Source organism: Nuphar pumila, chromosome 5, assembly GCF_984573655.1.
Source record: "Nuphar pumila chromosome 5, dmNupPumi1.hap1.1, whole genome shotgun sequence".
In the NCBI taxonomy this organism is placed as follows: Eukaryota; Viridiplantae; Streptophyta; class Magnoliopsida; order Nymphaeales; family Nymphaeaceae; genus Nuphar; species Nuphar pumila.
This window is the reverse complement of record NC_143253.1, coordinates 112,310,086-112,369,970: the sequence shown is the minus strand read 5'-3', so window position 1 is coordinate 112,369,970 and position 59,885 is coordinate 112,310,086. Positions and strand designations below refer to the sequence as shown.

Here is a 59,885-nt window from a genome sequence, read left to right as displayed (position 1 = left end):
AATATAATACTTCCGTTATTTTGCTGTTTAAAACTTTTGTCACAATGTCATGATTTATAGTTAAACATTTTCTAACAAACATGTACGAGGGGTCAAATTAAGATAACTGGATCGGTTCTTGGATTCCAATCCATTGTGGGCAGAGCTATCAAAGGATCTGATATCTGATCCATTAGGGTAAGTTGAAACTAACCAGTTAAGGTGTAGTTGTGTTCGTGTTTGGGAACCCAACTTGAATGTTGTCTACTGTGTTACAAAGATTCGTGGGGCACAGGACATGGGATGCAGGTTCAATTCACAAGTTTTAAGGTTTTTTCCAAAAATAGGACACGTTGACACAGAATATTTAATTGTTAATCAGCTTGTAACTTTTTTTTGACATTTTTATATTTAAAAATGTTTTTATTGAAATAATATCAAAATTAAAACTTATGAAAACAATATTAAAATAATGGTTATATCCAGCAGTCCACTCATGTCAGCAGGAGTATGTGGCCAAAATGGCGTGTCCGTGTGACAGTATATGAGTTGAGTTGTAGATAAGCCTAATAATGTTTAGATTGGTATTTGTATGCTCAATTTTGAAATTTTAATTTTGGGTCAGATCAGATATCCAACAGAAAGCCACCAGATCCATTGATAGCTCTAATTGGAAGGCAACCCCAAACTTGATCCAAAATGACTGTACAGCAAAAATGATGCATTATAGAAAAAACCTTACAATTTTAGAAAATTTGCTTGATGTTCAAAACCGTAACTTTTCTACTGTAAAATAACATTTTCACCCTTAGTATATGTGAATTTCATTCAGATATGTGAGTTTTTCTCTCAAATATCCGATATGTGAATTTCTTTCGGCATTTGCGAATTTTCTCCCAAATAAGTAAATTTTCTCGCACATTTGTGAATGTCCTCCTGCCTGCTTCTACATTTGCGAATGTTCTGTCCTTTGCATGTGAATCTTCTCACACATTTGCGAATGTCCTCCTGCCTGCTTCTACATTTGCAAATGTTCTGTCCTTTGCATGCGAATCTTCTCACACATTTGCGAATGTTCTCCTGTCTGTGCCCCTTATGCAGTTTTTAGTAAAAGGAGTCTGTTGAGAAAAACAAATATTTCAACAGCACAATGAGCCTTTAGCTACACTTCAAAAGCAAAAAAAAAGTAATTTTTTAGAAACGTATCATTTTTGTCTTACAATACTGTCATTTTTCTAAACTTGATCATATCTACAAGCAAAAAAAAAAACATATCCAAAGCATGAAGTTTTCACATAATAGAGCTAAACAAGAGTTTCATTTTTCATGAAAAAAATAAATAGAAGACATCTATTTTTTATGATGAAGTTCTCCACCAAAGCAGGTAATCTCCAGATGAGGTCATAGACACCCAAGCCCTTACGGAACCCACAAGTGATAGGCAGGCAGCTTAAGCAAAGAAACACTATGTGTGCTTGGCCCCAAATGAGAAACAACTATCCTCACCGACCACTTTTCATGTGTGAATCCTTCTAGAAACTTTTATTGGGGGGCCAAACATAAACCAATTTTTTTTTTATTGATTTGAGTGAGTTACACACACAGTGCAAAACAGTGATAAGTTTTTTTTGTTTTTTACAAGAAATAAAAAAATATTTTTTTCATTTAGTTACCTATAAAAAAATGAATTTCATTTAATAGATATTAAAGGCTAGACAGATGCATGTCTAATTATCTAAAATTTTCCATTAGAAACAAATAGGGAAATTGGACATGCGAATCTGACAAGTTGGGGAAAAGTATGATCATGAATTATATGAGTTCACAATGTTGTAGACAAATGCGATTTGTTTCTTAATGTTTGGTAATAATATCATGCTATTGTGTTGTTAGATCTTGGTTGGATTTGAACTCAGATCCAGTGTTGAGAGACAGATGGATCATCATGGTCCAAACCCAATGGCGTGGTCGGATGAGTCGTCCAACCCAATGTCACAAATCCCGATTTCGATGCTTTCTCAACAAGGAAAAAATCTCATACAAATTGGAACCTTTTTTTTTTGTTGAGAAAATATCACTAAACAAGAAGAAATTGCAAAACTAAAAATTAATAAAACTGCAAAAAACATGCAAAAATAGCCCACGAGGGCTCTGCTTATCTGGTAAGGACGACTTGTAACTGTGAATGTCATCAAATTGACGGGATGTCACAAGTTCAAAACTCACGGCTGGCGTCCCTTGCCACAATGCGGAAGATGGGTGTACTCCCTTAAGGGCAAGGGGGACCTCAAGGGTTTTACCAACCGGAGGCCAATCAATGTGCGAGATTTTTCTCTTGAACTATCCAAAAAAATGCAAAAATAAAAACTTAAAAGCTTCAAAATTTATTTTATCGCATAAATGTCGAGTTAAAATCACGATAGTGTCCCATCTCAAAATATCGGCGATATTTTGTTACATAAATTCATGGACACATTCCATAGTCTCTCGGATCAAGCCTCTCCTCCTCCAGTTTCCGTAATTTCCATTTCCCCTCTTTCCGAAGCAAGAAAACAAACAGCGGAAAAGATGGGAGGAAATTAATGGCGATTAGGGTTTCTCCTCCACTAAACCCTAATCTCCACTGCGTGAAGAAGACGTGTCCCCTCGTCGCCCTCGTTCACTTCTCACCACCCTCGTCTTCTCCCAAGTACTTGCTTCCGCACCCCGCGTTTTCTTTTCTTTTTTTCCATTGAATTCCCATGCTCTGTTTGGCATAGGGAGGAGGAACCAGAATCAGGATTCCTTGGGTTTTCTTGACGGTCTCGTCTTGGTTTTCCTGCAGCAACGCTCGCGAAGAGAAGAAGGAATCGGCGTGGAGTCGACGTCTTATTCGACGTTGGACTCGATTGGAAACGCCAATGAAGGTATACCGAACTAATTTCTCGATTTTCATCGTTTTGGGTGAAGGGAAATTTTGGGTTTTGTCGATTCGAGCTTGTTCATGTTTTTCGTGGGTCTCTGTTTGGTAGATCAGATGATGGTTGTGATTTTTTCGGGATGATAGTAATTGGGTGGTGCTCAATTCGTGCTAAGTTTCAGCATTATGGTGGAAATGTGTGCGGGGTTAAGGAAAAAACTATTGCATGACCTTGTGTATTTTTTCAATTTTAGTCTGAACTTTTGTATATTGTTTGGAGTAATCTTTTCTGCATTGATACAGAAATGGGTATTCCTTCAAGTGCAAAGGCCATCCAATGATCAGTATGTCACTAAGAGGCCCTTGGTTCATGTTGTAGAGGAGTATGCCCTATTGCCTTTACCACATCATCATAAATTTATTTTCTTGTTGTCAGAGACTCAGAGTTTGTTATGTTACATATTCATTTGTTTGGTTCACATTGAGTGAATTGAACTGTTTCTGCTGTTGTTGGTGTTGTTAAGTGAATTGTTGCTTTTTGTAGTTTTCCAAGACCATATATGTCTTTTCTCTTATAAAATGTTACTTTCTCTACCCTTTTTTTTTCATTTTGGCATTCTTTCTTTTCTTCTGACCAATTTGAATATTCGTTCTTAGAGGTGAGACTCTAACATCTATTTCAAAGAAGTATGGTGTCTCCATAGAGGACATTGCTGCAAGTAACAGTGACATAGTTGATGTGGACTTTATTCTCAAAGGGCAACCACTAGATATTCCCCTTGATTTTAAAGATTCCCCAAAGGTGAGGTCCAAATCTGGATATATTATTTTGATGCTAATGCTTATTAAATAACCCTTGAAAGATTCTGTCAAGTTAGTTATTCACACTCGTGATCTTGCTTGCTATACTTGTCTATTATGGATCTGCATTTTGTTGGTGCAATTCCTGGTAATGATGCCATGCTGCTATCAGCTCAGTTGTTTATAGGCATCTTTCATAACTTCAAGTTGACTGATGTTTAGGCATTCTATGTAGCTCATTTAGGCCTTTTCTGCAGTACTCTTTCTGATTGTTGGTTTGTCATGTGATAAGTAATGAACATCTAGATTGTATGTGCATTAGTTTCCAAGAACTACATTTTCATCCCTTAGTGCCTAAAATGGCAACAATTTTAGTCAAAGACACTCCAATTCCATATGCAAATTAGTTGTATAAATGGCAAATGTTTAGTGGTCTGATGTTCAACTTTATTACCTCTTGATAATGTGCTTTAGGCCTGTGTCATTTGAGGTTGAAACATAGCGGAAAGATCCTATCGTACGACATATAGATATCTGATATATCAAGAGGCTGAGTGCTTGCAACGAGGTCCAGGTGATTCTGCTTGTTGCAGCACAAAATAGAAAATAGTCATATTACTATAAAATTAAGTGAAAGATCTACGAAGACAAGACAAACTACCACAACATTGTCTTCATGTAGATGTTTAAGTGGAGCAGCCATATGCTTTATCTAAGGATATATTCTATTTTTGTGTTACTTCACTTCAGATTTTTACAGTAATGGACCCATTGGTTCTTGCCTAATTGGCTAATCTCAGTTTTCTTATTGAAAGAAAGAGGACACGGAGATAGCCAACATACGTCAATGCTTGCATTTGCTCTATCGAACAAAGATAATAGAGTATAACACAGGATGGAAATACTGGTGTAGTACTAGACTATAAGTTTGCAAAAGTAGGAAGCATACGAGAAGCAGAGGCAATAAGTGAGAAGTGGTTAGGAGTCTCTTAATAAATAAATGAAGAAATCTAAAAGGAATTAAAACCATACCATATAGTACTACAATTGCATCTAATATTTATTAACTCTTTTATTTTTTTCTGTTTTTAAAAGCATAAAGTATATGTCAATATACTATTCATAAAAACAATTTTCTTACCTTCTGAGTGTAGGGATGGCAGTGGACCGGGGGATGACAGGGCCCCGCCCCGCCTCGCCCCGCCCCGTTTGGACCGGAGATGAAGGGCATGAAACGGGGATGGAGGCGTGGATGAAGGTTAAAATCTATCCCCCTGCGGGGATGGAGGTGGGGATGGACTTACGCTTTCCACCGCCCCATCCCCGTCTCAATCCCCGCCCAGCCTCGTCCCCAATCTTTTAAGGAATGACTATAGACCGAGGGAAAGCGGGGCCCCGCCTCACCCCCGTTTGGACCGGGGATGGAGGCGGGGGTGGAGGTTAAAATCCATCCACGTGCGGGGATGGAGGTGGGGATGAAGGTTCAAATTTTAAAACGGGGCGGGGGTGGAGACCTTGTCCCCTGGTGTCCACTGCCATCCCTATCTGAGTGTATAAAATCTAATACAAATATATCTAAAAAAGAAGGTTCTTTATTAATACTATATCAACTAGCACACATCAGCACAACACACTTTTGAATCATATACAAGATAGTACATAATTGTGTACATGTTCTTATAATGAGAAGAAATTTTACTTATTTTTTACTAAATAGTATAATACTTTAACAAAAGTGAAAATGTTTTTGTTCTTTAAAGGAATCATACAAAAATGTATTGTCATTAACAATTTATTCTTCAAATTAATTAAATATGTTTATGGTGCGCTTTTTTAGAAAATACAGTTCACTAATTATGAAATGGTTTCATTTCTTAATGAAAGTATAATTTTGATATTGAAATTTGATGCCCTCATGATTATTCTTTTCATGGCAAGAGAACCAAGCTTCGGAAGTGCTTGATTCCAACTTCCAAAGCAACTTCAAAAAAGAGAGTTTCAAAAGGTAGAAGCTTTCAGTAACCATGTGCTAGTAGTAACACATGCTATTTTTATCCAACAAAACTGTGGTGAAATTATTAGCATCAACAAGTGAATAAGCTACATTTTTTAATTCTTTTCATGGTATCAGAGTATAATAATTTGTCTGAATATAACAGACAATTTTGCGTATCAAGAGAAGACCAGTCGTGAAAGTGGTCAATCAATCAGAATCTAACTCTTATACATACATACATAATGATTCCAAGCGTGGCTGCAAGCTCTCTTCTAGAGCCCTTCTCAAGTGAGTTGACCATACAGGCCTGTAAACATAAATGAGCTGCACGCTGCTGCTTGAATTTCTGATTCATCACACTAGAAGGGAATTAGTACCTTTGGACAAATTCCTGAACCCCCTTAACCAAGCAACCTTTGTAATTGTCAACACCATGATCCTATACTATGCCGTTGTGCTTGTCCAGTAATGATCATTTTTTTAAAATTCATATTTGTAGATAATCAGCAATCCTAAAAATGGACAAGGCATTAAGTGTGTCAATATCTCTAGCATTACTCAGAAGTAAATTTCCCTCAAAAAAACATTTTCAGACAAGTACTTGTGGTAATGCTTCATACATTTGACTAATTTGAGCTATTGGTCGTTTTGTGCTTGGAGCAGAGATGTGCTAGCATTGAGTACTGCCAACAATTTGTTGGTGCAAAAATCATTAGGTCAAATAGCATGTAATAGTCAGGATCATCCTGATAGGATTGGGAACGATGGCTTCATCCTTGGGTTGATAAACTATCTAATTGAGAGATGTGGCAAGTAATGATCTAGTAAGCTGAAGTATGATGGTGGGAACCACCAACATTATTTTTGAGGCTAACCATGCAACTTATGCCTCACCATGAATCATATTTCTGAGCACTCAATTCTGTCTTTTATATGTAGGAGTATGGTTGTAGTGAGAATAATGAACAAATATTTGAACGTGAAACAGTAATCTGTTGGTACATGTTTACAGAAAAATGTAACCTAGATAAATTACCTCAACATGTTGGATTTTTAATCTTCAGCATTCAAAAATAACTTGGGAAGCTTTATATATATGACTAGTTTACGAAGGTTAAATGGGATGATAAAAGAAGAAAATGAACCAGCGGTTATATGCTTAATTCAACTCTGTATTGTGTTTGCATGTGTCAAGTTGGTAGCCTTTAGCATGTTTATGCTGCTTGCTACTTGTAAAAGGGGACTAGTAATTCTGTTTAGGTTTCCCAGGGAGAAGCAAATCAAAAGCAGCAAACCTCTGCATTGAGTACTTTACTGGTATACGGAAAATCCAACCTGTTTACTGCACCATCCTTTCACAAATTGCAAGCTGTAAGTGATTTTCATATATACATGCTTTGGATTTACAATGCCCTCATATAGCTTGATAAGCTTGAATGGTGTTCACTGATTATAACAATCATCCTTGGTTTTATTTTCTAGTATATGCATAAACTTTAATTGAACAAGCTTTTGAATTTCATCATCAGGCTAAATCCACTGGTTTTTTTCTACTTCTGGTTCCTCTTATAGCGTTTTGCATCAGATGTATAATTGGTACATTTCGCTATAGAGCTGCTGAGAAATGGAAACACCAGTCACGGAAGTCCAATCATGGTCCACATATGCGGTGGAAATCTATTCTTGATGAAACTAGAGAAACAGAAGATGTTAAAGATGAACCACTACATGCATTGGCTGTGAGTATCTATTTTTTTCTAATGTGACTTGTCTTATAATTGCTACACGAGTGAATACGTATCCAGTGGCCTATGTGTTCATCTTATTCCATACCTATTTGTTCTATGCTTTCTTGGCCCCTGTGAACCCTCTTCACGAATGCCCTCCATCCTGTTAATCCTCACACTATGGAAGCTCTGATATTCTTTTACTCCATAACTGTCTTAAAGGTGGTTTAAGGCGTGCTCCCTACACGTTTTTATCACATAGCCCTAAATCACTACATGAGGCGTGGGCCCATGGAGTAGCTTGTTTTAAGCATAGTGTCTAAAATAAAAATGGCAAATATAATATATTCTGAATATCACTTATATATTAAGAGTTGCCTAAAATATATTTTAATGTAGAAAAAAAGCTTATGGTTTCTGTTTGCTAAAAAGACAAAAAGAAGTTGAAATTCGATTTTCATTAAAGATTTAATTACCGCCCAACTGTTTTTTGATGGATTTTATTGTAAGATTTGAGTCTTATTGCTTCTGATCAAATCTAACGAAGTACTCATTCTAGAGAAGTATTTATCCCTTTTTTCCTTTCTTTTCTCCACCAATCAAAATACTTGTTCAAAATTATAAGTAATCGAAACTGTTGTTTTTTTATAAGCAATAGCACCTTATTTCTTAGTAATTGTAAATATTTTATATTAATTTAATTTTAAAGCCTTGAAACATTTTTTTAACATGAGGCACAGGAACTACCCCTGAGATCAAAGACCTAGTCGCACTGGCTTACCATACTTACTCTGCCCTTTCTTATGTGCAAGGGGCTGACACATGAGAATGTTAACCCTGACCTACTCATCTAGTAGCCAAAGGCCCCTCCCACTATGCAAACCCCTTGGGGCACCTTGAGACATGTTAAGCCTGCACCTGTTTCATTGCTGTTTTTTGAAAATGCTTTGTTATGCCTCGCACCTTTAAAAACCTTGATGATAATAAGCCCTCTCAAGGCAAGCAGAACTCCATTACAATTATCACCGTATTACATATTCCGCCTCCTGTTCCCCGCTTGAAAACATTCTACAAACGCCACTGTAAAATGATCTTACCTGCATGTTATTTTGCATCCCTTTTGGTAACGACACTCGGTTAAATTTTACAAATAATGCAGAGCTCAAGCAACGAATATCAGCCACAAGAGAGCATCGAAGAGTTTACTGGTGCTTATAACAAACTTGAGCCTGCTTACCTGAGGTTCTTATCTGAATGTGGAATGGGCAAATGGGGCTACTGGCGTGGTGGTTCCACAGACTAACACCTGCAGGGAATGTGTTTCCTGTGTTGTAAATTTTTGTACCCTTTTTTTAGTGAGATGCATTATGTAATAGCAGTCCGTCTGTATATTATGTACTGCAGTTCATTCTATACCCATGAATTAAAAAACGATTGGTCTGTGACACGTAGCCTGTTTCCTTGCAATGTAGGAGTCCTGATTTAATTTTTATGATATTGAAGGACTACATAATTGAAAAATGAAAAAAAAATTAGTGCAAAAAGGGAGTAGGGAGTTTGTAACAGAGGACATTTTCTTCAATCAGTCCACCTAATGAGATTAACAGTTCACCGTGTCTCAGAACCTTGGCCTCTTACTGTAGTCCTGAATAGGCTCTGCAGCAGATTGATATGCTGGAGGCTGTTGCTGCTGGTACCCATCTGTCATTATCGGCTGCTGATAAGAAACTTGCTGAGGCAGCTGAGAATAACCAGATGCCTGCTGATAGGGGTTTGCTGCCTGTTGATAGCCGGAAGGATAGCCACCATACTGTGTTTGCTGCAGCACAAACAAGAAGTGAGGCCTCCTGAACATCCCAATATACTCTTCTATCAGAAATTATCTTCCTCAAATCATGGTTTTTCCATCTTTGCAACTAATAACTAAACCATTGGATTCACTAAAAATAAAGCAGATTCCAAAGTCAATTGCATAACATTCACCAACTTCACCTCACCAACTTAAGATTAATATGAAACCAAGCTGACTAGATGAAAGACTCAAACCTATACCTGATTGTGCACTGGGCACGTGCGTTCAATCACTATACATGCTAGATATGAGAACTTGGACACAGCATCATGGACAAAAAAGACTAACAAGAGGAGCTCCTTACCGGTCCAACATTCTGCACGGGTGCATCAATCTGGTCATAAGTCCGCTTTTGACCTACATCTCCAGCAGCACTGGCAATTGGTTGCTGCAAAATCCAGAGGTTTTGTTAAACTAACAAAGAGATGATGAGCAGAAAGACTTACTGGGAAAACATGATATGACCAATACAAAATGTATCCTGATTCTCTTTTCCTTTTGGGGGATTAATAAAAAGCATAAGAAATAATATACCAACTCTATAGAAAGGCCAGATAACAAGAGAATATTGGAGACATCCAAAAAGGAAAAAAATGATGGAAGCATGAGGAAGTATAATGTGCAAAAAAAATGAAAGGCTTGCTGCACACATACATATGGTTCCTCATCCCAGTTACACGAGAGAGAGAGAGAGAGGGAGAGAGAGAGACTTGCCTCGTAGTAATTTGGTGTCCCAGTCTGTGGTAGTTGCTGTTGAGGAGGTGCATAGCTTGCCTGAACAAAAAAATTGTTTAAATATTACAATTAGAAATCGAAATTTGAAATAATTTCCAAAATGTCATGCAACATTCTGCTGCTCATATGTGGGCTGCATATTTGCTCTTCAGCCTGCTTCTACAGCAGTCACAGCACCCTGTTATAGACCAGGAAGAACAAGATTGACTGGCTGCTTGGAGCCAAAATAGGGAATGCTAATACCCAAAGGTGGCATCCCTTGCTGCTAGGTAGAAGCTGGGTGTACTCTCCAGTGGGCAGGGGGGACCTCAAGGGTTTTACCAGCTGGAGGCCAGCCAATCGGTTGGTGATGGAGGGTTTTTTCCCTTGGATTATCCAAAAAAAAAGTGAAGGGCTCTTTTAGCATTAACAACATTCCCTATTTTGCAGTGGCTCCCACACACACACACACACACACACACAGGTTCTGACCTGCTGCTGGTATTGTGAGCCGAAAACCTGCTGCTGAGCATTATTCTGTTGTGCAGCCGGAAAATTTAAGATGGCATTAGATACAGGAGCCCCACGAGTTGTTTGAGGAACATGGTCATAACTTTGTTGCTGATTTGCATACTGATCTTGGTACATGGATTGAATGTAAGGGCCATCAGTCGTGGGTTGGCCTTGGACTTGCTGATATGACTGAATATTGTTTGCACCAGGTTGACCATAACTGGAAACAGGTGCCTGCCCGTATGATTGCCCATACTGCTGAGAGTACTGTAGATTCGAACCATAGGACTGAACAAGGAACCAAAAGATTCAATCAGTGATTGCACTCATCAAGTGAAAAGACAATATATAAATAAATCATGAAAAATGAGAACAATTTTCTGAAAATATGACTAGCCTGAAAGAAAAGAACCGAAGCTTAAAATGCACCAAGAATTCTGATAATAGACAAGGTTGAGGTTCCTCCTATAATACCTAGTATTCCAAAAGCAAAGGAATCTTTATTTCAATCAATAATCCTATGCTATAATGGCCAATAAGCTTTAGTAAGGTCTTTTTTTAGCCTCATTGGTCTCTTTTGAGGACTACACTTATGTAGAGAGGCTGTATCGCAACTACTTTTGCACTCATTAAAGCATATATCTTGACAATGTTAGATACTGGATTTTCAAAAATATTATTCACATACTACCATGCCTATTTCACTTTCACTTCCAGTAAAAGGAATTATACCAGCACCATGCCCACTACAACTACAATCTTATGTGGCACAACCATCATCTAAAAACTACACATTCCATCCTATGTCACATGGGTACAGGTGCAAACTCGGAGGTATGACATGGTAAATTCAGAAAATGTGGGTACTCATATAAACACAAAAAAATGCTCAACTGTACTGTTAAGATTAGTAGACCATCTGAAGCTTCTTTTATTCTTAAAGTTGTTTTTTAGTATTTTATATATAATGAGGGACCCATATGTAATTTTCTTTTTAGGCTAACCTCTATTTAAACTAGAGGAGATTAGCCCTAATGAATTAACAACTCTCTCTCTCTCTCTCTCTCTCTCTCTCTCTCTCTCTCTCTCTCTCTCTCTCTCTCTCTCTCTCTGTTCTTGTGTGCTCCATTAAAGTTTCAACATGGTATCAGAGCAGCGTGCGATCTTGGGTGCCTGAGTTCCAGCATCATCTTCCCTCGAGCAACATCTCATCGGATAGTCGGAGAAGATCGACATCCTTCTTTGCTAATCAGCGTTCTGTTCTTCTTTGTGAAGATCAGACCTGGTGACAGATCTGCAGTCAGACCTAGTCACGACTATGAAGATCTGACTAGATGACTCAGATCTGAAGCCAGATCTGGAATCTGTATAAAGACCCAACATGGAAATCGTGTGAAGGTGGATCGCGTGAAGACAGATCGTGTGTAGAAGATCGGGCGTGAAGGTGAAAATCGTGTGAAGGTGGAGAGAAAGACCCAATGATCGTGGTACCAGATCAAGTGGAGATCTGGACTGTTGAAGGTATTTTCTTTTGTCAGAGGCTGATCTGGAATCAGATTTGATGTCAGGTCTGGTTGTCGCAAAAGGAAGAAAGGTATTAAATTATCGTAAATCTGTATATTTTTTGTTGGATCAGACTAGTTTTTTAGGATCCGCAGATCTGGAAGGAAGTTGCGCAAAAATAACAAAGTGTTAGGGTGAAGGCCTATAACAGTCGTTGATCTGCGTAGTGTGGAGCAGATCTTTAGTTCGTGAAGTTTTTTTTTGTGGAGTGGAGAGTTTTTTTTTGGGTAATCGATTTTTTAAGTTGTGACAGAGTTGAATCTGTCCTCAAAGCGTGTCTATGGTGGTAGAGTGGAGGTTGAATAATTCTACAGTTTCGGGCATGAACCAGACACATCTTTATCGTGTTGGATGTGTGGTCTTGATGTGCAACCTATAGCCATCCTTTGTTGAGGTGGAAGGTTTTGGTCAAGTTTCTTTAAAATTATATTTGAAGTTTGGATCTGAACAGTCGGCGGTCGTGTATCTCAGATTTCATTGGTGAAATCAAAACTTGATATAGTCGGTTTCATAGTTGGTTGTTGGTGTGCGTGTGTGGTTGTACCTGCATTTTTTAATCAAGCCCATTATTTTATCTTATGGCTCAAGTGGTTAAATCAGATGCAGAATACTCCAATGATTATGTAACTCTTAGCAGGGCTAAATATGACAAGCTCCTTGCTTTACGCTGATCCACTTCAAAGTCTTTTGTTGTGGAGGTTGCGTGCTCGGTAGGTGATGGCCTATCCGACCAAGGTGGTAGGTGGATCATTGATTCAGGAGCATCCAGACACTTGTGCAGAAATTTGTGTAACTTTTTAAGTTTAAAACTTGTCTGATAAAAAAGGAGTAGCTCTTGCTGATGGCAGCTCTTCCCCAATTGTAGGACAGGGAAACATGTTTATTTCTCCTACTCTTCAATTGTCGAATGTTCTTCATGCTCCCTCTTTTCCACAGAATTTATTATCTGTCAGTCAAATGACAAAAGAGCTAAATTGTAGGGTGATTTTTTATCCTATGGGTTGTACTTTTCAGGACTTGCTGGCGGGAAAGAGGATTGGTGGCGGCTATGAGGAAGGTGGTCTGTATTATCTACATCAACCTGTGGGTTCGGTTTACTCTACTGTTACATCATCGTTTGGGTCACCTTCCAATACCAAAACTTCGTCGTGTCATTCCTCATATACCTCCTTCAGTCTCTTTTCAGTGTGAAACCTGTCAATTGGGAAAACATTGCCGAAGCTCCTTTCCCTCTAGTCAGAGTCCGTCGACTCAAAGACTATTTGATCTCCTTCATGTCGATGTATGGGGTCCGAGTAGGATTCCTAGTAGGACTCAGTGTCATTATTTGGTTATTGTTGATGATTTCTCAAGGTTATCGTGGGTGTTCCTGTTAAAAGATCGATCTCAAGGCCCTATCATTTTTAAATCTTTAATTGTTGAAATAAAGACTCAATTTGACTTGTGTGTTAAGATTGTTCGCACTAATAATGCTCTTGAATTCAAATCCAAAGACATCAATTCTATTCTGCTAATGGGATTCAACCTCAATTTACATGTCCTCATACATCCCAGCAAAATGGTGTGGCGGAGAGGAAGCATAGACAAATCCTCAATGTCGCTTGGTGCCTAATGATTCAATCCAATATGCCTACGTCATATTGGGGCGATGCGGTTTTGACTGTCGGCTTTCTCATAAATCGCATGCCTTCAAGTTCTGTAGAAGACCATATCCTAATTCAAATTCTCCATCCAGAGGTTCTTATTTTTCCTATCCCCACTTAAGTTTTTGGATTTGTGTTTTGTACATTAGCTGGGTCCTAATTGAGATAAACTTGATTCGCAGTACATTAAATGTGTTTTCCTTGGGTACCCTAAGAATCAAAAAGGATATTGTTGCTATGACCCTACTTCCCATAAAGAGTATGTCAGTGCGGATGTTACTTTCTTTGAGTCTATTCCATATTTTTCGAGTACTACTCCAAGGCTACAGGAGAGCCATGGAGATATACTTCCTCTACCAATTCCTCCTTTTCTGTTAGGGTAGTTTCCTCCACTGTCCTTGGCTCCATCCTCTGATGTGTCTCGCTACCGAAACCCTCCCATAGTATACACTCACAAGATACCACCTACCTCCATGCCCCCAAACTCTCCTTCTCCTGAGGTAAGTATCTCTGAGCATACTGATGTTTCTGCTCTTGATGATGACTTTCCTATTGCTCTGCGCAAGGGAAAGAGACAGTGCACTCTTCATCCAATTTCTTAGTTTGTTTCAGAAGTTAATCTTGGAATATCTATGAATAATTTTATTTTGGCTCTGTCTACCTCCTTTGTTCCACTTCATCACAGTCAGGCTCTACTCAACCCGAAATGAATGCAGGCTATGCGGGATGAGATGGATGCCCTATGCTCTCGAGACACTTGGGACTTGGTTGATCCTCCTACTGATGCAGATATTGTTGGTTGCAAATGGGTATATACCATTAAGTATAACTCAGATGGGTCACTTGAACGATACAAAGCCCGGTTGGTTGCAAAAGGCTATAATCAGACTTATGGTGTTGATTTTTTTGAAACATTTTCCCCAGTTGCTCGCCTTGGCACTATTCGTCTCATGCTTTCTGTTGCTGTGCACTATGGTTGGCCCTTGTCTCAGTTGGATGTCAAGAATGCCTTTTTGTACGGGGATTTGCATGAAACAATCTACAAGCAACAACCCCCAGGTTTTGAGGTTCTGGGGGAGTGTCAGAAGGTGTGCAAGTTGAAGAAGGCTATTTATGGCCTGAAGCAGAGCCCTCGAGCATGGTTTCACAAATTATTTGAGGTTATGTCGTGTTTTGGATTTGTCAGGTCAACTTCAGACAACTCCTTGTTTATTAAGAAAACTAGTGTTGGAATTTTTGTTATGGTGGTATATGTCGATGACATCATATTGACAGGAAACAATGCCCAAGATATTTCTGCAACAAAAGATCATCTTCTGAAACATTTTGTTACTAAAGATCTTGGTTCCCTCCGATATTTTCTGAGGATCGAGGTGGCAAGAAACAAAAAGGGCTTAGTTTTGTCGCAAAGAAAGTATGTCTGGAATGCTAGGAGCGAAGCCAGCTAGTATTTCGATGGATCCCAAAACTCATATGTTCGAGGAGAAGTCTGAATATGTGGATAGTATCAGTTTCAGATCCTTGGTGGGTAAGTTGTTATATGTGACTGTTACTAGACTTGACATTTCATTAGCCGTGATTAAAATCAGTCAATTCATGGATAAACCTACCAAAGTTCACTGGGATGCAGCTATGATGGTTCTCAAGTACTTAAAGTCATCTCCTGATAAAGGACTTGTTTAAACAAAAATCCTCCTTAGACGTTGCTTACACTGACGCAGATTATGCAGGGTCTATTGAAGATAGAAAGTCAACAACGGGATTTTGTGTTTTTGTGGGAGGAAATCTTGTTACATGGAGGAGTAAGAAACAAACGGTTGTAGCCAGGTCGAGTGTTGAATCGAAATATCGAGCTATGGCTTAGACAACAACTGAAATTATGTGGGTAAAATCAGTTTTGACTGACCTTCAGGTGAAATTATCCCTACCTATGTCGATGGTGTGTGACAATAGGGCTGCTACATATATTGCCAACAACCCAGTTTTTCATGAAAGGACCAAACATATTGAAGTTGACTGTCACTACGTATGTGACCTGGTTCAGGCTGGTTATATTTGCAGAGATCATGTATCCTCCGAAGATCAAGTAGTTGATGTCTTCACCAAGGCTCTAGCAAGGCCTAGTTTCTCTCATTGCTGTGACAAGCGGAGCATGATTGATATCTATGCTCCAGCTTGAGGGGGGGGTGTTAAGATTAGTCAACCATCTGAAGTTTCTTTTATTCTTAAAGTTGTTTTTTAGTATTTTATATATAATTAGGGAGCCATATGTAATTTTCTTTTTAGGCTAACCTCTATTTAAACTAGAGGAGATTAGCCCTAATGAATTAACAACTCTCTCTCTCTGCCTCGGTTCCTGTGTGCTCCATTAAAGTTTCAACATGTACTATATTTTACAAAGTGCTTTACACATGAAGCTGTAGACTGTGAATCCGAACTAAAGATCTAAAATATGTTAACGAAATATAACTAACAGTTCATAATAAAAAAATATATAGTTAACATTCAACTTATTTGATTTGGAGTGTTAATTACACATTCATTGGATCATTGAATGAACAAAATGGGTTGAATCAAGTCCGAAACTCAGTTAAGCCATACCCGAAGTACCCAAGTACCAGTGTGGGTACAATACAGGTACAAAGAGCTGGTAGAAGTACGCATGTTACATAGATTCCACCATTACCACTTCAACTATGAGCAAAATAAAAAACAAATATTTAAGTAAATATCCCACTAACAAACTTCAATCCACTAATTTCAGAACAGGTTCTCATCAAAACCATGTGCTGAATCCCTGCAACTCAAAGATCACAATCCCATCAAATCTCCCAACAAATAAGAAAAGTAAACAATATTCAAGATTGGGATCCTCAAGTTTCAAAGGTAAGGATCTTCATGCACGCGTATTTGTGTAGAGAGAGGGGGAAGAACCTGCAGGACTAGCATGTGCAAGCAAAAATCTGAACATGCATACACAACTACAAGCAAGGAAGGCACAATACACACGTGGCACTCATGGCTGTCACATAATTTAAGCTGTGGTATACATTCTTCTAGATAACCACACTTCAGCATGTGTTCATGTGTTTCTAAAATTTATTGAACTGTTTATACTTTATAGATAAGCCATAGACTACCCCTATTAATCTTCACTCAGCAGATTGATATGCTGGAGGCTGGTGTATTCTTGGTATGTTCCCATGCCACATGAATATCCCATATCAACATGATACAACACTTGGACGCTCCAGACACTTCATAGACAGTCAAACTAGTGTCGGACAGTCAATATTGTGTCATTAACTTTATCTATTTCATCTCATGATCTTCATTACCTATTCCGTATTCAATTGTATTCTTTTTCTTTTAAAATTGTCATCTATTACTTTACATTTCAATTTCAACATAGTTTTATTATTTGATATATTTAATTATTGAATTAAAATTGTTGTTCAAGAGTTTGCACTTGAGATAATATTTACGTTTTATTGTTTTAACACACACACACACACACACACACACTTGTGTATGTGTACAGCCGGTGTCCTATGTCACATAGGTGCGGTTGCGGGGTGGGGGTGTATATATATATATATAGTTTTAAGTTATACTACGTGTATGTGTGTGCATTTAGGTAATTATATTTATATATATAATATAGATAAAACTGGACTTGGTTAGGGTTAACTGAATCCACTTTTGGACAAAAATAGACCTCAGTGTGGTTGACTTCACCTGCCACAAAGGAAGCCGTATCCAAGTGTCCTACCCGCATGGGTGCAGGTGCGACGCGGGTGCGGTTCCCTCTTAGAAGAGTCTGTATTACATAGCCAGTGTCCCTGTGTCCTAAGTTTTCAAAATTGCAGTGTTGTATCAAGCATATCAGCATCATCTCGCATTCCCACACTCATTATGCATATGCATCTATGTCTTCCTTAAACATATAAGAACCTCCATATGATATGTCTTTGCATGTGCCCGTGTGCATATATAGTTTTGTACATGTGTGTGTCTATTAGAAGCAAATGCAACATATATGCTCATGTGGAACATGCTAAAATGAGAACCACTTGCACGACATTTTTAAACAGCAAAGCAAAAGCAAAGTGCAGTGGAGAACTGCAAACCTGCTCCTGAGGTGTAGACTGCGGTTGGTAATATCCTGCACCTTGAGAGTACTGTACATAAAATAAGCAAAATTTAGAATGGAACGAGAGCCAGAATTGATGAGAACCAAGAACCTGTGTGTTAGACCTGCTGAGGTGGCTGATGTTGATAAGACTGGTCATAGCTATCCACACTTTGTGAATGGTACTGCAATTGCTGCTGCGGTGACTACAACAACCACAATTGTTAGGTGTGCAGAAATGGAAACAACCTACAGGTTCCACATGTAGGCCACATTATATATATATATATATATATATATATATATATATATATATAGTCACTAGAATATGAGAACAACCACCTGAACTGGGCATTTCTAACATCTTTTTTGCAAATCCAACCATGTAGATGTGTGCGGCATGGTGAATTTGCTAGGGACAGTGTTATTAAAAGCGCGCCTCGCCTCAAGGCGAGGGGCTTTGTGCCTTGAGGTGCAGGCATAAGGCGCACGCCTCATACGCCTTGAGCCGTACGCGCCTCACTGCAAGGTGCATATTTTTTCACCAGTTCTTTATTACAACCAGCAGAGGACATTTGTTGAACTTATGCCATGATATATTGTCATTCATCAGATGGACAATGTCTGCCTTATCATTTAAGTTTAAATGCATGTGGTCAAGAACTCTATTTGACAGTAGTTTCCTATATATATATATATATATATATATATATGCACAATTATCTTATATTTTATAAAATGCTCTAGATATGAAGTTAGATTATCAATTACAAACTAAAATTCTGAAGCATGTCAAAAGTATATAGTTAACTAACAAATATCAACAAGTATATAGTTACACTGCTATTGCCAAGCATAGACCATACAACGATCAGATCATAAGATGGATAAATTGGGTCGACCTACATAAAAAACCTATTACTGGCATGGGTATATCATAGCTAAGGGGCCTAGTAGAAGTGCCCATGCAATATAAAGCCTGAAAGTTCTAGCTGAAAATTAGGCATCTTAACCAAGGAATCTTGGGTTCAAATTCCCTGAAAGAGAAAACAAACAACTATGTCACAGGGATTCAGCCAGACAGGTGTGGCACCCGGTGCGGTCAACCCGACCCTGGGTGCGGTCAACGCACCCAAGGTCATTTTGGTCCATTTTTTTAAATTGCCCTATGAAATGGGTTGCGGAATTTAAAAAAAAAAACTTAGGGGGGGCGCTGCCCCCTATAACCACCCGCTGACCGCGCAGCAGGACCCACGCCGGGGGGAACCCCTGGACCCCCCTTCTGTAAGGTTAAAAACTATGAATCAGGCTCCACAACTCATCAATTTCTTAATACATTTTAACTTTTATTTGTTAATCTCATATATTTTCCAGTTATGTAATCAGTTTTTTAGTTACTTTTATATGTTAATCTCATATATTTTAACTTTTGTAGGTTAATCTCATATATTTTCCAGTTATTTCAGTTATGTAATCAGTTTATTAGTATATAAAGAAGTAAATGTATAATATTTCTGACACTTTTACTGTCACTAATATGACACATGCAGCTTCTACCAGGGGAGAGTAACTTGGACTCCAAATTTGAATCACACAATGCTTTTGTTTATTCAAGTGATGCCTTTACAATCAATTCATCTATGGAGATCCTTTCCTACTTTTCCCAAGATATACTCCCTTCTTTGTATACTTGTTTGAAATCTTCCAAGTTTCATACTTATCAACATGTAGGCTAAGTGGGCAGAGCCAATCTGCCCTGTGCCTCTTATTGGAATTGATTTTGAAATTCAAATCATTATTACTGATGCAATCAAAATGGGCCGTTAGATGAACATGCTGCTTATGCCACCTCAAGCTCCTCACCGTCAAGTTTGAACATTGATAAAGTTGTCAATGGCATTGGCAGGCCCAGTCAGGTTTAAGCCCAGATCAAACCCTTAGAAGGTCTACTTATAGACGGCGTGCAACAGATCAGGTATCCATACCATCAGGGTACACCCAAACCAGCTCAAATAACAAGCACCCAGGATCGGGTTCATATTCCGGTTATGTCATGCTGAGAAATTAGGACCCCAAACTTGACCCACATAATTTAGAAGGCATTTAGAACATATTTTGTTTACATAAAAATACATAAGAAAAATACATGGGACATCCTGGCTGGCTTGAATGTCAGATATCCAACAGAATTCATTGTCCAAACCTGACTCATATGTTACTTTGATCGGGTATGGGTCGACCCAAATAATATTTGGGTTGGCATCTTTTATGCTCATACTTGGATATCTGGTTTCGGAGTCCAATTGGGTCATGTAGCCACGACAAACCTACAGGCTGCAGACACTCCTACTGGCAAGAATCATGGGGATAAAATGCACCTAATTCTACATGAAGCATGTATCCTATGTGGGTTGTTCAATCAAATTTCGTCCGATGGCTCATATTTAATTTTAAAATTCAAACCTCTATAAGTGGTCTACTCACAATCCTGTTTATGATCATTTCGGTTCCCCTATATCGCAACCCATTTTCTTTTCCTCAAAAAAAAAAAACATCACCTTTGGATACCATATATGGTTAAATTTAAATTAAATTACTGGTGATGCCATAGATGCTGTGCCTAGAATAGGTTGCACATTCTCCCTTCTTGTGTGTGCAAGCTCAGGTGTTTGGCCTCGGCTCCTTTAAATGCACACCATGTCCGGCCTCATTTATTCTGGCTGAGGTGACCCGAATACAGTAAAATTATCACTTGGGGTTAATTAATATCTTATGTCGCCCTCAGTCTTGAGAAATTTCAAATGTTTAGTTTTCCCATGCTGCAAATATCCCTATTACAGTAAAATTAAAAACCAAATTAAAATTAAAAAAAGGGTAAAATATTCACGTGCTAGTTTACTTTCAGGGTCATGAGGTAGTTTTTTTCCCTTTTCTTTTTTTTTTCTTTGGGATAGACAGACATAAGGTAATCTAGTGGGCATTCGGAATGATGATTGAAGACCATGAGGGGGTGTTTAGCATTCCTCAAATCTGATGGGTGGTTTAAGAAATTACTTCAAAAGGGTGTGGTCCAATGCACCCACTTCTAAAAAAGAGGAAAACCGATTTCATAATGCACTTACCCAACTTATGTTATTTTGCCCATAAGTGAATGCAGCTATTCACCTCCTCAAACAGCAAGCACATAATTAACAATATGTTTATTTTAGAGATATAATTAACCTATTATGTTGTCTTCTCTTACTATGGAGAAGCTAGTAAAGAGAAAGAAATATGACAACCAACTTAAACAATTTTGTTCTTTTTGTCTTGTGGATTAAATCCAATTACATAAATGTTTTTTCAAACATTCAGCTCAAGTGAATCAGGTTTTTAGCAGGTGAAGTACCTTTCTTCTTTTGCAATTCGCAGCACATTGGGTCCATGGTTTGGAAGTAAAGATTCTCCATTGCATGCTGTGGGCTTTGAACAAGGAAGAGGTGAAAAGAAAAACAATTGGCTACAGCAGCTCGATCCATTTTAGCAAACAGCCAAAGCGGACAGAGTTGGACCTAACTAAATTGCCTGCCCTGTTCCAGCCTTTCCGACAATCAGATTCTGCATCTCATGCACACAATATAATACTGAACTGCAAGAAACCAAAGTATTTTGCCCGTAAAGCTCTCAGTCTACCATTTGATTATGTATAACGGTAGTTTGCCCATGAAGCTCCAGACTGTAAATTATTCAGACTGTAGATGATGGGCATATTTGCATTGTCCTATGATTATTGGATATTTTTAAGACCCTGTTTGATTGTAAATCACAATCGCAACATTTCTCAAGGTTAACGAGAACATGAGAAAAGTACAGGTTGTGATTGTGATGGTTAAAGATATATCAGATGAAGTCTCCTAATGAGAAGCCCACTCCTAATGTAAATAAGATGACCAACTGAGATAGAACACCTAAACAAGTAGAGGTTCAGGACCCTAACCCAAAACCTCATGTAGCTCTCTATATAAAGAAAAATAATTATTTTTTGTTGTCAAAAGTTATAGTTAGAAAGAAGAGATAAATTACTTCGTGACCTTTAACCCAGTTGTCAAACCCTTCACTCGGTCCTCACCATTGCTATATTCCTAGGATGGTCTGGTCTAGTCAACAATTTAATGTTCATAATGTGTTTCTTCATGGGGTTCTAAATACAACCACGGGGTTTGTAGATTCTCGATTTTCTACCCGTGTGTGCAAATTACACAAGGCTCAGACTCCTTATCTATGTGACAATATTGGTGCTTTGTATCTCTCCGCTAATCTTGTCTTCTTTAATCTCATATATTTTCGAGTTATGTAATCAGTTTTTTAGTTACTTTTATATGTTAATCTCATATTTTTGAGTACTTATTTGAGATTTTCTATTTTTTATTGATTGTTATTTAATCAATAAAGCATTTCTTTCTTTATTTGTATTTTTAGATTTTTTTTATAATATTTTTTAAGTTTTCAAAAAAAATTGAGGCTTACGCATTATGCCTCGAGGCTTACGCCTGGCCTCGGTTTTTCGTGGAGCGCCTCGCTACGCCTCAACGCTTTTCACAACACTGCCTAGGAATCAACCTATGTCACACGGACTCGGCTCCAAGGTCGCCGCACCCGCGTCGACACGCACCGACACGGGTGCGGCTCGGACTCGGTCAACCCAACCCTGGGTGTGGTCAACGCACCCAGGGTCATTTTGGTCCATTTTTTGGAATTTTTTTTTTTTGAATTTTTTTTTTAAATTTTCTGGGCTACAGCTGTAAGGAAAAAAACCCATCGCAACTAAAAAACCTGTACACTTTCAAGTTTTAAGTACAGAATGGGCACAACTCAAGTTTTTGTGGTTTTTTCTTGTATGAAGAAAGTGAATTATTACAGTGTATGAAGAAAGTGCCCAAAAGTGAATTATTCCTGTATGAAGAAAGTGTACAGAATGCCTTCACAACTCATCACCTGTCCCCTAATGGGCACAACTTTGACCGAGTCTTTTATATATATATATATATATATATATATATATATATATATATATATATATATATATATATATATATATATATATATTATTTTTTTTTAATATATATATAGCCGAGTCCCCGTGTCCAAATTTTTTGAAATTGCGCCGCACCCGTGTCGCACCCGCACCCGCACCCACACCCATGTGACATAGGAATCAACTGTTAGATCAGGGTTGCCAGAAGCGCCCAAAGGACTTGGGAAGCACACTTCCCCGGAATGCGCTTCCAAAAAGTGCGGGGAAGTGCAACTTCCCATTTAAGGGAAGCGAGTTTCATGCTTTTTTGGGTTTGGAATCTGGATGATTGTACCCTTATTAAACTGTTTTTTACAAAAAAAAATATATAATAAGCCATGTTTTTTAAAGGGTAAAATGGTCATTTTTCAAAAAACTCGTGAAAAAAAAACCCAAATCGAGTAAGCGTTCAGGTTGTTTCATTTGAAACTCTCTCTCTCGTTCTCGGTATCTCGATTCTCTAGCAACCGGCAACCTCCACCGACCTCCAACGATGGGCCTCTTCAGGTATGTGTACTCTCTCTCTTGTTTGAGATTTATTCTGTTTTAGTCTCTTCCATGTGGCAATTATATCATGTCTAAAGCATGTGATGCTTTTATAGCATGTTGGCAATTCATTGTAAATGAGCAAACATATTGTTCGACTATAAGACAAATTTTCTTGAAGCTGGATGTTATTTGAGCATGAAAAATGCTTAGCATTTTAGCTCAACAATGTTTAATGAAAAAAAAAGTTGAGCAACTAATCAGCCTTTGGATGAATGTTCTAGAAGCTAATGTGCACCTTTAGATCCGATTGTGCACAAATTGGTTCAGGTTTGTGTGGTTGTGCACAACTTTGTGCTCTAAATCTTAAGTAGATGGGTTTATTTTCTCATAGGTCGCTTTCCTCTCGATTCTTAAGTCGCTTTCCTTCTCGCTTTCGAGACGATTCTCGGTTTGCTTCCAAGTCATCCCACAATTTCCGCTTCCGCTTCCCGAATCACTTCCCGCTCCCGCTCCCGCTTCCTCAACTGGTTGGATTGTGTAATTTCGATGAAAAAAAAGATTTTTGGATGCTTGAATATTTATAAAGATTATGAGCCGTTGATTTTAAAGCCTTAAAATATCTTGTTTATGTATCATAATAGGATGATTCAAGAGTTGGTCCTTATAAAACCCAGCATGTAGATCACATTCATACGGTTAGATATAAGAGAAAAGAACAAAAAATCCATGAAAATCATGGTTCACATGGTAGTTCTCATATTCTAGTGACTATATATATATAGTAGGGTGTATCTTCGAATACCCTTAATGTTGAACAGGTCATTGGACGCATGCACATGTTCCGCCCTATAAAATACCTTTAGTGACACTCAGAACACTTCTGAGCACCACTAAAGGTCTTTACTGGCGCTTTTAAAGTGCATATATATATAGGGTGTATCTTCGAATACCCTTAATGTCAAACAGGTTATTGGATGCATGTGCATGTTCCGCCTATAAAAGACATTTAGTGTCACTCAGAACACTTCTGAGCACCACTAAGGGCCTGTTTGGAATCTAGGAACTGGGATAGGAGTTGATGCATTTGGCAAAAATTTGGTCAAACTACCACTTGGTGGCTGTTTGGAAACTGGTAGCTGGGACGGGAGTTAATGCATTTGGGATGGGAAGTGGCATTGTATTTACAGTAAAGCATGGAATAGACCACCACTTCCTGAAATGCCACTTCCAATCCCAGCTACTAGTTTCCAAACAGGGCATAAAGGTCTTTGGCGGCGCTTTTAAAGCACCGCTAAAGGCGTATTTTTTGCACATATAGGATGCACCAGGTGCATTCGATGGATTGGGCATTCAAAGTTACGCTTTCTCTCTCTATATATATATATATATATATATATATAACCCAGTCTTCTTTCCTAGGATGCAGCAAGTCCAAAAACCAATATACAGGCCTCTCCATGCATGAAAGATTGCTGGGGCTGGTAAGGAACATGTACCAGATATCTAAAGTCCACATGGACCAGTACTGGGACACCTGATGGAGATCTCCTGAGAACCATTCTTTTATTACTGTCTAACCAAAACACTAGTATGATTTTCTGTCCTTGCCAGGACTAGAACATGGAGACCCAGAACAGCATGGACCCTGCCAAAGGACACAGGAATCAGCCATTCTTGCATAATTTCCTGACCAGAATATTGTATCAGGGGACATGAGATAGGAGTAAATTGAGACCCATGACTTATGTTGGATCTGGGTAATTCGATTTCAGGCCAAATGTTAATTTCAATTTAAACGAAGATGGATGGGTTGAAGATATCCTAGGTATATCATGTCATGTAGAATGGATCAAACTCTGAGAGAAAGAGAGAATATGAACCAAGAATGCATCGTATCCATAGTAAGAACGGTTTTCTTTCAACTTTATTAAAATCCAAAAATGGATGTTAATAATTTGTCCTGTGACCCGAAGGCATGCATGTGGCTATACAAAATGAACATACGTGGAGAGAAGTAAGCATTGACCAACCTGATATTGAGACTGAATAGAAGAATGTGGTGGTCGTTGTTGATATGACTGTGGAACCTGTTGATATGGCTGTCCTGGAGTGGACAGATGAGGCTGCTGTTGGTAAGACTGTTGTGCATGCAGCTGATACGACTGCTGAGGATATGGATATTGTGTTTGCACTTGCTTAGACTGACCAAAAGGAACCTGTTGTGGCATTTGTTTGTAGAACTCCTGCATGAAAATTGCACAAATTCATTCCATAAGTTTGTGGACCTACTAGGTCTGTGCAAATTGTACCGTATAGGAAACTCAAAAAAATTTCACTCTGCCTAATGACAGAAATTCAAGAAGCAAAATATTTTCAATTTATTGACTATTAAAGATAAAGCCTTGCAATGTTGATAAATAGGCTAAGCAGATCAGCTTGGTTTCAGCATCCCAAGAATTTGTCAATCACTAACAGCATGCCTATGTGGAGGTGGCCATTGAGCCAATCCAGACCAGCACGGCTCTATGGGCCCTAGAGAATCCAGCCTTTGGACAGCCCTACTTAGGGCTGCACAACGAGTTGAGCCACAAGCTCCTCCTTTTCTTGAAAAGGGCAGGCATTACATGCAACCCACATGACGAGGGCAGCCAGGCAAGCATTCATGTAATGTAAAAGAACGAAGGCCCTCCTTTTATAATTTGTGGGAGGGCCTCCGCTTCGTGTCCTCATCGATGTGGGACTATCCTGGGAAGAACCCCCCTGCCTTAATGAGCCTACTTGAGCTTGAAAAGGCTGATCAGGCTTGGCTCGCTTACACAAACGAACCTGGACCTGGGCTCAAGCTTGACTGATTCATATATAACAAGCCGAATCTGAGCCGAGCTTGAGCACTCAAGCCCAAGCTCAAGTGTGAGCCTAAGTTTTCAAGGTTTGAGCTAAGCTCAAACAATTCTGGCTCAGGTTTGGCTCAGCTCTTGTGCAGCCCTAGCCCTGCTAAGATATTGGACTTAAGCCAGGCTTGTCATGCCAACTCTGACAGCATCAAACCTAGACCACCCTAGCTGATTACCCGATACCCATAGAGCAGTCCAGAAGGCGGCAGAATGCCAGGATACTTGCTCACTCCTATAGATGCGCATTTTGAGACAAATGTACTTTGATAAGTACCACTCCTGCTGCATTACCTCTGCTCTAGTTTTTCCATCAGCACTCAAGCCTCTAACTGGAGGTATAGTGTTCTGCAGTGAATCAGTAAGTATCAACTATCACTTTAAATGTAAATAAGAATTGCATCCAAGTTACAAGTCAAGGCTTTAAGTGGAGATGTATCACCAACCTGTGCAATAGCACCTGAAGATATAGAGTGAAGACCTACACAAAGTCAAGTTTAGAGGGGACAATAGAACAACAAATGTAAAATATGGAAACATAAATTTAGTTATTATAAAACCAAACTTTAAAATGAAAATTACCATGGCCTGGGAAACGAGGAATAGGAGCCATATCCCCATCAGGCAGCACACTATCACCAACAACAGGAGACCTCCCCATTATTCCTACCCCAGGAGTGCCCGAACCAAGCATGCCAGGCCCTCTAGCTAACACACTCTGGCCATGAACTCTAGGGCCCAAAGGAACACCTCTAGTCAATGGCTGCAAAAGAGAATATTCATTATTTTAGTGACAAGCAAAAATTGGATAACAATTTAAGGTACTAGGTAAACATGCAGAATAATATTATTAAAGTGATAGAAAAGAAAAGAAAATACCGCTCCAAATCCTGGACCAGGAATACCTGGTCGTCCTGCAACACCAATCATACCACCATATGGCAAGAGTGTAGTTCCTCTACCAGGTGCATGTATGCCTATTAAAAGCATGACAACACAACATGAACAGTTTTTTGTCAATCAAGATAGTAACTTAAACTAATATTAAGACAACACAATTAACAATACTTAAACAAAACAGCACCTGGTACTGCCCGTCTGCCAGATGCAACAAATGGTGCTACAGGAGCTTGACTAACAAGACGCTGCTTATATGACTGCAACAAGAGTGATCATGTCAGCACAAGCTTGCAACTCCTGAGATGAACTGCAGTCAATATTTGAAATAAGGGGTGGGATCTAACAATTTGCTGTTGTTTATCAACATAACTATTGGTAACTCTAGTAACAAAAATCATACTCGGCAGGAAGCAGTGTGCGAAGGAGCCCACTTTAATCAAACAAACACAAAAAACTGAGTTTGAACCTGAGCAGGCTTTGAAGGATTTGCAAAGCTAACACGCAAATTAAGACCACCAAATCCATGCCCATCCAGTGCTTCTCTAGCTATAGTTCAATATTCAAGGAGAAGAATAGAACAATTTAATCTTTTAATGACAAATGTAACTACAGCCTTAAATCAATCAACTTGCACAAAAACCATAAGACTTACCTTTGTCAGCACAAGCAGAATGAACAAAGTCAATGAAGCCAAAGCCACGGATATTTCCATTGATACCAACAGCCAAGCAACAATCCTTAACTTCTCCATACTGTCCAAAAAGCATCCGCAAAGAGGTCTCGACCTGTCATGTACCCAGCAAAAGCATGCTTAGTTTTAAGTAACAGGAAGAGATGGTGGTTAGCTGATGAAAATGATGAGAGCCTACATTTGGCATGTGCTTTGTTATACGATCCACAAATAAGACTGCAGAAAACATGTCCTTCACATTTTTACAATCTGACCACTCAACACGCAAAACTCGCCCATCCATATTCATCGTGTTCATTGATGACTTTGCAGCAAAAGCCTGAGATTATAGTTTGAGGAACCAACACGAATGTCATAGGCAAATAATCAACAAGAAAAATTTACAATACCAGGAAGTTGCAAATATCAACTGACCTGAGACTTCAGGTTGTATTCCACAAAACCATAACCCTTACTCCGGCCTGCAGAATTTCGCAAAACCTGAGCAAGTAAATTGATATTCAAATCAGTATTTCCTAGCTGAGTTTTGATGAGGGAAAAAAATACAATGAAATAACATGCACGTACTCAACACCTTAAAAGCACATGGCGAGAATAACTTACAAAAGCAAGCTCAATTTTTCCATGTGGCTCAAACATACTCCTCAGAGATGCATCGTCTATATCAGGGGTAAGGTTGCCAACAAACAATAATGCACCAGTGTGATAAGCTTCAGCATGCAATGTCCTTGCACCAAGCTCCATGTTTGTTTTTTCTAGAATTCTTGTGACCAACTGGTCATCCTCTGGCATGCCATCAAAACGAACAATTGCAGCATCCTTTTTATCATTTTCAAATGTAATGCTTGAGATAGTACCATGCTCATTGAATAAAGATGAAAGCTCCTGGAGATAAAAGATAAAAAAACATGACCATCAAAAACTTCACAAGCATAAACATAGTGAAACTGTCAAATTAGCTGCAGAGTAAATAGTATTTCTAACATTTGAAAAATAACATAGAATAAAAAACATAATAACCAGACCTACATATTAAAGTTTTAGCTTGAAACCCAGATACAATCCATAGATAAGTAGAGTGTGGGAAGGAAGAGAGCTCCCAAAAAATGTAAAAATAACAAAAGGCCCATAACCCATTTCTGAAGAAATTTATCCAATAGCTGTGACTCTATTTTGATAGACATGAAAGTCAAGGGCTGAACTGCAGCCAACTTATTCTAAGCTTAAACTCCCAACCAATTAATAATTCCAGTAACACATCGAAGCTAAAAGGGGAATATAGCGAACAAACCCAACAAGAGAGAATTAAAAGCAAAACATCACTGAAAGTATAACTGCTGAACTAGCAAAACCCCAAGCAGTGACAAAAAGCGAAAGAGCTACAAACACAAAATGAGGTCATAAATATATGAACCTTAAATACATATCAGGAAACAAATTTTTGGAGATTACGAGAACCCACACTAGCAAGCAAATGCAAGCACTCACATGCAGAAGTAAACCCCTATGTGCATACAGCTGATGATTACATTGGAAATGCAGAACGAGAGAACACCAACAGAAGCACACTGCCTAGAGTACATAAAAACCTTCCAGACGTGCGTAGGAATTTTGTCAGACATAACCGTCAAAATATTTTAAGTAAAAACAACTTAAGGTACTAATATAAAAAATGGGCATGGACTTTTTACATCCTAAAACCAGGCGAACAGAAGGTCCAACTCCACCCTGGCAACAATTGTGGTATATGAAAGAAGATGTTCATCCAAAACCATACAGCATTCATTCCCAGTATAACATTATGATTAACCAAGACCCCAGACCATTAATCCTTGCAAAAGAAAATGTGAAGAAATATAAGTAAGATGATTAAAGCATCTTTCTTTGCAGAGCCAAGTCAAGGCAGAAAAAACTTGAAGTTTAAGGGCAAAACCAAGTTAAGATAGAAAAAGCACAAGGTAATGGTTTGCTCCAATTGGTTGATAAACAAACTAAAGAGTGCTATAATGCCATGTTGTAATCCTTTAACATGAAATGCTTCATCCATGTCAAAAGGGATAAAGAACAGTATATCACACAGTCCACAAGTAAAAAGAATAAAATATACACCTTTTTTCTCTTAAGATTCTCAAAAATTGATAAGCAAACTATTAGGAGAGTTGAAAATGCAGGATAAAGCTCAATAATGACATTTAACCAAAGATGCCCTTACATGATGATTTATGTTTGTCAGATTAGAAGGCATAGAAAAAAAAAAGGACGGCAACCAACATACCAGAAATCATGCCAAGTTCTAGAAAAAAAAGTGCTACAATGAACATTATGTTGAACAAAAAAGTGCAAGGGGAAGTTGGACCCCTAGCTGCCAAATAAATGTTTGTATGTAGAAAGAGAGGGGCATCCAACTGATCTTCATTAAAAGTTGAATCCAGGAACGCACACACTCAGATAGACCTGAGATGAGTTGCATTCAAGCATAGAGCTGTCCCATTGGGATGGGGTGGGTCCATGATGCCCGAGCATACTTGAGCAGATCCAGCTGAACCTAGGTTGATTGAAGTATTTAGAGGGGCCTGGACCAGGTTGGCCAGGTCCAAGCAAGTTAAATTTAGGTGACTAGATCCAGGCAAGTCGGACCACAAAGAATTGAATTTGGAAAGAGGTTCAGACAAGATCTAGCTTAAACGTGTTGGTTTGATCATTGACAGCATCAGCTGAAAGACATAGAGTTAAGTAGGTTAAATTTTGTTAATCATTATTCTTCCTGACAAGCTCACAACTTATAACACATATTACAGCAGTATTGGTTTCATTAGTGGAGGCTATACTATAATCGGATATCCGATTATCTTGGTTCCCTCCACACCCCTTCCCTAGAGAGATATCTTGGTCCTGCCATTGCATTAAACAAGAAATAAAATGTGGGGAAAAAGGCTTCAAACAACAAAGGAAGCAGTAACTTGATTAGATCTACTGATCTAGAATGTGCTAAACAAGTATCAAAATGATTGAAACAGGAATATCCTCCACCTAATATTATGAAACTGTCAGTAAGTTGAGGGATCAATTACAATATAGCAGACAAACAAAAGCACCAAAAGCTAACCACAACATGCAATACAAGCAAAAAGAGAAAATCAGCACAACAGAAAGTGCTGACAAGGTGCAAAACAATTAAAAGCATGCAGCTAAGCTATCAGCCTATGAAGTTTCTTGATTAGAAACCAAAAAAACAGGTGTTGGACAGTATGATCGCACATGACGTCAACTTTATGTCTATATTCTATATCAGTTAGCTTATGCACTCCCTTCCACCCACATCAGAACCTAGTAAATCTCTGATCAATACCTGCATGAACAACCAAGATGTAGATTCTTACAAGTTGGGTGATGTGCAATCTGATCATTGAAAGGGCACTGCATAATCATTATCACCAGCCTTCTATGATCCCCACTTCTGTCACAAAACTGGCTGCATGATCAGCAAAAAGAGTAACAAAAGTCCAAGGATACACATGTGAAAGTGCATCATGGATGTCAGTTAAAACCAGAAAATGAGATCAGATTTTTCGGAAATTTGTGTGGTTGTAGAATGTATGTCAGCACTATAAGATCCTTTTTATGATATAGCTTGGTGAAACAAAAAGAATCATGCTAAGAAATTAGACATTTAGAAGCCTCACTCCTTATATAGATAAGAGTTTGCCTTAAATGAGAAATGTCCTTTAAGAAAAAAGAGAAGTACAGGTGCTGGCTGGGAAATTTTTTATGAGATGCAAGCATAAGCAACAGATATTATCATTAAGTTTCCCCAAATGTTTCTTTTTCTGTACAACTGTATACTACCAGTAAGACTGCATAATGTATGGAACTAAATGGGTTTAGCTCTTCAACATGTCCAAACAAAAAATTGTCATGCTCTACTACAAGATGAGGACTGAAACTTAAAATCCAATCCAACATTTGTGTAGCTAAGGGGTAATATTCACTAAAAAGTAAAAAAGAAAAGGAAATTAAAATCAGAATCAAGAATATGAGATGTGCAAAAGAAGGTTGTAAAAAATCAAAGGTTTGATCAAGTTTTTGGGGTTCCTAAGATCCATCATCAATGTGGAACATGCATAAGATGCTGTCACAAGGAATTCAAACTAGAACTATTTATCCATTGATTTCTGTTTGGCATATCAATATATTGGCCTCCAAAAATTGACAGCCTTCATTTAATGAGAACAAATTGTGATTGTTGCTTCAAGGCCTAGGTACAAATGCAATGCGGGTATGGGGTAACTCTAGCAGGATATTCAAATTCATGGGAATGATACAATTTTTCATTCCGTGTTTTTGTTTAGCAAGGATCATCACATTCGCCATCTTCCTTAAGACTTGTAATTTTGGGCACAGGATCAAACTAATAAATGTAGCTATCGGAGAACCTCAACACTTGAACACAAGACTACCAAATGGATGAGTTTCAAATAAGATAGAAACTAGGTCACAACAAGATTAAGAGAAGTGACTGATGCTCCTTTTGGAGCAGAACTACATCCTGACAAAGGAGGCAATTTACTTTTCCACTTCAATCATTTTGACTAATACAATGTACAACAATGAGAACATAGAATCTGTCAATCATCAAAGCTTCATCCTCAATAAATTTTAACCACAATTATGCTTTTTCTCTTGGTTCTCTTCATACTCAAAATTTCTAATAGCATCACCAATCAAATAATAAGAATAGTTTAATGGATTCATTTGATGGTGGAATAATACTTACAATGTAAACATCCAACCTGTAGTGAACAAAAACAAATGCATATTCCCAGACTTTGTCACCTCCTCCATCCCGGTTCACAGCACATGGAACTTCCATTAACACAAACTTTAAATAAGTGATTTTATCTTGGCACATCTTACTGCAGCTGAAATTGAAATTATTTATTCATTTTTGGACCCGATAAATAGCACTCTAGAAGTTCAGCCAACACACTTAACAATGACTTTATCAATAAAATACCTATTATTCTTGATTTGCTACTTAATCAGAATAAGACACTAATCTACAGAACATATTCAAGAACTCACTATATTATGTGAACTGCTGCAAATCTGTGATTCTTTGACATTCATTAACCCAAACCTTGTTATTCCACAGGATGATCATCCAAAAAATATGTCACCAAAGATAGCACAGTAACAGCTTATACTGGAAAATATTTTATATGAAATTTCTCAACAAATTTTGTTCTTTTGCCAACATCAAACATTAATTGACAATTGATCAAAAAATATTAGAAGTAGGAGACAACCCTATCAACAAATATTAGAAGTAGGAGACAACCCTTTAAGAGCTTTTGGAACAACAGAAATAGAAATTGTAGTTCCAGCAGAAAACATGCCTGAATTGCAAAGCAATTGGAGCTCCAGATACAGGAACTAGCCATTGGTGTCCACAAGAATAATTAAAATTGATTCATGCAATAATCACAATAAACATGAGTTTCAGATGCATAAAAAGTCCATCGAAGTCATCAATCTTAGCTACCAATCCCATGACCAGGTATCTAAAGCTTTAGTGGACACAAAGCAATACCTATACTATGGTAACATATATCATAATATCTCTTCAGTCAAATTCTTATTTCTTTATTATCCAGTCACTAGAGGACCAATAGTATTTGACAATTGAGCTAAGGAAATGGAAGAAAGTACTACTAATCAAACCATTAATAATAATAATAATGCGCTAAAAGAACAACACGTTTGAGTCAAAAAGGACAATAAACAGCATATATTGCCATCGTATTTCGTTGTCATACAATCGCAGTTGCATTGTTTCAGTTTTCCTATTTTCCTTCCATCTCACACATTACAAATTTAACCACAATTATGAAATAAATAAGCAACAAAAAATACAATTCAAAGCATCTAAATTCACATAAGGAAAAACTGAACATTCACAAAAATTCAACCAAGTCAAAATATAGAAGTTTCACTATTCAATGGCCGAAAGCAAAAAATACACCAAAATGGTTGCTTCTGACGTTAATCCATGACCAATGAAGAGAAATTCTCTCCAAAGACTCTAGCCATGTGTGCACAAATGTACGCTGCCTTCACACTAAATAAAAGGATTGCAAGGTGACTAATTATTACCTCTTCTATAACAGACCCACCACTAACGGTGACTCGGATGCTGGGCTTGGGGTGCCAATGAGGCTCTATCTTCACCGTTTCTGCCTCATTGAGCACGGGCTCTACCTCCTTCGTTGGAGCTTCACCAGAAGCATCCCCATCAATTCTCTCTGTCTCGCTCGCTGCTTCACCGTCCCCCTCCAATCCTTTCGCTTCTTCACCACCACCATTCTCCTTTGCTTCCTCAACACCATCCACCGCATTCAGAACCTCTGAAACCACACCGATCGCTTTCTCTTTTGCATCCTCTTCATCTCCTCCTCTTTCATCATCCCAATGCCATGATTCTTCGTCCTTCCTCTCTAATTCTTTCCCCCCCTCCACATAATCCACTTCATTATCCACCTTCTTCCCAAACCCCAACTCCTCCTCCTCCAGAGGAACTGTTTCATCCACGACTCCCGACTTTTCCTCATACCCTAACTTCCCGCCACCATTCAAATCCCGATTCTCCGTTTCTACAGCATGTTCCTCCGAGGCCTCGCCTTGGGAAGCAGGCTGCAATCGAAGATCCTCCGCGGAGAACTCAGATTCGGCCGGCGCAATGTCAAGAACTCCGCCAGAGACTGCCAGGGGTTCCGCTCGGCAGATGGGCTCAACCTCTTCCGCATCAATTCCGGCATCCTCAGGCCGGCACGAGCGGCCGGACTCCGGCGATGCGTCCACCGAGTTGTAAACGAGCTCCGCCATGGAAACCCTAGAGTTTGAGAAAAAAGATAGAGAGAGAGGGAGGAATAAAGAGGGCCGCGGACGGTATTTATATTGACAGAAACCCTCCCAAAAAATCCCGCGAAAGAGCAAAACAATTGTATGTGTTTGGATGGATTTGATGTATGAGATTCGGGTCCAAGTTGGAGCAGTTTCTCATTCAATTGATTGTATTGTAGCTGTTGCAAGATTGTAATTGGACTGTTGTATATCCAAGTTGGTGAGTAGTCAACATTCTAAGATTATGAGTTTAATGTACCCTAGCATTAAGATGTACCCCTCTCATACATTTTTATGCTTTTGTTTGCAACTTTTTATTTTTTTATATCCTTACATCCTACCCACCTAGGATGCAAGGCGTGACCGGCATAGAATTTTTTGCAAATAATAGAGCTCCGCACTGCACATGTCCCATTCCGAAGGCTCGATCTAGGACACAAATAATGTATTGATATAATGTATACTGAAGAATTCTTTGGATCTCATTGTATTAAGAAACATGCATATTAGTGTCTTTAAAACAAAAAAAGGACTTCTACTATTCATTATTCCGAGTTTGAATTAGTGTTGACATTAAAAGTATCACAATGGATCTTTTTTTCTTAGGTGCATTAGTGGAAAATTTTCACCATGTTAAGTAAAACAGTCGAAGTTTCAATCGTAGCATAGGCCATCTTTCCGCTTCACTAATACCCATTTGATCTTTTAGAGGCACCCACTTATATGTGAAAGTGGAATAAATATGATTTCAACATAGAAAAAAAATACCACGTAGTCTATGATAAAGGTGTTGAATTTTGTATTGAATTTGAGGAGAAATATTAGAATTAATAAGATGATTACCGAAAGACAAAGGGCATGTGTAGACATTCAAATTTTGACCAATCATTATTTTATGGATTTTGTATGAATTTTGTTTCTCAAAACACCAACGCCTTTACTACCAAGGTGGTATCCCATGTGGTAAGCGGGGTCTTGGTTTGAATTCCTCTGCCACATGGGGCTTAAGAAACATTTGCGCCTAACTCTATCTTGCCTATAAAAAAAAATTGTCATCATTTGTTCAAAATTATTGGATTCACTTCAAATACATTTTTAGCCTGAAAATGATGTTTTCAGGTTTTTATTCAAAAGATAAGTTGAAGAGGACATCATAACCTTTCCAACTCACTAAAACTAAAATTAACCTCAAATTAACATTAAAATAAAAAATTATGGCTAGAACAAGGTTTTCAACCTGTTTGGATTTAGTTTTGAATCCAGTTTCATTTTAGATTGTCTCTCAAACCCAATTGTCGCCCCTTCATTGTCGTTCAAGCCCAACTGACACCCAAACTATTTGGATCTAGACAGAACTTATCATCCTAAGTTTAGATTTGGACCCAAGTTGTCATTCGAACTTAACAAATATGGATTAGATACAATTTAGTTAACACCTTTGCTATTTGGATCTATATCAGATCCAAGCCAAGTTGTCACCCATGCTATTTAGATCTGGATCATATCCAGACTGAGGCGGCACCTGCGGAGTCTGAGTTGTCATTCCTAGGTATGGATCTAGATTGGATCCAGACCTATTTTGTTCAGACGACAACCTAGCTCAAACGACAACCTAGGTTGTTGCCCATGCGACATATGTGGCACCCAAGCCAAAACTTGCCTACTTTAGGTCTAGCTTGCACTTGAAAGGTATCTTGGACCCATAAACTAAAACCGCTAAAATTCACTCCAAAACCTTCTTAAATCCTATAACTTAGCCTCAAAGACTTATCAAATCTGATTTCTTAGCTTCTAAGCAAGATTAGCAGTCAATATGAGCTCACCACATCTTTATTCTGATCAATCAGATTTAGGCTCCTTCATAGCACATGGATTTAGATCTTTTGGCCTAAAATGTCTCAAACCTACCTATAAATAAGTGTCCAGCCTCCCAATCCAACATCTATGATCTATGTCCCCCAAATCCATCCCCTTTAGTGTGATCCAAGTCCCTAATCACTACTACTTTGTCATATTGCCCTTGGCTTAGTGCACCTCATACTTGGAACCTGAACCCATAACCTCCTATATCAAGATCATTGTCTTACTTGTCTCTGATGACTAGCCAAACTTTTAGCCATATGTCATCACGCTCATCAACGTCATTGCTACCTAAGCTCGAGGTGAGACTCGTATTCATTGATTTTCGTCGGTACTACAAGTTAAGAAATATTTATTCATAATATAGTTAACATACTATCTATATTTTGGGTGCTACAAGCTCAAGTCTTCAATAGTAAGGTCCTGTTTGTTTCATTCCCATGAAAGGGTTTACACGTGAAAAGGTGGTGGAAAAGCCTACAAAACTAGGGCTCACATAAAAAGGTGATAGTTAAATGTTTGTTTCACCGAAAAAAGGATAGAATGAGATACTACTTCAACAATTTCTCATGAGAACTGCATGAAACAAAGGGGACCTTAGCCCTAAGTGAAATATCATTTTCAAAATATGAGGAGTTGTTAGTAGCTGCCTTGGTGTTAGAGAAGAAAAGCTTTGTGCTTAACTAATTCCTTTATAAGTGGTCTCTTTTATTTCTGCATATCAATGTGGGCTAGTTATTGTGCCTCATTGCTGTCACACACTCGCGTGCATGTCCTTAGATTATAAATTATATTTTTATGTTCTATGAAGTATTCGTGGGATGGATGCTAGTGGAACCCATAATATGAAATTCACAAATGAATGGTTGTGTGTTTATTGGAAAATTGGATGGAGCTAACTTAAAAATAAGCAAAGAAGTTGGTGAAGAAAACTTGTTCCTATTTGGTGCTCAAACCCATGTGATTGTTGGATCAAGGAAAGAAAGAGCATGATTGTTTGGTAAAGGATTATACTTCTCTCAACTGTATTGTTTTGGTCTTTTATTCATTAGACTTCTCACTTTCAATACAGAATGCCCAACAGAAAAAAAAAGAAACACTTATGTTGTAGGCTTGCAGCCCGTCTTTGCTCTCTCTCTCTCTCTCTCTCTCTCTCTCTCTCTCTCTAATCTTTTTCTTTTTCTTTTTCCTTTTGTGTTTTAGTTTAAGTTTGACCCTCGATTTGAAGAGGCAAAAGAATTTATCTGAAGTGGAGCTTTAGGAAAATATGACTACTCCCCTTTACTAGGGTCCTTGGAAGGGAATGAAGGACATGGTCAGGGAGATTATTTCTTTGTGAATTGGCAAGGACTTTCCCAGTTATATCGATCGTCAAGAGAAGGTTGATGTTGCATACATTGACAAGAAAGTAAGTTCATTTTATAAAAGAAGTTTGAGTACCATAGGATTCTTAGTGATAGAATCATCCAAGATGCAAAAAAAATATAGGGTATCCAACCCATTTGCCTATCTTAGTATATAATGCAATCGAAAGGCCAAACCTAGTCTTTGGCTTCTGCTTATTGTATGCAAGCTAGCCCCCACTCCCTTCAACGTAGCGAGTTTAGTCACAAGTTGAACTAATCACTGCACCAACCTATGCCTAAGTCACATAGAAAGCTAGCTTGTAACTTTCTTGTTAGGTCGAATCATGTTCATGTAATCAATCATAATGCTGTAGAATATTTTGAAATGTTCTCTTTTACAATAAAGAAGAAATTTGTTTCATATGTTATGTGTTCATCACACTGGTTTCAAAGAGTTTATGTTTGTCTAGGTATTGGTAACATGTCAGACTTTTCCTTGAATGGTACACGGATGGTTAGAGTCCACTCTCCAAACAAAGGTCTTGGGTTTGAAACTTTGAATCACATTGAGGGCAACCCCTACTTTCACTATTTAGAAAAAAGTGCATATAGATGAATAAATGCTCAATCAGCTTTGTGAGTCCATAGTGAGTGTCTTGTTTTACCTTTTCATTCATTTATAGCTTATTCTAACCACAAAGTGTACAAGTGAAGATCTTTGAAAAGTCCAACATCAAAATACCAAGCTTGATTTTTTTTTTAATCTGAATTACTAATTTTTTAATGCTAGATCGATATTCTCTAAAATGGTTTTAGATCCCATCTTGGATACCCATCATCATTCATGGATTTCACTAATCATATGGCAAACACCTTTTAATAAATGTATTACAACATATTTATGTATAGTCAAAAGAATCATATTATTTACTTAGTAATAAATAAGTTCCTTAATTCAAATGATATAATGAACTCATTTTATATATAAAAAATTATCTTCTCACAAAAACGATTTTTCATATACTTTCTCATGTTCTACCTGTCAGTGTACAATTAAACACCCATGTGTTGTTACTAAATCTTTACTTCAAGGACTCGAGAATTAGTCAATTCATATCTAATATGAATTTCATACACTATAGCAGCAATATAAATGAGTTGTCAATCCTTATTCATAGTTGTGACTTTCATGTACAAAAAATGAGAAAAACTTGTCTCATACTAAGTCAAATATCTAGTTATTCACAATATAACATATGAACCCTTATATTATCTCATATCATATCAGTCATCTCATGTCCACTATTCATTTATCTTGTTTGAATTTTCTCTAACAACAAACCCTTTTCCTTGGGGTCCAACAAACTTAGACTTTTTTCTTAATTAATTCAAAATAAGAGCTATAGTAACATCTTCCTTTATAATGGAAACTTTATCATACACCAATATACTAACAAAATTCTTATACTATAGAGAAAAGGATGATAACATAATTAGAGCCTCGTCGTCATCTTTTAATTTCACTTTTATGTTGGTCAACTTATAATTAAAGACATTGAACAATTCTAGAATAGATGTAAACAACTTGACTACAATGTCTTCATCAAGAACATTATAGAGGACTTTATAATTAAAATACAATTGAATTGTACCTAAAACTCCCAACATCTTCCCAATCTTTGGTAGACATAAATACAATTTGTTCCTATGCCTTATGCATGACCCATTGAGTCAGAAGAGCTTTAACCTTGATTGCCATAAGACAAAATTGTTTTTCCATCAAATTTCTTAACTTTAAACTTTGTAAAAACTTAGAAGCTATAAGGAATCAAAACTAAATATGTAGTTATGATACCACTTATTGTAAAAGAAGCACATAATATAATTGAATCGGTTTCAACAATCAATTCAAAATAAAGACAAAACAATCCACACAAAAAAAACATATAGTTTACCATAATAAGTAATCATGTCTATTGGAATTCTGACAAAATAATATATTTTTATGTCAAGGTAAGAACAATATAAAGAGATATAGGTGTAGAGCCTTACTCACAAGAATAAGAATAAAAACAATGGAGTTAACGCTTCACAAATTTCTACACCTCTTTATATAAAGAAAAAAAAAGTACCTTGATTCATTTTCTACTCAAACATTCAAAATCTTCTCTCTCTCTCTCTCTCTTCTATTCTCCTAAGTAGAGTATGGAGTCTAGATGGGATGGGTGGTGGTTTCCTTTGACACAAGCTTCAAAAAAAGCCAAGTCTCAATAGAAGTGAACAAATGGAATCTCATGCAACCCTAAAAAAAAAAAATCATCTTAGCGTAGGTATGACAATAATAATTCACTACACGGAGTATTTGTGTTCCATAAATAATTTTTTATAACTTGATTCCTTAATCTAATGACGTTAGCATGTGTAATATAATCATCAACAAGTTTCTTAGTGTTTCATTATGATACAACAACAACAACTACGCCTTCATCCCAAAACAATTGGGGTCAGTGATATGAACAAAAAAAGAAATTCATTTTGAGTCTTCCACATGAATCCTTCTCCTCCAATCATTTCTATCCAATGCCATGTTCTCGGTGAGGTTCAAAGCATTCATATCCTTTCCTATCATCTCCATCCAAGTCTTCCTAGGCCTACCCTTTTCCCAGTTCTCCAACCTTCTAACTAGAGCATCATTAGGCCTTCGCCGAATATGTCCAAACCACTGTAAACGATTTTCTCGCATCTTATTTTCAATGGGTGCAACACCTACTTTCTTACGTATCTCCTTGTTCTGAATCTTATCTTTTATTGTATTTCCACACATCCATCTAAGCATCTGCATCTCAACTACACTCATTTTTTGAATATGATGTCTCTTGGCAGTCCAACATTCCGTACCATATAGTAAAGCGGGTCTAATAGTTGTCCTATAAAACTTTCCCTTCAACCGCAATGGTATTCTACGATCGCACAACACTCCAGTTGCACTTTTCCATTTCATCCACCCAACCTTTATCCTATGATTTACATCTCCATCAATTTCTCCATACTTTTGAATGATGGATCCCAAATATTTGAAATAATCATTCACCGGTATTTCTTGCTCACCAAGCTTCACTACACTCCCATCACAACTTCGTTTCTTACTAAACCGACATTCCATATATTCAGTCTTACTCTTACTCAACTTAAAACCTCTAGCTTTCAATGTCTGTCTCCATAATTCTAACTTAGCATTAACCCCAGCTCTAGACTCATCAATCAAAACAATATCATCAGCAAACAACATACACCATGATACATTTTCTTGAATTGATCTCGTAAGCTCATCCATCACTATCGCAAATAGGAAAGGGCTTAAAGCGGATCCTTGATGTAACCCAACCGTTATCGAAAAATTGGTTGTCACCCCTCCACAAGTGCGGACATTGGTTACTACTCCTTCATACATATCTTTAATTATACTAATGTACTTGAGAGAAACACCTTTATTCATCATTGTCCACCAGAGAACGTCCCTAGGTACTCTATCGTATGCCTTCTCTAAATCAATAAAAACCATATGCAAATCTTTGTTCCTCTCTCTATATCTTTCAATAAGTTGTCTAAGAAGATGTATAGCTTCCATAGTTGATCTTCCAGGCATAAAACCAAATTGATTCTCCGATATCATGACAACCTTCCTCAACCTAGACTCAATCACCCTCTCCCAAAGTTTCATAGTATGACTCATGAGTTTTATACCACGATAATTTGTGCAATCTTGTATATCACCCTTATTCTTATATAAAGGCACCAAAGTACTCTTCCTCCACTCATTAGGCATCTTATTTGTTCTCCAAATCAAGTTAAAAAGATTTGTCAACCATTCTAAACCTTTCTCTCCCAAGCACTTCCAAGCCTCGATAGGTATACCATCTGGGCCAACTGCCCTTCTTGATTTCATTTTCTTCAAAGCCTCTGCAATTTATTTTTTTTGAATCTTACGCATGAAGTCACGATTTATTTCATGAAAAGGAATGGAGAAGTCTCCAAGATCTTGAGCATGACTATCATTAAATAGCTTATCAAAATAATCTTTCCATCTCTCCTTAATCTCCTCATCTTTGACTAAAACCCTTTGCGTTTCATCTTTGATACATCTAACCATACTCAAATCCCTCGATTTCCTATCTCTCATCTTTGCAAGCCTATAAATATCCTTCTCGCCTTCTTTGGTATCCAACTTGTCATAAACCTCCTTATATACCTTAGCCTTCGCGTTTCGAACTACTTTTTTAGCTTCCTTCTTTGCTATCATATACTTCTCCAAATTCTCATTATCATGACTCTTACTTAGATTTCTATAACACTCTCTTTTAACCTTAATAGCTAATTTGACATCCTCGTTCCACCATGATGTATCCTTACCTAGTGGCGCACCGCCTTTAGACTCACCCAATACCTCCTTAGCCACTTTTCTCATGCCACCCGCTATCTTATTCCACATTGATTCTGAATCCTCCCCGAGACACCAATAAGCTTCCTTAACCACCACTTAGTGTTTCATTATGATATTTCTCTAAAAACATTGTCACTAAAAGCATGCAATTAACAAGTGTCTTAATTGGTATTTGACACGTCTAGATGTAAGTAGTACAAGTCAGCCATATAAGCAAGAGAGAAGTGAATTGAAATTCTGACATTAATTGACCAAACCCATATTATCAAATAGAGACATAGAAGGAGTTTCCAATTGTAACAGTCTCATGATGTGGTTGGATCAGAGCTGGGATCAATCAATTCACTTTCATTTTAATGCATAAAGACCATTCACTAACGAGAACGGTACCAATGTATGAGTCAATGCCATGTTTGATATTTAAACAATCAAGATCCATTGGAGTTTACCCGAGATCCAACCCACATACACATGGTCATGAGCCTCTCAATCAATTATTTTTATTTTTCGCTCTCATTTTATTTTCATGGAAAAATGGCATTAGAATGCTTAATAATGTAAATTTCATTATTGATTTCTAATTCCCAAATTTAATTTAATAAGTTTTTTTTCTAATAACACTATAAGAACAAAACTATTTAGATTTAGCTTCATGGTGGGAATAACTTGAAAGACACATAAAGCACATGAATGTAAACTCATGACATAAACAATGTCAGAAAATATGGGTTGGTTCCTCACTATAGGCAGATGAGTGCCCTCCTCCCCAACTCTTTTTTAAGATCATTACCTTATAACGAGGTATCTCAGACTAGAAAATCAATGCTGTTAAAATCGGTCTGAATTAGGAGATTCAGATAGAATCAGCCCTTAGTCGTTTCAAAAGGGACCGATTCATGTGTCATTTCATAAAATTCTTTTTTCATATTTTTTTAAGGGGTTAAAAAATTCTTTATTAATGTTTAAATATTTTTATTGTTTAATGAGACTTGTCATCTGATGGTAAAGAGTTGTTGATTCACAAACGATTCAATTTGATTCTTAAGTTTGTTTTAAGAAACCGATTCACCTAGTGAACCGATTTTAACCACAGTGTAGGAAATGAGCTCACACACAGAGGTGTAGTGAACAGTCAAAGGGTTACTTCTAACTATAACATGATATCAGCATGACAAGACACCAATTTTTTTAAAAATTAAAATATAAAATTTTATTTTTTTATATGTTTTCTGTAAATTTTAATGTTTTACATTTGCTAATATTTTCCTTACAGTTTCCAAGAAACAAAACTTTAATTTATCGTGAGATTTTTTTATTGTTGAGAAAATTCCAATACTAAGATCTGTGATTCTACATAGGTGACATGGATAGCAAATGGATGTAGTCCACAGGAAATATATTTTTTAAATGAATAGGATCATACAAGAAAAAGTAAAAGAAAAAATGCTTTATGGTTTGCCAAGTCGAGCTTGGTATTTATTTGTGCAAAATTCTGCAGTATAAAGTGGAATTTTATATCTGTCATTCTTAATAAATTTCCCTGACACCTTATTATGATTGACTGTGTCATGTGAATGGTAGCCAGAAGGATATGGATCAAAAATTCTAAATCCTGGTTGATGCATACTTGTACTGAGCTTGGCCACTTTAAAGGGACCCAGATCCAAGTGAATTTCAAAGAGGTGTAATCAGACTCATATCCAGGACTGGGCAAATGATTCAAAACAAGGTGTTCACATGTGAAAAATTAGAAAATATGGCAGATCCATACATACGAGCGTAAACCCAAAACAAAAGCATTGGTTCAAACCCACAACTTTGAATCTGAGCCGGATACCAATAGTTAAATGGATCAAATATTGAGTCCAAATCTAGGAGGATGTGGTCTCCCAACCAAACCTGATTTGTTTTTCCACGGTCCAGATGTGTGACAATGAATTAGCTTAACCATACATTTGTTGGATTGACAAGTCTAGGGGCCAACATTTTCTCTTTTCCCCAATGTATGGTAATTTTTATTTATTCATGTTAGTTGGCTAGTATTTGCATTTTTTCTATATTTACATGGAGAAACCGCCCCCAAGAACAGAGACCTAGCAAGGAGTGACACCCATGGAATTTGAACCTTGACCACCTGCATATATGTATTTGCCTTTGCACTTGGGTTTGATTGAATTTTTCCCATTTCACTTTAACCTGTTTTTAATTGCTTTGAATAATATCATGAAAGCACTCATCAATGATTTATTAATGTTGGTTGACTATTTGAGGTTGCACTTTTAAGTTTTTTTTCTTTAAAATTAATTTGTCACATGGGTATGCGGACACCTGGCTTTGACTCACAACTTTCATTTTTTTTAAAAAATGGGCCACAAGGACAAAAAAAAGTTATAATTTTTTTAGTTAAGTATTTTTGATATTTTAATATTAAAATGCATTTATAATGAAATAATACTAAAAAGGATTAAACATATTAAAATATTAAAATTGTGTTTTTAATGAAATAATACTAAAATAATAAGAAATATTAGAGTAACAACTATGCATGTTAGTGTCGGTCAGGGATTAGGCAGACCCTTACCGGTTACAAAGCATAATCGATATTAGAACTCACAAATCAGATTCAAAGGAAAACTATTCAGTGGGTTTGTCTTTCCAACTCCTACCAGCTCCAAGGATCCTTGCATTTGATTCGATTGAGCTTACCAAATCTTAAGCCTGCTTTTTATAATTTGTTATTGCTTTGAATAATACAATGAGGGCACTCATCATTGACAACACACAGATAAAAGAGCAATATCCAGCTAACTTTGAAGAAGCAGTTTGCACTAGTATTTTGCATATTACAATAAACACCATAATTTTTATAGTGAAATGCATAGTTGATTATCGTATACTATCAGTTTTTGTTTTTGTTTTTTATTTCAACATTTAAAATAAATTTCTATGGTTCAACAATTCTTTTCGATTGATATTTCCTGTATAAATGATGCATGTGAGTTAATTATATTTCTTAGTATTGCTGAAAGTGGCATATTAAAGACCTAACTTTAACCATTGCAAGGCCAAAATAATAGAGCTTAAGCATCGTTCCAGTCAAGGCTCAACAAATTTAACATTTAAAGGAAAACTTCTTTATCAAAATAACTGAAATTAAACGCCCTTGACATCTTCATTGCTTGCAGTTCCATCCACCAAATGTAGCCTTTGTTTATTATCTTTGTTAGGTAAATGTAAGAATGGAATCCAAATTATTAGAGTTTAATATATTTAGGGTGCTACTTGGTACATATTTGATTTGCATAGATCTAATCAACACAAGTAATAACTAAATAAAAAATACCAAAAGAATCAAAACAAGAAATATACGTGGTTCGGTTATGGAGAACATATATCCACGGAATTATAACCCTACTGCTTGATCTTATTCATCACTCAGTTTGTAACATAAATACAAAACGCAGATCAGTGGGATTGACTACAGGCAGTTACAAGAAATTTTGAATGGCCTTATTTTTAGGCACATGATAAGGTAAGTCACTGGTATTTGTTGTTGCTACTGTTACCATAGCCAGCATCATTTTACCATTCCTTAAATCATGCATACCGGCTGGATGCTTATCTTGAATAACAGCAGCCACTTCATTATGCAGCATCATTTTACGATTCCTTGATTCATGCATACTGGCTGGATGCTTATCTTGAATAACAACAACCACTTCATTGTGATCTTGATTCACGATTCCTCTTGTATTCGGATTCGAATTATCTTCATTAATACTCCCTGTCAAACGAAGCCCGTTGCAGAGGCTGAGTTTGTCTCTCAAACTTAAGAATTGTGTCTTTCCCAAAGGTTTAGTAAAAATGTCCCTGTCTGTGAGAAGGAACAAATTTTGTGACGAGGTTTCCATAAGCAATCATCTTCCTAACATAATGAAAGTCTATTTGAATATGCTTAGACCGACTGTGAAAAACTAGATTTATGGTCAAAGGAAGAGCGCTTAAATTGTCACAATGAAGGATAGGGGCTTGAAGAATTCTGACTCCGATGTCTTGAAGGATATGTAGATGCCATAGATCGATATTCTGCTTCAGCACTAGATCTGGCTATTATGTTTTGTTTATTTGCACTTCAAGATATACAATTTGCTCCCAAGAACGTGCAGTATCCTGATGTCGATCTTCTGGTGAATTGACATCTGGTCCGGTCTGCGTCTAAAAAAGCATAAAGATCTAACAAACTTTGGGATAATATCCGAAGTCCAAAATTCAGGGTTCCTTTTACATATCGAAGGAATCTTTTAACAATTTGAAAATGTCCTTCTGTCGAGGTATGCATAAATTGACTTACAAAATTTACTGAAAAAGACAATTTTGTCCTTGTGATAGTTAAATATTGCAGTGCTCCTACTATACTGTGATACAAGGTGGGATTGTCAAAAAGTTTATTAGAAGAGTGATTTTTTTCCATCTTGGTGGCCATGGGAGTGCTTAATGGCTTGCAATCAAGCATTTTTGCCCTCTCAAGTATATCCTAAGCATGCTTAGTTTGACACAGAAGCATACTTGTATGGGTATAAATGACTTTTATACCAAGAAAGTATTGGAGTTTTTCCATATCCTTTATTGGAAACTCACTCTTGAATTGATCTATGAACGTATTAATGAGTCGTGAGTTGCCCTTCGTGAGGACCATGTCGCCCACGTATACAAGTAAGACAAGGCAATCTCCATGAGAATGATAGGTAAACATTGATGGGTATGAAAAACTACCTTGAAATCTATATTGAAGTAACAAATCACTTAATCGTTCAAACCATGCTCTAGAGTCTTGTTTGAGACCATACAAAGCCTTTCAAAGGTGATAAACATGATGAGGAAAAATTGGATCTTCATATCCCAATGGTTGTTCCATATAAACCGTTCTATGCAGCGATCCATGAAGAAAAACATTTTTGATATCTAATTGTTGTATTTTCCATTTCTTTATAGTGGCAATAGTAAAAATAAGGTGAATACTTGCAGGTCTTATAACAGGTGAGAATGTTTCCTTAAAGTCAACGCCTTCTACTTGAGTAAAACCTCGAGCAACAAGGCGAGCTTTAAGTCGATCAAGGCTTCTATTTGACTTAAGCTTGGATTTGAAAACCCATTTTGAACCAACCACATTCATAGAGGGTTGCCAAGGAATGAGATCCCAAGTTTGGTTAGATTAAAGAGCATCAATCTCTTCATCCATGGCCGACTTCCATCCTGGGTGGGCCAAAGCTTCTCGAGCACCTTTTGGATCTTTTGGAATGTGATCATAGATCATGTGTGTAAAACCCATGAATTTTAAAGAATTTTCAATGAAATAAAAATGTGTGTTTACGTGAGATAATATGGTTTATGAGATATTCAATGTGATTTTGAGGCTTGTGGGCCAGTCAAGTGAACCCAATAACGAATACTGTAAAGGGTACTTGGATCCGGACCTTGACGAGATCCGATGATCCGACTCGGTTCACGAGGCCAAGTAAGGAAACCCGATGGTTTTGGGATGATAGCGTGAGATCCGAAGCACATTTAAAGTAAGTGAGCGCAAGTTTAAAACCAACGGGTGAAAAATCCACTTGAAAATGGAAGAAATCCATCAACAAGGAAAAATGTCCCAATGTGACATAAAGAGAATTTTCTGCAAAAGTAAACACCAAGTGATGGTGTGGTGTTGTGGTAGGACACACGGTGTGTGATACCACCACCCAAGTTCAAAACCCCCTGTGCACAATTTTTTTTTTCAAGAAAGTGATGATTTCTACCTTGGTGAAAAGGGTAAAAACGTGGGCTCAAATTAAACCCTACCTTTTTGGTCTCTCTCCACCAAAAACGTGAGCAACTCCTCTCACCTTACCAAAGATAGAGGAGAATCCCATGCATCAAGGGATGAGGGGTACCACAATAAGGAAAAAAGAGAGTGGAAGTTGGAAAAAATGACACATGGAGTAAAGGGGCAAAATCGGAAGAGATGCTATCCCAACAAAAAAACATAAGATTTGGGTGAAGATTAAATGCTTTGAAAATTTGGTAACTTCCCCCTAAATAGAGGAGTTAAATGAGAGATTTTGGTAAGGAGTTACATTAGACGTATATCCCTCTCTCCCTCTCTCTCTCACGGTGGTGGTCGACCTCCATTGTTGGACTGTGTGGACCTCCCTTGCTGAACGCGTGAACATCCATTATCGACGTGGGGTGCCGCTCTAACGAAGAAAAGGGGTTGCAGCCTTGCCGTCGTGAGACTCCAAAGAGGTAAGGAGCATTGCTATTTGTATGTAAGTGGTTGATGCCTTGTTGCACATCTATGTTGTAATATCATGGAGTTTACGTGACAAGCACCACCTATATGTAGGTATGTTTAGGGCCTTGAGACCCAGGTGGCATGAGTTGAAACACCTACTCGCCAATAGGTTAATATGTAGTGGTTCAGCCAATGGTTCTCACCCTTGGCCAACGTTGGGGCACTGTGGTGTTCTTTGTAAGGGCATTTTGTTCCTATGTGTGTGCCTGACAATAGGTAGTACTCATATCAAAACCTACAGTTCGAATCTATGTAGGAAGATGCATATATTTTTGGTGTGGGTGTTAGCCATGATGGATTCAAGATCGAAACAAAAAATAAAGTAGGCAAATGGCATGGAACCTTACGTATCTTGGATTATTATTCATGAAATTATTGTTTGGTTGTATTTTCTTGTTCAATACACCTTTCCTACTTTGTAGATTGAATGGTTTTAATCAAGTCTGAAGTTATGCATACGTGATTGCTATTTCACATCATGGTAAAATAAAGATATATCATTCCTATTGGGTAATTCAATTGGATTCGATGTTTTTGAGTGTGGAATGCACTCATATTTATAGTTGAAAGATTTCATACATTGAGGATGAAAGGGGTGGCAAAACAGTCCATTTAGAATGATCAAAATGTTTGAAAAATAAAAAGATACGCCCTTTTAAAAAGTTACAGAAAAACGGCAAAATTAGTCGACTGAGACAATAGTTAGTCGACTGATAATATGTTCAGTCGACTGATAAAAACCTTCAGTCGACTGCTGCAAAAATTTTCAGAAAACAGACATTCTGTTCAGTCGACTGATAAAACCTTCAGTCGACTGATAAAACCTTCAGTCGACTGATGCTAAATTTTTTCCAGAAAATAGACATTCTGATCAGTCGACTGATAAAACCTTCAGTCAACTGATGCTAAAATTTTTCCAGAAAACAGGCATTCTGATCAGTCGACTGATAAAACCTTCAGTCGACTGATGCTAAATTTTTTCCAGAAAACTGGCATTCTGATCAGTCGACTGATAGAACCTTCAGTCGACTAATGCTAAATTTTTTCCAGAAAATAGACATTCTGATCAGTCGACTCATAAAACCTTCAGTCGACTGATGCTAAAATTTTTCCAGAAAACAGGCATTCTGATCAGTCGACTGATGCTAAAATTTTTCCAGGAAATAGACATTCTGATCAGTCGACTGATAGAACCTTCAGTCGACTGATGCTAAAATTTTTCCAGAAAATAGACATTCTGATCAGTCGACTGGTAAAACCTTCAGTCGACTGATGCTAAATTTTTTCCAGAAAACAGATATTCTGATCAGTCGACTGATAAAACCTTCAGTCGACTGATGCTAAATTTTTTCTAGAAAACAGATATTCTGATCAGTCGACTGATAAAACCTTTAGTCGACTAATGCTAAAATTTTCAGAAAATTGATATTCTGTTCAGTCGACTGATAAACCCTTCAGTCGACTATTGCTAAATTTTTCCAGAAAACGGGCATTCTGTCCGGTCGACTGATAAAACTTTCGGTCGACTAATTTTATGATCAGTCGACTGATAAACCCTGCAGTCGACTGCTGCTAAACTTTTCCAGAAAACAGACATTCTGTCCGGTCGATTGATAAATTCTTCGGTCGACTAATTTTACAAAAAAAAAAATAACATTTTTCTTAGAAGATTTGAAGCCAAAAAGGTTGGTCGACCGGTGAGCCTATTGGTCGACTAATAAACATGAAAAATTGAGTAAAGAGTTCTTCTAAAATGATTTTCATGAAGGGTTCTTTTAGAAAAGTTTTCTAAAGACTTTTTAGGTGAAATGCAACTGAAATATCTATGAAGGAAATAGTTTAGATGGTAAACTAAATATGTGATTCACATATGGACTTTAGGATTATGTCTAATACATGAAACACACTTGGTACAGATATTTGCACAACGAAGATCATTTCTTGTTCAGGACAATATAAGAGTTCAAAAATGAACATGTGGTTTCGCTAAATGTTGGGAGTGCCAAACAAGCATTTAAGAAATGATAAAGTTAGATAATGCCATGTTGCGGCGTAACCAGTGGGGGTATGAAATGTACACTCGAGCTCATAAACAAATCTTAAAATGCCGAATGTATAAGTACTCGACACAAAGTTGAACCAGAATTCTGAGAAATTATGGTTGTCGCCTATTGGGCTTTTAGTGGGTAATGAGCATACACTAAGATCAATCCGAATATGGGTTGGGATTTCGAAAAACCCCTATGGTGCAACGACTCGTACTAAGAATTTAATAAAATACAAAATATGCATTACATAACCATAATAATTATGGGATTCTGGGTATACCTGAAAGACGGTATATGTTATTGGTTTCTCGAGATACTAGGTATACCTAAAAACGGTATATGTTACTGATTTCCCAGGGCTCTGGGTTCACCTGAAAGATGGTGTATGTTACCGGACCCCTTGTAGTGCGATAGCTCGCACTTGGTTATAAAGAAAATGTAAAATGAAATATAAAACCTTTGAGACTCTGGGTATACCTGAAAGACGGTATATGTTATCGGATTCTTCGAGACTCTGGGTATACCTGAAAGACGGTATATGTTACCAGATTCTTCGGGCTCTGGGTACACCTGAAAGATGGTGTATGTTACTGGACCCATAGTCTACCTTGGAGAGGGTAGGTGGTACGAACTTCGTGGACGTTCGTGTTTTCGTGAGAGCTAGGCGTCTCACCGTATGGTCTTGGTCCGCTACGAGGTCTATGCCTGTGCGTACCCACAGGGTAAGAGTAAGTTAAGTATTAGATAATTTAAGTTGACTGAAAACTTATCTCTGAAGAATTATATACTGTTTATTTGGCTTTAGTGAAACTTGTGGAATCTACAGCTTGTACTACGGTAGATAAATATACCTTTAGTTCAGTCATCCTTTGCTCTGTACCATGAATTAAAAATCATAATTATCTTCTTAGAATGATATAAACTTCCATGCTAGTTATATCTGCAGTTGTTGCACATATTTGTACACAAGACACTGAGCACCACATGTAAATACATTGCTTCTTACGCAGACAGGGGAGTCTGACCCTTCTGCTTTAAATGTTTTTCAGGCAACGCATAAATGGAGCATCGTGGCGTCGCATTTGGAAGTAGTCAAGAGATCTCAGTTTTTCAGTGTTTTCTGTTGAACTCTGATTAGTAGATTTACATTTCTGTTATGGGATGTAATTAATGACATTAATGTTTCAATAAATGAATGATATGTTTAGTACTTCTCTGTTTTACCCTGTAATGCACCCGACTTGTGTTTTCCGCACTTCCGCTATTTCAAAGAAAAAAAAAATTTTACTCCAAAATTTTCACTATAAAAAGTTGGGGCGTTACAATGTGTATGTTCGTATATTTAGGATTAGGTTTAAAAATACATGCCATTTCCTGAGTAACCATGGTTCGATTTCCAATGATGGTCTCTCCATGATCGTTTGACGCCCCATGTTCAGGTTCTCTAACTTCATTAAGTTGGTTATCTTGACTCTCAAGGCCCTCTTCTTAACTTTCATTTGGAGAGGCATGACAATCTTCATTTTGGACATCACTTGCACGATCATGTATATCTTGATTATCAAAACCCTCTTCTTGACTTTCATTTGAAGGAGCATGACAAGCTTCATTTTGAATATCACTTTCATTAACATGCATGCGAGGATCTGAAACAAAATGAGAAGATGAAACCTTTGTGCTTGTTTTATCTAAGCTTTCCTCATCATTGAAGAAAGAAAAATCATTTTCTAACTTCATGTTTTTGTAAAGGGATCCCAGATCTTTAAAAGGCAAAGTATTTTTTGTCAAATATCACATGTCTTGACATGTAAATATGTTGGCTGCCAGGATGATAGCACTTGTATCTTTTATATTGAGAACTATATCCAATAAAGATGCAGAAGAGACTTTGAATCAAATTTGTTAGAGGCATATCCATTTAAATATGGAAAGCATCAACTCCATAAGACACTCATACTCGAGTAATATGGGTATCTTTTGTAAACTTGAAAATATGGAGAGTCCATTTCTAAAGTTGATGTGGGAAGTCAATTAATGAGAAAGACTACCATAGAAAAAGCTTCTATCCAAAAAGACTTTGGAATGTTGGCATGAAACATCATCGTCAACCCCAATTCCATGATATTTCTATATTTTCACTTAGCTTTTCCATTTTGCTCCAGAGTCTTAAGACAAGAAGTTTACCTTTTTATGCCAAGATCATCTAAATAATCTATAAGTTTATCATTGATAAACTCTCCTCCTCCATCGCTTTGGAACATTTTGATTTTTCTTTCAAACTGCCTTTCACTATATTTTTGAAAATGAATAAAAGCTTCAAAAAAATAATATGATTTTTTCTTCAAAGAGTAAAACCAAGTGAACCATGTTTTATCATCAACAAAAATAGTGTAATAATGATAGCCCTCTCGAGACATGACCGGGGTTGGCCCCCAAATATCGGTGTGGATCTTTGCTAAAGGTTCAAAAATTACTTCTTCTCTCTCAACAAAAGGTAACTTGCATGTTTTTCCCATTTGACAACTACCACACATAGAATCATAAATATTGTTGGAAACAACTTCAATAAGATGTTTATGTCTAAGATGCCTAATAATATTCATTTGGGGGTGTCCTAAACGTTCATGCCATTTATTTTCTGAAGCACGCCTGAAATGAGAGGAGAAAAATAATGCCTGATGTCGATCCCTTGTGTTCATAGCATAAAGACCACCTTGCTCACTCCATGTTGCCATTATCCTGCCCGTCCTCCTGTCCTTTAACACACAACCAACTGAGGTAATTAAATTCAAAAGCATATGGTAAATCATGAGTGAGTTGGCTCACTGAAATGAGATCTTTTGTAAGACTGGAAACATAAAGCACACTTTTTAAAGGATTGTTTGATAAAAACTCGGCTTCTCCAACGTATGTAATGGGGATTTAGTTTCCATTTCCAATGATAACTGAATCATGGCCATAATAAGGACTGAGGTTTTTAAGCTTACCTACATCGTCGGTCATGTGTGCAGTGGCTCCCGTGTCAGCAAACCATTCGTTATCTTGGCTTTCTTTCATAGTCAGGGCAACAAGAGCATATGGAGCATCCTCAACTTGAAATGCATGATTGAAGCGATTGTAACAATTCAAGGCGGTATGGTTTTTCTTTTTACAAATCTGGCAAATAACAATGTCTTCTTTTTCTTTTTTCTAGTTTCCATCTGTATGTTTATTTCCATAGTTGTTGGGGCCACTGCCTCGTCCTCATGTGGCAAACCCACTACCTTTAGAGTTGAACTGATTAAGACCCACCAAATTTCTAAGTATTTTTCTTATACCCATCTTATTTATGATTTGTATTTCTAAGATCTAGAATAAGAAACTGAAAGGACTAATTAAACCTAAAATAATTAGTCAGAAATGAATTTTAGAAAAATATAGCCTTGTATTTAAATTTTAGAAAAAATACAACCTTATGTTTAAAATTTGAAAAAATATAACCTTTTATCTGAATTTCAAAAAAATATAACCTTGTATTTGAATTTTGGAAAAAATACAACCTTGTATTTGAATTTTGGAAAAATCTAACCTTGTATTTGAATTTTAGAAAAATATAACCTTTTATATGAATTTTAGAAAAAATATAACCTTGTATTAGAAATTTAGAAAAAATATAACCTCGTATATGAATTTCGAAAAGTATGACCTTGTAAATAAATTTTTGAAAGTATAGCATTGTAATTGAATTTTAGAAAATAAGAAATTCAATATAGGATTTTTATAAAGTGGGTAAAGAATATTCTAAGGAATAAAAGGTATATAGTTAGAGTAAATAGAAAAGGCAACTAAATAGTTAGAATCTAATTAGAAGAAATAATATAAAATTTAGAGTAACTAAAAAGAACACATTAGGTAGAAATTACCAATTAAATTCAAACTTGAAGCAAGTACACTAGAGGGATGCGATTTTTCCTAATGATTAGATTGGATTTTTAAATCCAATCAAATCTCTAAAATATCTATTAAATATCCAAAATATCTTCTAAAAAGCTAAAAGGGCTATCTTGATAGGTCTTTCTAATAGGGTCAAGGGTTATGCTTGGGAGAACAGTGTTGGTGGATTGAGATGATTTAATCTCAACCCTTGATTCCTTGTACTTCATCTTAACCCTCAATTTAGAAAGTAAGCATTACCTTCCCCTTATAAATACCCCCATCAAATTGAGAGTTTCAAGCATCAAATAACTTCTCTTTTCATTTTCTTTCTTGTTTTTCTTCTCTCATTTTAATTCTAGTTGTTGAGTTTTTCTTCTTTCTTCACTTAAGAATAGTGAAGGGTACCTCTCAAAGAACTCTTCCCTATTCTCTTAGTGCCTTGAAAGAATTCAAGTAAGAAGAAAAGTTCAAGCCTAGGTCCCAAGTCAAGGTACGTGAAATTATCCCATATGAATCTTGATATAATTCAATTTTTTATTCTCTTCCCTAATTTCTATTCTCATTCATATAGGCAAGTGTTTTTATAACACATGTTAGGGAATGAGTTATCATTATATTTTTCATTTTTTTTTGTTTTTACCCCTATTCAAGATACACAATTTTCTTTATGATGCTTCTATAAAAAGATGAATGAATTTCATGTCCTAATGATAGTCCATTACCATGAAGAGACTTAATTAGTATTAAGAATCAATTCCTTGATATATGCATTCATGCATTTTAGAATTATACAAGTGATGCTTCATTCAAGTTTTAAAATATATTTGAAATATATGTGGTAATGACAAGAGGAAAATTATACTCTTGAAAATTTGTGTGAAAGGATATGTCTTGATCTTACTTGAGTTCTTGAAATTTGATTCATGTGAATATGAGAGAAGGAATGCTCAAAATTCATGTGATATGAAAAATTGATTTTTGAGAAACCCGTGCAACCATGAACTCTAGAATCATGTCTAAAGCAAAATAATTTGGATAGTTGTGGTTCACTTAATTAAAAAGAAAGATTTTTGATCTTATCCAATAAAAACCGGATTTTGGAATGGCTATGGGTTTTTGAACTAATAAATTCTTGGATTTGGATTTATTGTGATTTTCTAATTGAACTCTCTAATTGAATTCTTTCTAATTAGTTTTCACTAATTGAAATCACTCTAATTGATTTTCTCTAAATCGAACTCTCTCTAGTTGTTTTGAATTGTTTCTCAAATGGAAGTCTCCCTAAATGTTTCTCTCTAAATGGGGTTCTTCTCTAATTACATCTTATCAATTTGATTTTGTGTCTAAATAGATTCTCAAAAAAATGGGTCTTGGATATTGATCCTTCTCAAAAATGAATTTGGATTATTCTTAAAATAATTTTGGATTTTTTGATTTTCTCAATTTAGATCGTGGATCCTTCTCGAATGGATTTAGATTTTTCTCAATTGGATCTTGGATCTTGAAACTTTCTCAAATAGGTTTGGTTTTGGATCTTCTTAATTGGATTTTGGATCATTTTCAAATGGATTTAGAATTTTCTCAATTGGATCTTGGATCTTTCTCAAATGGATTTGGTTTTGGATCTTCTCATATGTGTGTGGAATGAATTCAATTGCAAATGGCAATAGTATTCTATTGAGAGCTGGGTGACTGCACACCATGAGATGAAGTCTCACTACTTATACTAACTCCCACACATTAGATATGATATTATCGCCATCACTGACTAGGTGCCCTTTTTAAGGGGGCACATGATTTGGACTGGGCATAGACCTTGTCATGACATACTACCTTGAGGGGAGTATGGGGCTACTGAGCCTTTAAACCTCGTATGACATGAGAGCATGACTACTAATGCCCATAATGAAGATTGAGCAACCCAAGTCACCCATTCACAACAGGTTCACAAAGAGAGGGTGGATGGTATACCTCGAGTGATAAATGTCGCATGTAGAATTTTATAACTACATGTCATACCCGACTTAAAAAATGAGAAGCAAAGCGTCCTCAGACCTCTGTCACTCGAGCCATGGAGGTTCGGTCACCTGAAGGTGTACCTTAGATGCTGCAGCAGTAGGGATTGCAATCCAATTTGCCTATAAATCGATTATCTCTATTGATCCTAGGAGGCCGCGGTATGCGATCAAGGATCCGGGCAGCAGAATCTACAACAAATTCCCCCTTGCATAATAAACCTCGTAGTAACTCTCATTGTCGTGATGACCACCTATGCGTATTTGGAGGAGTAAAACTATCAAAACTTAATACTAACATTGCTAACTTACTGACATAGCTAGCTGCACATTTATTTTGATTATATTGTTGAGATCATAACGTTCTTATTAATACCTTATTATCATCTTGTTACTATTATCGACTCATGATCATGACATTTCATATGACTCTAGCATGTTATATATTGTATAATAGATATTGATGCCTTATCATAATGCATGATGTTTAATTTTACTTACCTACTCGTAAGAGTTTGACCTTATTTGTTATGGGGTGCAGGTAATAAAGAATGATGCAATGCAAGAGTTGGATGCACGACAGGACCCTGATCCAAACCTCCCTAACTAAGTTTCGATCTTGGAACCAACTTTTTGTTTATCTCATTCTTATGAGATATTTTGATTAAACCTTGATGATGTATAAACTTTATTAACTTGTTCTATTTCAATGCATAGAATGATTTTAAGTTATTAAGATTATGCAACTTTGTTTCAAACATGTTTCTCATTTTTGTAACACGCCGAAATTGTCTCACTCTTTCAAAACCCAAACTATTTTCACCGTGCTATTTCAAAAAATAAAATAAAATTTGAGGTTAAAATTCTAAGTTTTAAAGTTGAAAATTTGGCGTTACAGGTATCCTCCTCATTTTTTGTTTTGACCACGTTGAGCATAAAAAGCAACTTGCGGCTGGCTATTTGTTTCATAGATTTTGTTTCAAACTTTCAAGTTTTACAAAAGAGTAACAATTTCTTTGTAGGAGGGGATGGGTGGTTTCAGCATAGTAGTTACAAATGACTCATACCCTTGCCCAAAACATTTTTCTTTATCATCAACAAATTTTTCTATGGCGGTCAGGTCATCACAAATGGCTTTAAATTTTCAAACATACTTGTCAATGGAATCTGATCCCTTTTTACATACCGTCATCATGTAGGTGAGGTGAAATATTCTTTATTGTGACTCTTGTGCAAAAACGCCTACAAGAGTCAACCATATTTCTTTTGAGGTTTATAAGCCAACAACAAGACCTAATACACTTTTCAAAAGTGTACTAGTAATCCACCCTTTTAGTAGTCGATCAAATCGACGAAAAGTGGGGTTGAGAATCTGTTTTTTCTCATCAGAAGAGTCAATGATCATGATTGGAGGCATGGTAGTTTCATTTCCAATGAATCCTTGCATATCTTGGCTTTCTATAAGAGCATCATTTGCGCTTTTCATAGAAGAACTCAAATTGGTAGTGACAAAGTTTGAAACATTCAAAGAGGAGGGGTAAGGATAAATCAAACTTACTACGACATTGGACTAGGAAGCCATGATGAAGAAGAAGTGAATAAACACCTTCACTTCAGTTGCTCTGATACCATAAAGAAAAAATACGAAAAAAATCAAAACAAGAAATATACGTGATTCAGTTCTGTAGAACCTACATCCACGGAATAACCCTACTGCTTGATCTTATTCATCACTCGGTTTGTAACATAAATACAAAACACAGATCAGTAGGATCGGCTATAGGCAATTACAAGAAATTTTGAATGGCCTTAGTTTTAGGCACATGATAAGTTATGTCACTCGGATTTTTTGCTGGCTGCTACTGTTACCATAGCCAGCATTATTTTACCATTCCTTGATTCATGCATACCGGTTGGATGCTTATCTTGAATAACAACCACCACTTCATTGTGATCTTGATTCACGATTCTTCTTGTATTCGGATTCGGATTATCTTCATTAATAATAACAAAACTTTGAATCATGTTTAGCTTGTTTTATATACTATTTTCAAGCGATCAAGTGCAATGTGAGATGGAAATCAACCCTATCCCCTGCAGTGAACGTCCACCACCCTGCCCCTATCTAGCAGTGGTGGTTCCCCGACTGGGGCTACGCGCTCTTGGGCTTCCATGGTTGAAGGCGATGCCTCTTCGTCCAAGGTGGTTGCCATTTCCAACAACTTCACGGATTTCGGCCAGCAACAACACCATACTTCACAGCTCCCTGTTCCTGCCATGGTTGATGTGGATCTCATTCCCACGTCACATTCAGTTAACCCCCACTACTCATGTCTAGGTATGAAGGGACTTTTCCTTTTATGAGTGAAAAAATGGGGGCCTAAATTTATGACATGATGTTTTTTCATAAAATGATCGTATTGTACGGGTAATTTGACTTGATTCTTTAAAAACCTGATAATTTTTTATGACCAAAATTATAAATATTTGACATCTTTAGAACCTTTTTACCCTTCAGCAAATATTGGCTTTTTTGTGATAAAATTGTATCGACTTTGGTAAAGGGTCCCTTGTAAGGTCAATAGATAAGCCCTAGAAGTAGGGGTGTCAACGGGGCTGCTTTGGTTGGGATTCAGGTGAAACCAGACTTCGACCAGATTTTTAGGTATAGTTTTGGGTCCAAACCCGGGTCTAAACAGGTTCACTGTAACAAAAACTATACCTGAACCCGATAAGAACTACATGAACCAAACCCAGACCATACCAGGTAAAACCATATTTTTTATTATTTTTACATTAAAAATTGTGGGTCTTATTCAGAACTCCGGTCGGGTCCGAGTCTGGTATAAAATTTCACAAACTATACCTGGGTCCATGTATTAATCGGACCTTTCAGTCCGGACCCAGGTCTTTATCGGGTTAGCCCAAATCTCTTAAACCTCGTCGTTTCAAAGATGCTACCGTCTCCTTGAAAAAGACGTCAGCATCCGACCCTTGGATGAAACTGAAAGGAAGCAAGCGTATAGCCTTAGCAGACGTCTCCAACTTTCCCGGTGACCTCTCTATCCCACGCCGTCTGCCAAAGCGAGCAATAAAAAAGGATATCATGCCATCGCACAAGAGTCGGTCCAGCTCACCTGCCTCTAGTTATGGTTGTCCATTGAAAGCTATAGGTTGACCTAG

At 37.1% G+C, this 59,885-nt stretch overlaps 2 protein-coding genes across 6 annotated transcripts; one reads left to right on the top strand and one right to left on the bottom strand.

The window, feature by feature from the left end:
• Window positions 1-2,491: 2,491 nt before the first annotated feature.
• Window positions 2,492-8,728, top strand: LOC149838162 (uncharacterized). Of its 2 annotated transcripts, none has more exons than XM_090006430.1 (7): window positions 2,492-2,668; window positions 2,804-2,885; window positions 3,182-3,261; window positions 3,536-3,680; window positions 6,945-7,046; window positions 7,205-7,414; window positions 8,562-8,728. In XM_090006430.1, the coding sequence occupies exons 1-7, from the start codon at window positions 2,562-2,564 to the stop codon at window positions 8,703-8,705; spliced, it is 870 nt and encodes a 289-aa protein (XP_089862556.1). In that variant the 5' UTR covers window positions 2,492-2,561; the 3' UTR covers window positions 8,706-8,728. The 2 variants fall into 2 exon arrangements, with proteins under 2 accessions (XP_089862556.1, XP_089862555.1); XM_090006429.1 differs by having other exon boundaries at window positions 6,936-7,046.
• Window positions 8,729-8,766: 38 nt separating this feature from the next.
• Window positions 8,767-34,808, bottom strand: LOC149838161 (uncharacterized). Of its 4 annotated transcripts, none has more exons than XM_090006428.1 (19): window positions 32,618-32,706; window positions 31,193-31,300; window positions 28,447-28,728; window positions 28,258-28,323; window positions 28,022-28,162; window positions 27,805-27,937; window positions 27,619-27,698; window positions 27,337-27,409; window positions 27,132-27,229; window positions 26,835-27,015; window positions 26,699-26,733; window positions 26,547-26,600; window positions 25,392-25,604; window positions 17,945-18,025; window positions 17,818-17,868; window positions 10,461-10,769; window positions 9,969-10,028; window positions 9,559-9,642; window positions 8,767-9,221 (listed from the first exon to the last, which is right to left on the bottom strand). In XM_090006428.1, the coding sequence occupies exons 2-19, from the start codon at window positions 31,196-31,198 to the stop codon at window positions 9,021-9,023; spliced, it is 2,148 nt and encodes a 715-aa protein (XP_089862554.1). In that variant the 5' UTR covers window positions 31,199-31,300; window positions 32,618-32,706; the 3' UTR covers window positions 8,767-9,020. The 4 variants fall into 4 exon arrangements, with proteins under 4 accessions (XP_089862554.1, XP_089862552.1, XP_089862553.1 ...); XM_090006426.1 differs by having other exon boundaries at window positions 31,224-31,315; window positions 32,618-32,689; XM_090006427.1 differs by having other exon boundaries at window positions 31,224-31,300; window positions 32,618-32,658.
• Between the last annotated feature and the right edge of the window lie 25,077 nt (window positions 34,809-59,885).

What these genes read in the sequence shown, in the direction of transcription:
- LOC149838162 (XM_090006429.1), top strand. Translation starts at nt 2,562, where the DNA reads ATGGCGATTAGGGTTTCTCCTCCACTAAACCCTAATCTCCACTGCGTG. An exon ending in GATTGGAAACGCCAATGAAG is followed by an intron (nt 2,886 to 3,181) that starts GTATACCGAACT and finishes GCATTGATACAG; the next exon opens with AAATGGGTATTCCTTCAAGT. An exon ending in TTGGTTCATGTTGTAGAGGA is followed by an intron (nt 3,262 to 3,535) that starts GTATGCCCTATT and finishes ATTCGTTCTTAG; the next exon opens with AGGTGAGACTCTAACATCTA.
- LOC149838161 (XM_090006425.1), bottom strand. Translation starts at nt 34,725, where the DNA reads ATGGCGGAGCTCGTTTACAACTCGGTGGACGCATCGCCGGAGTCCGGC. An exon ending in CTATTCAGTCTCAATATCAG is followed by an intron (nt 18,026 to 25,391) that starts GTTGGTCAATGC and finishes TGGTTGTTGTAG; the next exon opens with TCACCGCAGCAGCAATTGCA. An exon ending in GGACACCAAATTACTACGAG is followed by an intron (nt 9,643 to 9,968) that starts GCAAGTCTCTCT and finishes TGGATTTTGCAG; the next exon opens with CAACCAATTGCCAGTGCTGC.